Source organism: Homo sapiens, chromosome 16, assembly GCF_000001405.40.
Source record: "Homo sapiens chromosome 16, GRCh38.p14 Primary Assembly".
NCBI classification, from domain to species: Eukaryota; Metazoa; Chordata; class Mammalia; order Primates; family Hominidae; genus Homo; species Homo sapiens.
In genome coordinates this window covers 20,202,099-20,274,187 of record NC_000016.10, presented here as the reverse complement: position 1 = coordinate 20,274,187, position 72,089 = coordinate 20,202,099, and the positions used below count along the sequence as shown (strand labels likewise).

The 72,089-nt window shown below is 42.9% G+C and overlaps 1 long non-coding RNA gene and 1 pseudogene across 1 annotated transcript; both read left to right on the top strand.

Annotated features, from left to right (window-relative positions):
* SNRPEP3 (SNRPE pseudogene 3) lies at positions 34,884-35,371 on the top strand (annotated as a pseudogene).
* On the top strand, positions 41,671-53,382 carry LOC102723396 (uncharacterized). Its single transcript, XR_429682.3, has 3 exons — positions 41,671-41,751; positions 49,235-49,288; positions 53,273-53,382. It is a non-coding gene; the product is annotated as an uncharacterized LOC102723396 (long non-coding RNA).
* Positions 53,383-72,089: the final 18,707 nt, after the last annotated feature.

Below are 72,089 nucleotides of genomic sequence, written 5' to 3'. Positions count from 1 at the left end.
GAGCAATAGGCCTGTAAGATAAACCTAGGCTCTCACCATGCCCATTGCCCAGGCTGATAAACAAAGGTGAGACAAAACATAGCTTTATAGCTTATAATCACTGGAGAATAATAGGGCATGCCCTTGGCTATGACATCAGATACAGCAGAAAAGATGCTGGCTATCGTCAGGTTAGAAAGTCTCCAGAGAGTCACAGTTTCCTCTCTTCTAGCCCCAGTCCCCTTCAAAAGAATCAATGCTTTCCTTTTTCTGGAGCTGAAATTCACATTTAAATCCCCATTACATCATAAAATATGTCTTGTGCATCTGCACAGATTTACCAAATGTATTACTGTCATTTTCATTTATTTTTTTCCATAAAGATCTATCTTAATCCAAAATTGCTTCATCTCCATTAAGGCACCTCTTGTAAAGGTTATCCCTGCAAGAACAGTCCATAAGTGCCTACAATTTCATTCCCACTGTTAGGTGGAGAACTCTAGAAATGAACAACAGCTACAATTTAGTGAGCACCTACTATGTTCCATGTGTCTTACACAATGATAAACTATATGATTTAGAATACAAGTTTGGTTGCTAAAACAGAAACCCCCAAGTAATAATGGTTAAATAATACTGAATTTTATTTTGCTCTCATTTAGTAGTCTAGAAGTAAGTTGTCCAGGGCTGGAATGAAGGTTCCATGATTTCAGAAATCTCAGGCTTTTCCTATATTGTTGTTCTGCTGTCTTAGGCATTGCATTCATTCACCCTGTCCAAGACGGTGCATTTCTACCTTCCAGCCAGCTGGGAAAAGAAATGCTTCTTTCCTTTAAGTATGTGCAAGTACAGACTGCATAATTATACATTTCCCATGAGCCAGAACTTAGTCATATGACTTTTCCCAGCTGCAAAGAAGGCTGGGAAATATAGTCTTTGATCCAGGTGGCATGGATCCAGTTAGAAATCAGGGTTTCTATTACAAAGAAGAAGAGGATAATGAATATTGGGGCACCACCAGCAATATGGGTCATGCAAGTTGATCCTGAGACCAGACCCTAAGATTTTTCAACCTATGATAAGAACAGATTGAAAATAAAATGCTCTGAGGGCAGCCCAGCCTTACCTGGACTGGGATGTCATTGCCTCATTTGTGGCTTTACTTAACATGAAATGACACAAAATATTGGATGTGACTTGTTCTATCTGTGTGGGAGGGAGCAACAATACCTCTGTGGGTGGGTATGGGGTTTCCCTTGAAGAGGAGAGATGTTCTCATAGTCAAACCTTCTGGAGAGTGCTCAGTCTTGAAGCAGGAGATAAGGATTCTAAAAATTGACCTTAAATGGAGGCCATCCGAAACTGTCTCCTCCCTCTTGACTGGGAGCCAGTTTGGCCTGGACTCCATAGAATAGAGTAGAGATGCTTGAAGTGTTTCTGGTGAGAGGAGGGGGAAACTGAGGCCCAGCCATGGAGAAATTGAGAGACATGAAGCCAGACAGTTAAGGGAATCTGACGATACATCTGGGCCTATCCAATCATTGTAAATGGTTTTGTTTGGCTTCCTTTTAAACTGGTCCCAAATTACCAGTAAAAACTTGCTAAAAGCTACATCTTGCTCTCTGTTCTCATGTGGGGCATTAAGGCAAAGTGCCTGCCCTGCACTTAGAATGAAGTAGACATGCCACTTTCGTCTTCCTTTAGTTCCTCAAATATGTTCCATTCCCTGTGCCTCGGGGTCTTTGCACACACCGTTTCTCTGCCTGGAATGCCTTCCCCACCACCTTTGTCTGCTTACTCCTGCTTACTCTGAGCTGTCATCTAGAATGTCACTTCCTCAAGAAAACCCTCCCAGATTTCCATAACCCTCACCTCCCAAAGTCATTCAATTTTTCCTGAAACTCTTTCATAACTCCTTAATTATTATATTTATGCTTTGCCATTACATATATATTTGTGAGACTGTCTAATCAGTATCCTTCTCCCCTATTAGATTATAAGTACCACAAGGGCAAGAGCCATATCCAATTTTTCTCACTCTTGAATGTCCAGCACCTTGGACAGTACCTGGCACATTAGTAGGTGCTCAGTCAATATTTGTAGAATAAATGAATGCAAATAGCGGCCCCTGCTGAGGCCATAGCAGCATGGGGGTCATCAACAGAGGACAGCTTCAGCCATTAGAGTGGAGGGGCCTTGGCAAGGAGACAGCACTGCAGAGACATAATGAGTCAGGAATGGAAAACCTGCCAGTTTAAAAGGGTCACCTAAGAGCCTCCCAGAAACATTGAGGAGAGATATTCGGGGATAAAGAACTCAACCTGATGGGCTGTCCTGTTTTCATCTAGATTATACACATGAAAATGATCTCATCTAATTTTCTATCCACCCAGTGGGGCAGGTGTTTTTATTCCCAATTAACAGATGTGAAAACTGAGGTTCAAAAATATCTGAAAATCACTCAAGGTCACACAGCAAGTCAATGGAGTCTAGATTCAAAGCCAGCTCTATAGATCTCTAAAAACTACTCTTATTCTATATACCCAGTTTGCCTCCCAGAGAAACAAAAAGAAATGGTGAAAACCCCACAAAGGTCAAATTCACTGAAATGACTTGGACAACACATGTTTCCAGCTGGTGACTGCTCCATGAGCACTTTTCTTCTGCATGAATGCCTCTTTGGCTGAGTTCTCCCAGCCCATTATCTGAAAGCCTCTACTATTTAAACTTGACACTGACTACTTTTCATAAAGTTTGTTTTCAGCTATGTCCTTTGACTTCTGCAATCAGACTCAGTTTTCTACATCTGTGAAGACTGCTGTTGGGGCTCCTCTTACCTGCCTCTCTCTCAGCCTCAGTGGGATCTTTTCCCTCTCTTCTTACTCATGTAACAACCATGCTCTCCTGATCCTGTTCTGTGAACACACAGCAGTTTATTTATGTTCCTCAAGGGTGGCATCCAAATGGAACATGCTGAGAAAGACCCAGTCTTTCCAAAAAACAGTTTCGGTTTACATCTCCCAAGTTTCTAAAATGTATACCTATTTCATTTAGTATTTCTATGGAGAGGAGAGGTTAGCTCAAGAACATCATTAGACAGATGTGCAGAGATGTCAGATCAAGAACTGCCAAGGCTGGGCACGGCAGCTCACTCCTGTAATCCCGACACTTTGGGAGGCCGAAACGGGTGAGTCACTTCAGCCAAGGAGTTGGAGACCAGCCTGGGCAGTAAGATGAGACCCCGTTTCTACAAAATATACCAAAAAAAAATTAGCTGGGCATGGTGGCATGCGCTTGTGGTCCCAGCTACTCTAGAGACTGAGGTGGGAGGATTGCTTGAGCCCAGGAGGTAGGTGGAAGTTGCAGTGAGCCGTGATCACGCCATTACACTTCAGCCTGGGCAACAGAGTGAGACCCTGTCTCAAAACAAAACAAAACAAAAAAGAATTTTCTATTGGAAGAAATGTTTGTAATAGTGAAAAAAAAAAATGAAAACAACCAAATACCCAATAACGGGAAACTGGTAAAATAAATGGAGATATATCTATGTGATGATATACAATGCCATCCCTAAAGATAACAATGTAGGCTTTTACTGATGATAAAAAATGTTCACAGTCAGAAAAAGTAGGTTCAGAAGCAAATTGTATAATATGATTTCATTTCTGTTGAAATGCAGATTTATTTGTTCATTTGACAAAATATATTAAACGGTTGTTATTTATCAGGGGCCATGTTAAGAGCTGGGAATATAGCAATGAACAAAGTATCGGGGGATTACCAATCCATTGACCATTTTCTGTTAGTGATCACTTAGGTCAGTGGCTCAAACTCTCTGAGCTTTGGTTTCCTCATCTATTAAAGAAAAACGGCTGGGTGCAGTGACTCATGCCTGTAATCCCAGTACTTTGGCAGGCCGAGGTGGGTGGATCGCCTAAGGTCAGGATTTTGAGACCAGCCTGGCCAACACGGTGAAATCCTGTCTCTACTGAAAAAAAAAAAAAATACAAAAATTAGCTGGGTGTGGTGGCACACCCTGTAGTCCTAGCTACTTGGGAGGCTGAGGCGGGATAATCACTTGAACCTGGGAAGCGGAGGTTGCAGTGAGCTAAGATCGCCTCATGGCACTCCAGCTTGGGTGACAGAGCGACACTCCATCTCAAAAAAAAAAAAAAAAAAGAAAAAGAAAAAAGAAAAAAAAGTACATCATGGTGACTACAGTTAATATATTGTATACTAGAAAATTGCTCAGAGTGTGGATTTCAAGTATTCGCACCACAAAAATTGATCAGTACGTGATATAATGCATATATTAAATAGCTTGATTTAGCCATTTCACAATGTATACATATATCAAAACATTATGTTGTATACCATGAATATATAAAATTTTTCCTTGTCAACTAAAAAACAGTTTTTTCAAAAAAAGATAATAGCAGTAAACAGAGATGTAGGCAGGTCAACCATATGCGTGAAGTTGCATAAATATAAGGGCTTAACAAATGTAAGATATTATATTTGTCACACCAAAATCTACCATTTCTACTACTCCCAAACTATCAGGGAGTATTATGATCTTACTGGAGGATGCAGCATTGAAGTTCTAGTCTCAATACAGCCATTAAATATCTGTACAACCCAGTGTAAGTCACCACATGCAGTCGCTTCAGTCAGTTGGTTAGTAAGTCATTCAATAAATGATGATGAGCACCTACTATGTGACTTATCATAGCCTATAAAGCTCTATACCTTCTAGTCCCTCCCTAACTCCCTACCCTCTGCTCCTACTGTCTCCCTCCCAACACTGGTCTTCTTGAAGCCCCTCAAACATGCCAAGTTTGTTCCCATCTCAGGGCCTTTGCTCTTGTTTTTTCGGCCTGTAGTTCTCTTCCTTCTGGATGCCATGACTGGATCTGTCTTTGAGATCTCAGCCTGAATATGTCCTCTCATAAAGGCCCTGAGCATCCGAGGGCATCCTAAGTCTCCTCTTCACTGCTCACTTTATTGTCTTCTTAACATCTACTACTATCTGATAGGATGAAATTTATTTTCTTGCTTATTATATCTTCCCTGTTATAATGCAAGCTCCATGACAGCAGGGACCTAGACTGTCTAGTTTATTGCTGTATCTCAGTGCTTAAAACTGTGCTTGTCACATAGTGTGTGTTTAAGAAATTTTTGTCAGAAGAATGGATGGACGGATGGACAGACAGACAAACGGATGTACCTGGCACTGTGCTAAAGCAGAGGATGCATCAGTAAGCAAGGCACATACAGTCTTTTATGAGCATCACCTTGTGGTACCCAGCTTCTCGGTCCTCTAAAAGGGAATTATTCTTGCCCGGTCTTACCTGAGAATTCTCACAAAACCAGCATTCATTTAAATATGCGCAACCTCCATCAGATCCTTTCTCTAGGACTCTCCTCTGCCAAAGTGCTGAGTAATTATCCTTTAGAATCTACAATGGCTCCAAATTTTGATTAAACACTTTCCTGGCTTTTAAAATTCCAGGCCAGACTATTAGACTGTGCTCTGCTATGGCATTACCCAGTGCAGTGATTGACCGAGACGGACCTTGTCCCCTCTTACTTTGCAGCTATTTCCTTGAGTATTTTGATCCGGGCGAGAAGTATGACATTATTGATTTGCTCTGCTCCACTCACCAACTGCCTCATCTGCAAGAGCAGGAATCTTTATGGCTTCAATAATTTCCCGGAGTGCAGAGAACTCTTTTGTATTTTTGCTTGGCACTTTGCAATTCTGTAAATTTTTTATGGACTCTGAGGTTAAATTTCATCTCCCTTGCTCCCAGGCTCACTGGATATCTGCCTGTGCTCTAAGAAAGAACCTGACCCTTTTGTACTCAGTCATGTCACACCCTACCTTTATATTTAGGGAGGGAGGAAGAGGGCAAGGGATACAAAAATAGAATTCTAGGCTCTAGGCTTTTCTACCTTTTTTTTTTTTTTTTTTTTACTGAAAAAATATATTTTTAAAAAAAACTCAGAAAGGTTTAGTGACTTGCCTAAAATAACACAGCCAAGAAGAGAGAAACACTCCTCTGCTTCTGGAGTGGTCATTGGTGTTGTTCACCATCACTTTGGTTCTCTTATTCCTGGGCACAAACTAGGATCACCCTTCTCTGCCTCCATAAAGCCAAGTGATGTTGCGCAGCCAGCGAATTATGGGTGGAAGGGAGCTGTGCCTCTCCCACATGGAAGTCTCTAATACCTGGTGCACAACTCATGTTCTTCCCACCTCCAGATGGTGAAGGCTCCATTTACCTGCATCTCTAAATGAGAACAGTGACCCAAAAGTGACATGGAATGTGAGCAAGAAATAAGTCCATCATTTTAGGTACTGAGTCGGGTTGTTTGTTACCACACATAGCCTAGCTCATCCTAATCCATACAAACTCCAATTCCAGAGCCTCCCAGTTAAGATGATTTGAAACCTTTCCATTACTTTGGTTAGCTGATCTGGAATGTTTGGTTAAGGAGGTAATCTGAAAAATGAGGTTGCTTTAACATCACAGATTTCCCATCTATAGTTTTGCTTAGATCAAGAGTTGACAGCTTGAGCTCAGGAGTTCGAGGCTACGGTGAGCTATGATTGTACCACTGCATTCCAGCTTGGGAGACAGAGTGAGACCCTCTCTCTTAAAAATAATTTTTAAAAAGAGTTGACAAAGCTATGAAACAAGGATAAGTCAAATTCATTAGGAAAGTATTCAAATCCCTTTCAAACTTGACCCTAAGCTTGCTTTTCAGATGCAATTCTCCAAATTTCATACCCTCTCCCACCAATACTCTATGCTTCAATTTTCTTAACCTATTTCCCAGCACAGTCCCAGAAACCTGGATGAGCCAGATGTTTGGGTAGTGTTTAATCTACAAACATACCTGGGGTGGGCTGGCACAAATAGAGAACTATTTATCTCTGTGCCTGCGTGCCACAGGAGAAGCAGAGACCCCATGGATGTGCTAGTATGCCTGCATGATAGACGGTCACCAAGAGTGGCTTGCTGAGGTGAGCAAATGCCACTTAATGAGTGGGAATTACCCTCTTAGAGGGCCCCAGAACATAATTATGCCAGTGAGATGTCCTCTTTTTCTGATTGCATTTCAAACGTAACAAATCCTACATACCCTCCTTAGCCCAAAGCTTGAATCCCGATGGTGGGAGCATAATAAGGTACAGGCTATCCAATAAGTTCTGTCATTTATCCAAAAACATCAGCACCATCCATCTGTCAAAGTAATCTCAAATCAACTGAGCCTTCTGATAACCACCTCCTCCATCAGTTACCTCCTTGCCATGCTTGTGTCTGCACAGAAACTGGACTTTCTGTGTTGGTTTCTTCAATCACATTTGACATAATCCATATTTTCCACTGTAAATATTTATAGCAAACTTGGAGAGAAAACATTCTCTTTTCAAGAGGCATTCTAATTTCATTTTACAGTGAAGGTCAGAGCCGTGGATGTTCTGCAGAAACATCTCTCTACTGATTTTCAGCCTATGATAGCCAGAATTGAAGACAGGAAACTGACAATTCTTTTACCCAGCTTCATCCTCCGTGCCTCCCGCTGCTAATCATCTGAATGTCCCCTATTAAGGGGAAAAACAGCTGAGAAATTACTTTCTAACAGATTTATAGTATTTTTCTGCTTATAAAAAATACATGTCCTCTGCAATAAGTTCAGAATATATATAAAAGTATACAGAAGAAGATAATCACCATTCATCTACCACCCAGAAGTAATGATCATTAACAACTTGGTGTCTAATCTTTTAGATCTTTCTTCTAAAAAAGGATTATATTATTTCTTACTAAAACGGGATCATATTATGCATCCTCTTTTGCAACCTTTTTTTCTAACTTTAATTATATGGTGGAGGGCTTTCTTATGTATGAGTATGTGAATGCATGTGTATAACTCACATGACGACTTTTAAGAGCTGCATAAAATTTTGTTGTATGTAAGTACAACAGATAATCAGTTCCCTATCACTGGACATTTAGGTTATTTCTACTTGTTCATTATTATTTTAAATAATAATTTAAAGACGTGGTGACTAGCACTCTACACACAGGTGCTCTTCTTTTTGTATTTCTTTCATTTTCTTTTTTTTTCTTTTTTTTGAGATGGAGTCTTGCTCTGTTGCCCAGGGTGCAGTGCAATGGAGCAGTCTCAGCTCACTGCAAACTTCACCTCCCAGGTTCAAGTGATTCTCCTGCCTCAGCCTCCTGAGTAGCTGGGATTACAGGTGCCCACCATCATGCCCAGCTAATTTTTGTATTTTTAGTAGAGACAGGGTTTCACCATGTTGGCCAGGCAGGTCTTGAACTCCTGACCTCAAGTGATCCACGCACTTCAGCCTCCCAAAGTGCTGGGATTACAGGTGTCAGCCACCGCACCCAGCTTCTTTTATTTAAATTTCTTAATGGCAAATTGCTGGGTCAAAGGATATGAGCCTTTTAAAGGCTTCTGACTCATATTACCAAAAACAAATCACCAGTTTGATTTCACAAGCAGTGTGTGACAGTGTCTATTTCCTTAAAACTTCAACAGTTCTGAATATTAGTAATCTTTAAATTTTTGACAATCTGATAGCAAAATAAGGTTATTATATTGCTATCTCAATTCAATATATCTCACTAATATTAGACTACATATTTTTTTGCTTTCTCTCTCTTTTATTAATCTGGTTAGATGTTTTTAACTTTTAAGTTCAGGGGTGCAGGTGCATGTTTGTTTCATAGGTAAACTTGTGTCATAGGGGTTTGCAAACTAATGCTGGAACAGAAAACCAAATATTGCCTGTTCTCACTTATAAGTGGGAACTAAATGCTGAGAACACATGGACACATAAAGAGAAACAACACACATTGGGGCCTATTGGAGGGTGGAGAGGGGGAGGAGGGGGAGGATCAGGAAAGAAAACTAATGGGTACGAGGCTTAAAACTTAAAACCTAGGTGACTAAATAATCTGCCCATTTATATTTCTCTTTTGTGAATTCGCATATTTAGATATCATGCTCATATTTTTCCACTGGAGTACTCCAATATGCTGGGGGTTTTTATTTTTATTTTTATTTTTTATTTTTTTTTTAGGGAGATGGAGTTTCACACTTGTTGCCCAGGCTGGACTGCAATGGCACGATCTCGGCTCACCACAACCTCCACCTCCCGGGTCCAAGTGATTCTCCTGCCTCAGCCTCCTGAGTAGCTGGGATTACAGGCATGCACCACCACACCTGTCTAATTTTGTATTTTTAGTTAGAGACAGGGTTTCTCCATGTTGGTCAGGCTGGTCTTGAACTCACACCCTCAGGTGATCCGCACGCCTCAGCATCCAAAAGTGTTGGGATTACAGGCGATTACAGGCGTGAGCCACTGCACCCGGCCTTATGTTGTTATTTTAAATAAAGAAATATATGCTGCAAATATTCTTCTCAATCGCCTTTTGTCCCTTAACTTTGTTTTCCATTGTGTGAAGATTTTTAATTTTTGTATAATAAAATCTATCAGTGTTTTCCCTTGGTGATTTCTGACTTTGATTTCAAACTTCCCAAGGCCTTCCCTTCATTCCAAGAGAATGAAACTCACTTATATATTTTTATAGTAATTTTGTATTTATTTATTTACTTTTTATGTAAGTATTGAAACAATATGAAGTAGGGCTCTCACTTAATTTTTTCTGGGTTGTTAGTTCATTTATCCAATATCTTTTAATGTACAATTCACTCTTCTCATTGATTTGAAATGTCACTTACAAAAATTACTTTTATATTTGTGTTAGGTAAACACATCTTTGTAAGGTATGCTCTTTTTCAGAAAAATCCTTGAATATTTTCTGATGTCAATTCTTCCAGATAAATTATAGTATCTCATTCAGTAATTTAAAAAATTGCTAATATTTTAATTAATATTGCATAATATTAATTTAATTTGGGATAAATTGGCACGTACCCAATAAGGATCTCTTATATACTTTAATAAAGGTTTAGAATTTCATACAGTAGCACAGCATATGTAGATTTCTTATTGTTTATTTCTAGATAGCTTACATTTTTATTGTGATCAGAATTTTATTCTTGTTTTATTTTAATATTTATTTTTATTGATCTGTAGGAAAGCTATTGGGGTTTTTTGTGTGTGTTTGTTTATTTTGTACTTGCAATAATTTTTCAAGATGATTATTTGGCAGCTAAAGCCATCTCACTGTACATCGTAGTTATTTGGTTATATTACAAATAGGCATAAATTATGCAAGCTTATCTGGAAATCCCATGGGTTCCTTATGAATGGCTGCATGGCTTGGAAAGTTCACCAAGGATAGTTGTATTAATTATGTGTTTTATTTTCTGTATTCTATGATGTTTTGACATCTTGTGGTCTTGCTGACATGAGAGAGACTCCCCCTCCCAGGGCTAGCTAATTCCTAGAGATAAACTATTCCCCTGCAGTCATGCCTTTCCTATGCAAACCAACCAACCCAGAGCCGATACTCCTCAGACGCCTTCTTTTCCAGGCTCTTACACCCCGGGCCAATTTTTCTCTGTCCTAACACCCCTAGAGCCAGGTACCAGACAACCTGGGACAGCCTCTACACCCTAGAGTCTGCTAGAAATCCACTTACCCTGCCTCACACATTCCTTTCTGCAGAAACCACAATAAAGCCTCCTGCCCCTCTTTTCCTCCCGCTCCTGCCCCTCTTTTCCTCCCGCTCCTGCCCCTCTTTTCCTCCCGCTCCTGCCCCTCTTTTCCTCCCGCTCCTGCCCCTCTTTTCCTCCCGCTCCTGCCCCTCTTTTCCTCCCGCTCCTGCTCCTCTTTTCCTCCCGCTCCTGCTGTCTCCTGACAACCGCGGAGCTTCCTCACATAGAATGAAGCACCCCCTCCTCTTGGGAACTGTGGGTAACAAACCATCTTTTCAATGACAGTCACTACTGTTCTGTTGGCCTCACCATACCTGAATAATAATAAAAAAGCTTACATTTTAAAATGACAGTTTAAATATATATATAAAATAAAATAAAAAATATGTATACATAGCCTTACTGTGTCACCCAGGCTGGACTGTAGAAGGGCGATCTCCACTCACTGCAACCTCTGCCTCCCAGGTTCAAGCAATTCTCCTGCCTCAGCCTCCTGAGTAGCCGTGACTACAGGCATGCCCATGACTCCTGGCTAATTTTTGTATTTTTAGTAGAGACTGAGTTTCACCATGTTGGCCAGGCTGGTCTCAAACTCCTGACCTCAGGTTATCTGCCCTCCTCGGCCTTCCTAAGTGCTAGGATTACAGGCATGAGCTACTGTGCCAGGCTGGATATTTTTTATTTTTTTAGAACCATGTCTTACTCTGTGGTTCAGGCTGGAGTACAGTGGTGTGACCACAGCTCATTGCAGCCTCAAATTCCTGGGCTCAAGTGATCCTCTGGCCTCAGCCTCCTGAATAGCTGGGACTACAGGCATGGGGCACCACACCTGGCTAATTTAAAAAAAAAAAAGGTTCTTGAGACGGATCTTGTCATATTACCCAGGCTGGTCTCAAACTTCAGGCCTCAAGCCATCCTCTCACCTCAGCCGCCTGAGTCGCTGAGATCACTGCATGCACGCCTGGCTCTTAAAACCATAGTTTTAATAGAACATCAGGAACAGACAGCCTGATATAGGAGCAAGGGGCTGAGCTTTGGAGTCAGACAGTCCTGAGGATAAATTAAACTGCTTGGCTTGCTAGCTGTGTGACTTTAGAAAAATATCTTAACTTCTCTGATGCTCTCTTTCCTTCTGCGAGGCGGAGGTTCGGAGAAACGGAATGACTTGCCGAAGTGCACCCAGCTGGTAGGTGGCTGAACTAGGATTTAAACCCACCTGAGTCTGAACCCAAGGCCTGTGTCCTTGACACCGTACCACATTGCCTTTCACCTCACTGTGATGTGTAAGGGTCCTGCAGGTCCCCCGCCACCATTCTGAGTCCCTGTTACCATCACCCAGGTCTAAGTCTAGAAGCTAAGATGTAGACAAAAAGGTGCAAAGGCACAAAGGCTTCCTAGCTAAAGCCTACCATTCCTATTCATCTAGAGTCCTAGTAAGCTGTCTTCTTATTAATTGAGGTGGGGCTACTCTGAAGCCAGGATGTGCTTTGCATACCCAGTGCCTCACAGGACACACCAGCAGTCATCTTCAACAAGCAAGAGAGCACAGCAAGTAGCTGCTTGGATGAAAATGCCTACTCTGTGATTCACAAGCAGCTCCAAGAACCCACAGCCTCCCCTCAGCTCTTGTGATATGCACACAGAAGGGAGCGCCTATGTAGGCTCTTCTCCCTTTTTTCTTTTTGAGATGGAGTCTCGCTCTGTCACCAGGCTGGAGTGCAGTGGAGCGATCTCGGCTCACTGTAACCTCCGCCTCCCGGGTTCAAGCAATTCTCCTGCCTCAGCCTCCCAAGTAGCTGGGACTACAAATTAGCACCACCACACCCAGCTGATTTTTGTACTTTTTGTAGAGATGGGGTTTCACCATGTTGGCCAGAATGGTCTCCATCTCTTCACCTCGTGATCCGCCCGCCTCGGCCTCCCAAAGTGCTGGGATTACAGGGAGTCAGCCACTGTGCCTGGCTGGCTCTTCTCCTTTATACACACCTATCACTTATTGAGAGTTTACTTTCCACCATACTTTAAATATACATAATAAAATTTATTTTAAAAAATACCTGGCCGGGAGCAGTGGCTCACACCTGTAATCCCAGCACTTTGAGAGGCCAAGGCAGGCAGGAGTTCAAGACCAGCCTGGCCAACATAGTGAAACTCTGTCTCTACTAAAAATATAAAAATTAGCTGGGCATGGTGGTGGAGGCCTGTAATCCCAGCTACTCGGGAGGCTGAGGCAGGAGAATCACTTGAACCTGGGAGGCGGAGGTTGCAGTGAGCCGAGATCGCGCCACTGCACTCCAGCCTGGGCGACAGAGCGAGACTCCATCTCAAAAAAAGTAGTGTAAGTTGGTTTTAAGGATGTATCCAACAATGTTCAACACAATCAATTCTGTAAATAAAATGTTCCCATTCATACATTCCCTATAAAATAACTGAGAGAAGACACACATTCGCATTGACCAGTGGAGGGGGGATCCATAATTGTGCAGAAACATGTTGGCATACAATCTATAACTGAGTGTTCTATGTTCTTATTTAGGCCAGTGGATGTTCACTGGGGCTGAGCTGGGCCCTTTTACTCGAACATCTGTATTCCCCAGCTAGCTCAGTGCCACTTCAGTCTGTCCGCTCATACGCATTGTTTGTAGGAGTCAATGAGGCCATGAGAGTCGTTATGGTTCCAGACATTCCCAAATGCCAGTCTCTTGGAGCTCCACATCCCAGGTGTGGATTTGCTGCCCCTACTGGTGTGGAGCACATGATCTTCCCTGGGAGGCTGAGGGACAGCACTTCGGAGTGAGCAGGAACAGAAAATCCCTCTTCTGAAATATTATGCATTAATGGGAGAAAAGCATCTGGCCTGGAGACCGAGGACCCCAAAGCCTTTGGTTTGCGTGTGACCTCAGGAAGCCCGAGGCTGCCCAGGATGCATCTTTACTCATCACAGATATTGCCACAAAATCACATCAGAAAGGACACTGCTCTCTGCTAAGGACACCAGGTCACAGAGGCTGCAGAGCATATGGTGAAATGGATTAAGAGGGCAAAAGGGATTTCCTGTGCCAAGGCACCAGGCTCATTTACATACATTAGCACCTATGACTGAAGTCATTTCCTCTTAGTCAAAGGCTGAGGAGACCCAGAGACCAGAGCAGGGACCAACCAGGGCAAGATGTCAGAAGGGGTGAGTTACGTCTTGCGACTTTGCTGGTTTGGCGTTCTGATGAGTAAAAATCTATTTGCTCTGACAGTGCCAGAGAGCAAGGAAGTGCACAACAGCAGTGCATATCATGTAGATGTGGCTTGGGCTTGACCATGGGGATTTCCTGGCAAAGCCTCAAAAGCACTCCTTTCTTCGTTACCAGGTCACTGTGCACAACAAACGTCTCTGAGCTTTATCCCAGACCCTTATCCAACCCCGGCTCTCCCGGCCTTCTTCTCATCATTCTTTGTGCTTTCCCTGCATTGCCTCATTAAATCCTTAAAACCACCCATCAGTGGCAACCCAGAGGAAGCAACATAGCACGGTGGTTAAGGGCGCAGACTCTGAATGGGGTCCCTCTGCCACCTACTTTCCACATGATCTGTAAAACAGGGAGGCGGGGCTTGAGTGGTGGCTCCCAAAGGCAGCAGGATCTCATCCCTAGAAACTTTGAATATTGCCTCTGTGAAACAAAATACAACCCCCAGGACCCCAAACTCACTATGCCAAAGGGAAAGTTAAGTCTGGGAATTGAGTCACACAAAAACTGCCTTCCTTTTGTTCCCAAACAGCTGTGATTTCACAACTCTGTATCATAGCCTGACTTCCTCTCCTCTCTCTTTTCACATGTTTACCTCATCTTATGTAAGATGTAGATTTACTGAGTATGAGACAATGCATAATTGACTTTTTCCTCCACTCTCTTGCACATGTAAAATGTAGATTCACTAAGGCTAATCAGAGCATCTCCAGAATGTAACTCTCTGCCTCACTGCCTCCCTCCCTTTTTACCCCCTGGCTTGCTCTTTCCCTTTGAAAGGCTGAAGTTCCCAAAGCCCCCTTTGGAAAAAACACAGGTCACAGATGCTCTTGTGATTTGTATTATTTTCCCGGGTACATCCTCAACCCTGGCAAACAAACAAACAAACAAAAAAACACCTTGATAAAGACCTGCCTCAATCACTTCATGGTTTATATCTCCTATAGTAAAGTTTCTGCAGATGTGGTTAAATTAAGGATCTTGAGATGAGGAGATTATCCTGGATTATCTTAATAAGCCCTAAAGGCCATCATCAGTGTCCTTCCAAGAGAGAGGCAGAGAAATATTTGACACAGACACAGAGAGAAGAGGAGGAAGCATTGTGATCATTGAAGCAGAGACTAGGGTGATGCAGCCACAAGCCAAGGGATGCCAGCAGCCACCAGAAGACGGAAGAGGCATAGAAGGGATTCAGGCCTGGAGCCTCTGGAGGGAGCACAGTGCTGGAGTTCAGACCTCTGGTCCCTGTAGTTTTAAGCGACCAACTTTGTGGGTAATTTGTTTTATCTCTCACAGGAAACTAATATGTGGAAGTTATAATATTTCATATCTCCTAGGACTGTTTGAAGAATTAAATGATTCAATATGTTTAAAGCTTTTGCAACAGTGCCTGGCATATGGTAAGTGCTAGAAAAAGTCTCTACCAAATAGGTACTGGCACCATTGTTTTGTTTTGGTTTTTGAGACAGGGTCTCACTTTGTCACCCTGGCTGGAATGCAGTGGCAAAATCTTGGCTCACTGCAGCCTCAATCTCCAGGGCTCAGGTGATTCTCCCACCTCAGCTTCCCAAGTAGCTGGGACCACAGGGGCACAATGCCACGCCTAGCTAACTTTTATTTTACTTTTTATAGAGATGGGGTTTCCCCCTGTTGCCCAGGCTGGTCTCAAACTCCTGGACTCGAACAATTGGCCTCCTAAAGTGCTGGGATTACAGACATCAGCCACCACGCTCAGAAAGCACCATTGCTTTTAAATAGAGGAAGAAACAGAGTCACAGGGAAGCCCGTGCAACACAAAAGCTAAACCCCAACCCCAGCCCTAATGCCAACATGACACAACACTGTTTCTCTTGTCTGAGCTCAAGACAAGAGAGACTCCTAATTCCAGCAGAAGCAGCCTGATGGGCTGGCCTCTGCCATATCCTCACAAGCCCTTCTAAGAAGGGAGGTTCCAAAAGCCAAGGGTCAGACTCAAACCACATGGTCACACTCACAGCCTAGGCTAAAAATCAGGCACGTGGAGCACAGCTCCAATCTCCTGCTCCTGGGTCAATGGTCCACCTACACCTGTCAGTCAGATCTAAGGTAGGGACGTTTCCGTCTTCTTAGATGACTCACGTCTGACCATTCACTCTGGTTACATCTGAGGCCTGCCTCAGTCCCAGCCATAATAATAATAAAAATAGCAATGACTGTCATTTATAAATTTTACTTACAGTGTGCCAGATTTTGAAGTAAGCACCTTAGATATCTTACTATCTTCAATATTGTACCTATTTTACAGATGAGGGCTATGAGGTTCAGGTGGGTTAAGTGGCATGGCCAAGCTCAAAAGAAATCCAAACACAGGTCCATCTGACTCACACCTTTAGGTCCAGCAATCTTCTTCATCATGATAACAGCATCCTATGTGGCAGGCACCTTGCTGGAGTCTTCCATGTACCGTCTCCCAGAGTCCTGTTTGACTGCATATATTACAGGTGAGGAAACTGATGTGCTAATGGAGTGAGCTGCCCAAAGTCAGCCAGAGAGAGGGCCAGCAGCTGAGCCAGGACTTGAACTCCAATCTCTGGTTCTAGAGACCAAGCTCAGGCTCTGCCTGGAATCTTCCTCCTCCAATGTGGTTTAGACTCGTGTGCAGACATCTGCCAGTCACAGAGAACACTAAATTCACTTCCTACCTGCCTTCTTCCATCAAACTCCGAGGAGGCTGGCTAGTAGGAAGCCATACACCTGGGTGTACCTACAATATTTCTAACCTACAATGATGTTAACTAACTCCTCAAAATATTATTTCCCTTAACAACCTATTGGCTACATTGGGGTCACATGCCCCTTGTGAACCATTTTTTGATTGGGGAGTGAGAACAGGCACAGACCAATCAGATTTGCTCCTTGTACTGGGGGTGGGTCCAGCTTCTTGGAGACTCTTGGCTGGGTCAGGGAGCGGAAGCTGCTGAAAGCAGGGGTGGGCAAGGGAGGAGCGAGTGGATGCTGGGGTGGGGGTATGTCACACAGGGGATATGTCATCTGCTGGAAAACCAGGAGAGGATTTGTAGTAAGGAGTAGGGATGGTTCCTTCTGGGGTAGGGCAGTGCTGGCTGGCAAAGCTTCCTCCCTGTCTGTTGTAATCAGACTCAGTTAGTGGTGACTGTCTCCATAGGAAATGGTCACTGCAGTACCCTCTGAGGCCCCTAAGCCCAACTCCTATAGGAAGCCCCTCCAAACCACCAGGAGACTGCCTTTCCTGAACTTGAGGCTTAAGGCATCTCTTCTATGCAGTCCTGAATTTCTGCTCAGTGACTGTCCAACTGAAAACTTGGGCCGCGTAAGGGCGTATGACTGGGTCTTTTCTCGTCGTCTTTTTACCAGGAGGAGGCTTGTAGAAGTACTTAGCAGAGGCAAGCTGATAAGAGTGGGGAGTCACCTGTGGGGGTTGGCAGGTTGGCATTTTGCATACGTTTTCTCACTTCTTTCTCACAACAACTCCGTGAAGTAGGTTTTACCATTATCCCCATCTTACAGCTCCAGGCCCTTTCAATGATGCTGGAAATGATGCTGATTATGCTCGTCATCATGCCAACTGGCACTGTCGCAGACACTGTTATAAGCACTGACTCTTCAAGCATTAAATCATTTAATTCTCACAATCATATCATGGGATATTACAATTATGATGAGTATTATGAGGTATTATGATTCCCATTTTACAGATAAGAAAACTGAGCACCAGGGGAGTTAAATAAGGTCACATAGCTGGTAATGGGAGAAGGCAGGAGTCAAACTCAGGGATCCCTGATTTACTTCAAGGATCAACTAATTATTGCATATCAGCGGCTGACTGTTTTTGTAAATGAAGTTTATTGAAACACTGCCATGACCATTTGTTGACTTAACATCTATGGCTACTTTCATGCTGCATCAGCAGAGTTGAGTAGTTGGAATAGAGACCCTATGGCCCACAAAACCTAAAATATTTACTATCTGGACAATTACAGATAGAGTTTGCCAACCTCTGGTCTAGTTCCAGAGCTGAGGCTCTGAGAAAGCCAAATGTCCTCTCTTTCAGGATGGCTTCTCAAAGCCCAGGTGGAGAGATGGGAAACACTAAGTTCTCGGCCTCAGATGCATCTGTGCTGAAGTCCCTGCTCTGATATATCACCTCTCTGCAGCACCTTGAGTTCTTCATCTATAAACTTAGGGGTAACCATATCTTTCCCAGCGAGTTGTGTGTAGAGAGGATTAGATGAGATGTCATAAATAAAGTGCAAAGCAAACAGTAGGGACACAACAGTGCCCAGAAATCACCAATGTCACAGGCACCTCGCCTACATCCCAAAAGAAGAGAAATGTCAGCTCCATCCTCCACCGTCCAAGGAGAAATAACACCTGTTATTCCATTGAAGTGCAAAACAGTTCCCATCTATTTCACATTTGCAGGCCATCATCAGTGTGCTGTTTCAGCTTGCCAGATGCAAAGAGAATATGCCAATCTCTAGCACAGCCAGCTGCCTCCCTGGTGGGCAAGGAGGAGGAAGAAGGAAAAGGAAGCCTGGGAGAATAGGAATGGAATCCAGTACTTCCCTGGATAACTGGGGGCCTGCTTGCCTCTTTGGCATTCCTTAGTGTCCAAGTGGCCCCACCTCTGAGTTGGACAATGGGTCTTTTAGAACAGAGAGGTGGAGTTCTCAGAATTCCATGAGCTGATCGCTTCCACAGAATCCTTTAATAATGGAAGCCCTGCATAGGACAAGAAGACCTGGAATCTGCCTGCAAGAGTCATCCCCCATTCCTCTTGGGAACCACCAGGGTGAGACACAATTGTGGGTGCTTTATCAGACTGGCTTCCCTGAATAGCTTCCCAGGGGGGCACATTCAGGAGCCCAGCCACCACCAATAGGAATAGCTAATGTTTATTTAGCACTTACCATCTAACACTCACAATAACCCAATGAGAAAGGTACTATGATGTCCATTTTACAAGTGAGGACACTGAGGCACAGAAAGATAGAAGATGTAAGTCATTGGCAAGAGAGGAGGTGTGCTCTGGAGGAACACAAGCCCTGAGGTCAGACTGATACGGATATAAATCCATGTGACCTTGAAAAAAATTTCATTTCACTTAGCCTCAATTTCCCCATCTATAAAATGGGCACAATTTATGTCTATTTCATTCACCTATTCTGAGTATTTAGTGAAATAACACCTGTGAAGTCTAATATAATCATTTCAATTGGATTTAGAGTAATACTAGCAATTATTATTGCTTTTTGTTTAGATACCAGTTTTTTGTTTGTTTTTGTTGGTTTGTTTGCTTGTTTGCATTACTGGTACCTCTTTCCCTTCCTGGCAATAAATAGTTCTTTATTTTTTTTCCTTGAAGAACCATGGTTCTACCACTTTTAGATGGTTTGGGGGTGGAGGGAGGTATAAAGAGGAGAGGTTCACTTTTAGCTGACATCCACTTTCCCCAGATATGGCCAAGGACAATACTACATCTCCACGACATCCTCAAGTTTCAGATCTGGGCACGTAACCCATATTGGACCAATAAGTTTCAGACTTGAGGCTTTTGATTGAAATGCTGGGCAAGAAATGCTTTTCTTCTGATTGAGGTTGCTAAACTGAGAGATTATAAATTTGGATCTGCAGAGGCCCACCAGAATAAAGCAACACAGAAGAAAATCATATCCCAGAGAGGAAGGGAAGGATTAGATTTACATCTAAATGACATTATTTAGATCCCTGAATCTAGGCAGGCCTGAAGGGAAAACTTGGACCTTTCATTTACAGGGGCCAATAAATTCTCCCTTTCTGCTTCACCCTGTTTGAAAAGCGATTGTTTTATTTCCCAAAGAGTCCTGACTGATATATCTCCTCAAGTAAGCATCTCCAAAAGACAAATGAGGCCACAGTATTCAAGACTTCTCTTTGCAACTTTCCATCGAATGCCAATTCTCTTTTCTTTCTTCCTTTTCATTGCTTTATCACCTTTGACCGCCTCTTCTGTTTTGAGTCACTTTCTCTTGCTCTCTTCCAATTCATCTTTTTCCTACATCTTTGGGGGTGTGTAGACCTCACCTCTGCCTTTGCTTGCTCCACATGTTCTGTAGGTGATGAGGGAGCTGACGTCAAGTCCATGGCACTTGGACCAAGGCAGGCATCAGCAAGCCTCTGTGCAGGGAATGATGCTTAGATAGCTATGCAGAAACAGAGCCAGGCACATGAAACTCATGTCAGAAAGGGTTTGTAACAAGGACTTTAGCTGCCTTCTGCAAAGCTCAGCATTTCTGAACAGCAAGCATATTCTCTTGGCCTCACTAACTAGCCTACTCCTTTAATTGTGGGAGGGGAGTATATTTATATTTGCTCATTAAGTGCTGCTATAATATCTTGTATAGTATGAATGTTTATGTCCCCCCAAAATTCGTATGTTGAAATCCTAACCCCCAAGGAGATGGTATTAGTATGTAGGGCCTCTGGGAAGAGATTAAGTCCTAAGGGCAGAGCCATAGTCTCTTCTGTTTTCCCCACAAACTCTCTTGACCCTTCTCCCCCAGTCCAATCTTTATTGACATCTGGAATCACATTTTTTAAAATTATGACTGAATAAGATTAGTGCCCTTCTAAAAGTCCCCTTAGAGTACTCCCTTGCCTCTTCTGTCATGTGAGGTTACAATGAGAGGATCTTCATCTATGAACCAGAAAGTAGGCCCTTAACAGACACCAAATCAGCTGGTGCCCTGATCTTGGAATTCCCAGCCTCCAGAGAACTGTGAGAAATAAATTTCATTTGTTTATAAGCCACCAATTCTAGGGTATTATTATCATAGCCCCCAAGGACTAGGACATTATCTTCAAATCACAACAGTGGAAGTCAAATGTTCATTGGTTGCTTAGAGGATATTAAGCTTTATAGGCCAGGCTCGGTGGCTCACACCTGTAATCAGCACTTTGGGAGGCTGAGGTGGGTGGATCTCCTAAGGTCAGGAGTTCAAGACCAGCCTGGCCAATGTGGTGAAACCCCATCTCTACTAAAAATACAAAAATTAGCCAGGTATGGTGGTGGGCGCCTGTAATCCCAGCTACTTGGGAGGCTGAGGCAGGAGAATCACTTGAACCCAGGAGTTGGAGGTTGCAGTGAGCTGAGATTATGCCACTGTACTCCAGCCTGGGCAACAGAAGTGAAACTCTGTCTCAAAAAGAGAGAGAGAGAGAGAGAATACTAAGCTTTATAAATACGCAAACAATATGAAGGGTAAACTACTATAACAAAGCTGCCGACTCTTTCGGGAAGCCTTTCATGACCACCTGCCACCCACCAAGGATAGGATAAGTGTTGTACCTTGGTGCTTCCACATTACTTTTATCTTCCTCTTTCTTAGCACAGTCTTGTGGTTGCCAGTTGCCCATCAGTCCACAAACTCTTTACAAACAGGTCATTTCTTATTCACCTTTGTATCTCTAGTGCTATAATGGCTGAACAGTGGCTCCCCAAAAGATATGTTCATGTCCTAATTCCCAGAATCTGTGGACATTACCTCATATGTAATGAGGTAATTTTTCATATGTGCAAAATATGTGATGAAGTTAAGGATCTTTAGAGGAGAAGTTAATCCTGGATTATCTGGGTGGGCTCTAAATACAATCACATGTATCCTTATAAGGTAGACACACAGAGGAGAGAGACACAGAAGAGGACATCATGTGATGTAGTCACAAGTCAAGGAATGCCAGCAAATACTATAACCAGAAAGAAACAAAGAATGGTCTCACCCCTGGAGCCTCCAGAGGGAATGAAGCCCTGCTGACACCTTCATTTCAGACTTCTAGCCTCCACCACTGTGAGAAAATAAATTTCCATTGTTTTAAGTCACCCAGTTTGTGGCAATTTGTTACAGAAATCACAGGAAACTAAAGCAAGTGCTTTGCACAAGGTTAGGCATGTAGTAGTCAAGAGGGCCATGTTGATTTCACCAAACTCAACTCAGATCAATTGGTAATGCCTGGAGGATGGGGTTGAAAGTACTGAGTCTGGATCCTCAGGACTTAGAGAACGATTGATTAGCGATGCCTGCTGTAGGTAAGGAAACAAAACACATCAGCAGGAAGACTATGTATTTGTACTTCCCATAAGGATGCTCAAAAACAGTTGCTAAATTAATAATAAACAAATGATCCACAAGGGGATCCCCATGAGGCTGGAGCACTGAGATTGCCTAAGTCTCCAGAAGTCTCTGAACACAGCTCAGCTCCGAGCATTCTGAGACCTTGAGAAAATCCAAGGCTTCCGAAGGGGAAGAAGAAAGAGACCAAATATTTATCAAATCTGTATCTTTCTTAGCTCTTTTCTCTATTTCATCTCTCCTCCAGACAAGCTGAGCAGGCAAAACGAATGCCCTGGGTGCAAGAATCCAGGTCTTTGGCCAAGAAAAGCCCCGGGGGTGCCCAGTTGCTTTTCTTGGTGTATGTTTGGGAACGTGTCAGTTATGACTACTTCAGCTGTGGCTAACATAATTCAGAACTTAAACTGTCTTCAACAACTGGGAAACGTGTCATCTCATCTAGTTTGTCCCAGTGAAAGCGGGCTGCTATGAAGGACCCAAGTTCTTTTTTATTCTCCCCTCAGTCATCCTTATGGCTGGTGTCATCCTCAGTTTTGTATTACTTTACTTTCAGATGACAGACGTGTGGGGATAAGAAAAATCACTTCCTCTCACTCTCCTTCAGGAGCCCTAAGCTTTTACCACAAGTCCCTTGCAGATTTCCCATAACATCCTATTGGCTACATTGGGGGGGGGGTCACATGCTCCTTGGGAACCGTTTTTTGATTGGGGAGTGAGAACAGACCCAGACCAATCAAATTTGCTCCTTGTACGGGGGGTGGGTCTAGCTTCCTGGAGACTCTTGGCTGGGTCAGGGAGCGGAAGCTGTTGAAACCAGGGGTGGGCAAGGGAGGAGCGAGTGGATGCTGGGGTGGGGGTTGGGGCAGACAACGACAAACATAGAAGGATTAAAGGCACAGCTTTGGATCTGACACCTCTGAAAAAAATCCTGAGCCCTTCAGGCTAAGGTACCCCACTTCCACCGTAATCTAAGGCATGACCATCTCTTGACAGACCCACTGCCACAGCATCTCCCGTTTTCCCCACATCCTCTCTTGACCACCCCCCACCCCGATTTATTTTTTTCCCTACATTTGGAGTCGCATTTTTAAAATGTACAGATGATCATGCCCAGTATCCTCCCATGGCTTCCCACTGCTCTTATGATAAAGCCCAAACCTAACATTGACTTAAGTGGCCCCGCATCATCTGGACTCTGCCAACTCCTCCAACATCACCTTGGGCCACTTTCTTCCCTCCCTCACCAGCCTTATATTTATGCCTAGATTTTGTTCCTTCAACTGCCTTGAAGTTGAAGAAGTTCTTTCTCTTCTTGAGGCCTTTTGCAATAGGCTGTTTCCTCTCCTAGCCCACTGTCTTTGCTTAACAAATGCCTTCTCACTGAACGAAACTTTATGTCCAGAGTTAGTCAGCTTCTTTGGATATTTGTTCTCAGAGCACTCACTCCTTCATCACATTTATCACAATTGTAATTACAAAGCTTTTTGTAATTAATTAATATGCATATATTCTGCTGGGCTCGGTGGCTCATGCCTACAATCCCAGCACTTTGAGAGGCTGAGGTGGGCGGATCACCTGAGGTCAGGAGTTTGAGACCCACCTGGCCAACATGGTGAAACCCTGGCTGTATTAAAAGTACAAAAATTAGCCGGGCGTGGCCTGTGCGCCTGTAGTCTCAGCTACCTGGGAGGCTGGGCAGGACATTCGCTTGAACCCAAGAGGCGGAGGTTGCAGTGAGCTGAGATTGTGCCACTGCACTCCAGCCTGGGCGACAGAACACGACTTCGTCTCAAAAGAAAACAAAAACAAAAAACCCTCTCTGTCTCTCTCTGTCTCTCTGTCTCTCTCTCTGTCTCTTGCTTGAACCTGGGAAGCAGAGGTTGCAGTGAGCCAAGATCACGCCACTGCACTCCAGCCTGGGTGACAGAGTGAGACTTCATCTCAAAAAAACAACAACAAAAAAGAAAAGAAATATAAACTTTATATTGGGCAGCCATGTAGACAGCTAAAACTCGGGTGTATATTAAAGCAAAGAAGAAAGAATAGTAGGAAAAAATTATCACCACCTTGAACAAAGTTAGGCAATTTATTGCTTCACATAGTCCCTAAAACATGGTTAACAATCAGACCTCATAAGGGGCAGAGACACTCTGGCCTCAAGAACAAGGAGAACTAGGACAGACTCTCCCTCCATCTTCATCTTAGCTTCTTTTTATCTGTCACTTCTTTCTCAGTGTGACAGCTCCTGAGTTATACATCTTACAATGCCACACTTGGAGAGAGAGACTGGCCCTCTTCATCATTTCCCGAGAAGGTACAATGACCACTTTGAATTAAGCAACCGTGGTTGGGAGACAATAGGAACATTTTACTAAAACTAAACAGATTAACATAGATGCCTCCTATATGACAGACAGACAGAATGAATAAATAAATTTGAACATCAGTACCTATCATCATTCATTTCTGGCTAATATTTCATGTGCCAACTCCTTGCAGGCCAAAGCCCATGTCTGACAACTCTATATGACTCTATTCCTATCTTCCCAGACAATAGGATCACTCAGTGAACATTTGTTGAGATGGAGTCAAAGAATCAATATTTGACTTTAATGTCAGTACCATAAAGATGATTGCTAAATACATAGTGAGGCTGAGTGGGAAGACTTAGCCAATGTGCAATGGAAGGTAACAGTGAACTTGGAAAAGCCCCAAGGCTGCAGTTTGCTGACTTGGCTCTTTGTGTCCAGCTGATAGGAGATCCTCAGGGTGCAATAAGGGCAGCACGTGCTAATTGAGGCCAGAAATTATCTTCATTACCAGAGAGTTTCTGTTATCCTTTACATCTAAATGAGACCCAGTGGGGTAAATTTGGAACATGATTATCAGGGATTTTGCAAGGTGGTTCATTAACATAATTCCCCTAATTAGAAACCAAAGAAGCTCTTGTTGAAAATTTTCCTCTAAATATTACAAGGCTATAATTCCTGCATCATTAGGTGCCTACTTCTGAATTCTCATTTCAAACCTTCCCCTGTGATCTGTGAAGGGCTCAGCTCTGGAGACCTTTCCTTCATCTAACAATTATTGAGCTCTTATGTGTTGAGTACTGGGTTAGGTGTCGAAGATACAGAGATATAAGATAGTCTTTGACCTCAAAAAGCTCACAGTCTAATAGGAAGGACAGACAAGTAGACAGGCAATTACAATGCAAAGGAGGTACGGTGTGTGTGTGTGTGTGTGTGTGTGTGTGTGTGTGTGTATGAGAGAGAGAGGAGAGAGGAGAGACAGAATATGAGCAAGATGCAAGATGCTTTAGGAAAAGCTAACAACTTCTCATCTTGGTAGAGAAAGTCGAGATGGGGGAGGAAGATCAGGGAAAGCTTTCTGAATGAGACAATCCATTAGCTATTTTGAGAATCAGCAGGTTAAGATAGGAAGAAAGGTGTTTTTGGCTGGGAGACAATAATGTACGAAGGCCCAGAGGCTTGAGAGACAATGACAAGTCTAGGGACCTGCAGGTCGTTTAGAACTTAAGAGAACAAATTGAGCAGTGGGACAGGCAATATCTGTATTGGTGCAGAAGTTGATGGGGAGGTCAAATCACAACACACCTTGGAAGCCATGATAAGAAGACGTTTTTAAGAGCCAGGAAAAGAGAGAGAGTAATAGGTGAAGAATGACATTGACCAAAACCACTTTACATTTGATGCCTAGGGTATTATCCTCCCAGCAAAAGCCCTTTCTTTTAATCCTAAAAACTTTTCCACCATCACTCCAATCTCCACCGTCTTAATATGGCCATAATCAGAGAAACCAAGTTATAATTTGACTTTGCCTGTTGGCCACAGTTGATGGTATGGAGGACAATAACCTGATTCAAGCTGGACCAGCCGGGCTTCAGGAATGTCCTGAAATTGGGTGCAAAATGTTGTAAGCATGTTGGGGAGTGAGAGCACCCTTAATTTTCTCAGCTTATCAGAGGGCACATTAGTCAGGGCTCTCCAGAGAAACAGAACCAATGGATATATAATAAATATGTATCTTATAGACAGATACATAAGCAAGAATTTATTATGGGATTGGTTCACACAATTATGGAGTCCAAGAAGTTCCACGATCTGCCATCTGCAAACTGGAGAACCAGGCAAGCTGATGGTATAATTCAGTCTAATTTCAAAGGCCTGAGAACCTAGGAGCCCACTGGTGTAAGTCTTGGAGTCTGAAAACCTGTGGACCAAAAGCTCTGATGTCCAAAAGCAAAAGAAGATGGATCCCCCAGCTCCAAAAGAGAGAGTGAATTTGCCTTTCTTCTACCTGTTTGTTTTATTGGGCCCTCCACAGATGGGATAAGGCCTATCCACATTAATAAGGGTGATCTCCTTCACTCTATCCACTGATTCAAATGTAACCTCACAGACACACCCAGAAATAATGTTCTACTAGTTATCTGGATATTCCTTAAAGTGGTCAAGTTGACACATTAAACTACACCCTCATTTTCTGGGTCCACACTGGAAGGTGGGGGTTGGAGTGACTTTTCTAGCAACACAGAGCAGGACTCCCAGCCTCACATTTTTTTTACTTGCTCGAGCGAAATAGGAGAATGGTTTTGCCAAGCACAAATCACCTCCATGCCCTCTGCTCCAAATATTCTGCTAGTCTTTTCATTATTTCAGACCCACCCCCACCTCACTTATTTTTGTTTGACATGATACAGCATCTATCTCGTGAGAAATGGTGAAATGGACTGTAATAAATATAGTGCTTCAGTGAAGAAAGTTGACAGGAATATAAATACGGGGCATGATATATAAAGCCCACACATCCCAGTGGCCTCATTTATTAAAATCTTGCCATGCTAAATTTACATAGTCCTCCTCTCTATATGTGTGCTCATAAAGTACCGCTTATGCTGTTACTCACATCTATACCCTCCCTGGTTTCACTATTAGCTGACCTGTCTGTATGTACACCTCAAGGACTGGTTAATGCCCTCAGGGACTTGGCATTTAGGTGTGTTCAGGGTAGGATTTAGATTTGGATTACTGTGAAGATATGACACTCTGGTCAAGATTAAGATGGAATTTCTCAAGGAATTGTGTTCTCTGTGTCATTTCTATCATTAGCCACTCACTGAATTCATGCTGAGCCAGACCTCCAATGAGCAAAATTTGTTGATCTAATTCATATTTCTTGAACATGTACTATGTTTTAAGTATGAACAAGAAAGAGATGAATTATCTACAGCTTTTAAAGTACTCACAATAGAATGAGGGGCATACATGTATAAATATACAGTTTAGACACATTGTGATAAATGGTGTGATTGGAAAGGCAAATCACCATAATAGCTGAGGGTCCATGTGGGCCAGGCACTACATGTTTTTATACCTCTGTTTTGTATTTACGTAGAAATCTCCACTTTACAATTGGGGAAAATGTAGCTTACAAGATAAAGGAGATTTCCTGAGTCCAACAGTGAGGAAGCAGTGGTATTGGATTTGAATCCAGCACTGTTTGATCCTAAAGACTGCACTTTATTCTCTAGTTTCTGGTTCCTTTTTACCCTGACCTTTAAGATGGCTTTGGACTCCCCAGGCAGGCTCAGTACTGGATGGTAACTAATATACGTTGAGGTCCCCCTGCTTACCTGCTTGAACCTGTTACGTCTTGTCTCTATTCTCCCAACTCCCTAGATAGACACTTGAAGGACTTTCTTGCATTGTCCCTGGCCCCTGCTGGTGTAGATCTATTGGTTATTGCCTGCCCATCATCCATTTCCTTTTTACCTTGTAATAGAACCCTTGTATCATTTTTGCTCTCCATCCACATGCTCAGATGGAGCCAGGCCTATTCACATGACCCAGGCATAGGCAAGCCCATGATACTGACTGGTTCAGTGAAAGGCATGGGATCCATTCCAACTTAATCGAAACAAATTTGGGGCTGTGGCTGGAATTGGGAAAGAAGTGCTGTCTGTTTGCTGGGGTTGCTAAGGAGACAGAGTGTAAGCCTGAAGCTTCCCATGGTCTTTCCTGCATCTCTTTGGGGAGAATTCACTATAGAATGCAATCAACACAGGGAAAGTAGAGCCAAGAGATGGAGAGAAACAGGTACCCAATTCCCTTTCAGTTCATTTTCAGCCTTGGATATCACCACTCTTGACACTTGTTCCACCATGGACTATCAAGGTACATGAGTCAGTAAATGTCTTTTTTTCTTTTTTTTTTTTTTTTTTTTGCTTAAGCTAACTTCATTTAGGTTTCTATTGTTTCAATCAAAAGAGTCATAATTAACATATCCACCAGTCTTGTCTCTGAACTCCTATACTTGGGTAAAGTCTGCCATGTCACTTAGCTCCTAAAATCCCCACCAAATAGCCAGCTCTCCTTCTGGCCAGCAGAGCAAAGGAGAATTCAGTCAATCTCAGACTCAGAATCCTGTCAATTCAATCCGTCATCTTCTTCAGTAAAACTGGGAAGAAAAAGTTAAGAGAAGTCTCTTTTATGGCTCAAGGAAAAGACCACCTCACAACGTTGGGTATTTTTAAAGCTATTCTTCAATATGAGTTTCTAAAAGAAAGGTGTGTGTTGGAAAGCTAGGTATCTGGACTTGAAATAAACAAAATTTCCTCTCATTATATAGTGTCATCAGCATCCTGCAGGGGTCCTTGCAGTCTTCCAGGATAGAAATCAAGGGAGGTCACCAGACAGAGCAGCAAAGAGAAAGAGAAAGCTTTATTTTAGCTTGTGCACAAGGGGAGTCAGTACCGCAAAAGGGAAAGGGTGAGTTTTTCCCCGAGGGTAGTATATGGGTGAGTTTTATAGGGCCTTTCTGTAGGGAAGGTTTTGTCAGGGCATGCGTAGGAGGCTTTCTCTAGCACCTGCACAGTGGCTTTACATGCTTCTTCATACATCACATGTGACATTAGCATTTTACATCTCCACCCCTTCATGTGAGTTTTATCATTAAAATGAGGGTGGGGTAATTACAAGTTGAAGTTTAAGTCTAACCGCACATGCGGGCCCCAGGGAAGTCCATAGGCCCCGAAAGCAGGATCTTGTGGTTCATAGCTTGTTGGGTCTTTTTTTTTTTGAGATGGAGTCTCGCTCTGTCACCCAGGCTGGAGTGCAGTGGCACAATCTCATCTCACTGCAAGCTCCGTCTCCCGGGTTCCTGCCATTCTCTGCCTCAGACTCCCAAGTAGCTGGGACTACAGGTGCTCGCCACCACGCCCGGCTAATTTTTTTTTTTTTTTTTTTTTTTGTATTTTCAGTAGAGACGAGGTTTCACCATGTTAGCCAGGATGGTCTTGATCTCCTTTCTTGGGTCTTTTGTTGCTGATGAAAGTTAGGTAAGCTACAGCTTGAGTAAGGGGCTTTTGTTCTTTTTTGCTAAACCACATCAAAACAGGAAACCGGCAATCCTACCTGTCTCGATAGTATTAAGTTAAAAAAAAGTGAAATAGAACTTTAAAATATTGTGTTAATTACAAAAAAAGGAAGGAAATGAATGATACTGATCACACACCACCAAGTAAGTATATCAAAATCACATACATGGAGAAAACAGCACTGCATATTTTAGAAGTAAACATGCATGAGGGATATATGTCAAAAGCATTTGAGTGGATGCCTATGGGGAAGGGGTTTAGGAATAGGGACTGGGAGTGAATGGGGTAGAGATAAATAAAATGAGAAGGCATTGCGTAGACCAGTGGCAATGGTGTGCTGTGATGAGAAGCATGAGAGATTCAGCTCTCTGCATCCAAGGTTATAAACAAGAATGAAAGGAAGGAAAGAGGGGAGAAGGAAAAAAGCCTAGAATAAAACATTCCAGTATGTTAACAGTAGTTGTACTTTGATCAGGGATCATTTGGTTATCAAGAAGAGAAACTCACTGAAGGAAGCTTAAATTAAAAGAGGATTGGTTCTATGGACACAATTGTAGAGAGCACAAGCTGATCTCAAAGACCTATAATCTTTTGGGTGTTCTCTCACCTCACTCTTTTTCAGAACCACATGTTCTGTTAAATCTGCCTCTCATCCTAACTGCTTCCTCTTCCTCTCATTGCAGACCAGCTTCCTTGCTTACACATCCACTTACACAATATCCATCACGGAAACTCCACTGGCAACTCCACATTGGGACCCCTCTCAATGGGTCGCACTCCTTTGCAGTTCAGCAACCCTACCCTCCCCCACCTAACTGACTCAGTCTCTGTGACCCTAATTTAAATTGGAGAGAGACAGATGTAACTGGCCCACCATGAGTCAGCTATTTACCCTTGGTTTGAACAGCTCTGGTAAAAGTGAAAGGCAGTGAGGTGGATGAAAGGAGATGAAAATGGGTCTAGAAGCTAAGAAGATTGTGGAAGGTAAAGATTAGTATATCTTGTACGCACTGTCCCTCAGCACTGGGATTATGGATGATTACTTTCTTTATACGTTTTAGCATTATCCAATTTTCCTAAAATGACATGAGTTAGGGATAGAATGATTAGTGTTTAAAGGGACAGGCTCTGGATCCAGACAAAACTAAGTTCAAATTCTTGCTCTTCTACTTCCTAGTTGTGTGACTTGAGCAAATCCCATCACCTTTCCAAGCCTTATCTGAACTACAAGGTGTTAACTTTCTTATAAGCTATCGTAAGCACTCGGTGAGATATGTAAGCAGAGCACTGAGCACAGTGTCCCTCCCATGCACAGCAATCACTCATGAAATGTGATGACACATTATTATTTTACATAATTCTTATAATTAAACATTCTTTAAAAATTAAAAAAAAATCCTCACAGTCACATGTCAGTTATCATTATTGAGTTGGCACGACAGGACACTTGCTACTGCTGTTTTCCTACTCCATTCCTCCCTGGAACATAGAATTTATCTGTGCTGGAAATGGCTATTGGAAATTACCACTGTCTACCCACTGCCCTTCTAACACACATAATCAACAAGCTAAGACAGCTCCCTCTTCCTCACAGCCCTCATCTACTAGCTCTAATTGATCATTACTAGCCATGCTCAGAGGGTCCCGGGGCTCATATGTTAATTGACTGCACACTCATTTAATGGGGAACTCCCCAATTCCCCAAGCATGAGCAGACTCTGTGCTACCTCCTCCATCCTGGTGCATTCTGGGAGCCTGTAGAGGAGAGAGGGTCAGCAGGTGGTGCATCTGATCAATTAATTAGGAGCATGTTGAGAGGTTTGACTCCAAGCCTAGATAATTGCATAATTAAATCTCCACCCATCCTCCATCCCAATTCCCAGTCCAAATGGCTCTCCCCAGCCTGCCATCCCTGTTAGCTGGGGAAGACATGAGCCCTGTTCAGGTCTTTCCTGGGCAGAGACAGCCCCTACCTCTTCCTGTTCCTCGTTCTGGCTGAAACTGGCTGGGGAAATGTTCTTTGAGAGCACCTAAGAATGAAAGTGGACCAATTTCCTCAAAAGGTTGTGTGGGTGTTAAAGGAAATAATACAAAGTGAAATGAAGCTTTTCAAGGGGAAATACCTCAAATCCTTTGACCTGCCTTCAATTAGCAAGGCTTGTTGATGTGGTCCTCCGCAGATGCTCTCCCAGACAAGGCTAGTTCTTTCTGCCATATTCATTCTCCTCTTTCTTTACCGTAAGAGCCTTCTTTTTGTTCATGGCACTCACGTATGCAGCTGAAATAAAATGTCCTTCCCAGACTCCCTTGAGCAATGAGTGGCCACAAGGCACTTCTACAAAGTCAGATGTTGGTAATAGACTTCAGGGAGGGAGACCTTGCACAAATAATAGTACAGAAGAGGAGTTTGCCTCCTGCCCTCCACCTTTCTCCTTTTTCCTGTCTTGAAGACACATGCAATGCCTGGAGGTAAAGCAGCCTTTTTGCAACCATAAAAAAAAAAAAAAAAGCCAACCTCTAAAGATGAATGAGCTGAAAATGGAAGGAGGCTGCATTTATAATGTCATCATGAACAGCCATAACAGCTCATGCTGCCACTCTATATTTGACATGATGTAAGAAAATAAATAAATAAATAAGCAAATAAAGATTGGGTGAAACTGCTGTGATCAGCTTTTACCTGCAGAGGAACACACTCCTAACTGCCTAACACAGGTGCTAACATCAGTCACACACACACACACACACACACACACACACACACACACACATATATATGTGTATATATATATATATTTTTTTGGCTTGGAGTCTCGCTCTGTTGCCCAGGCTGGATGACACATAGATATGTCGATATGTAATCATAGTAATAATAACAACCACATATAATGAACATGTGCTATAGCATAGGGTTATTGGGAGGATTATGTGAGATGAATTATTTAGAACCCCAGTACAATGGCAGGCACAATGAAAACATTAACAAATCTTGGCTTTTATCAGAATTTGAGGTTGAGAGAGTTCATTCATAAGACTAATCAAAAAGAAATGAAAGAAAGGTCGAAAGGAGAAGCTAACACCAAGATTTGGGGAACTGCAAACAGAGGGATAGCATCCATGCTGGACTCAGAAAACTTCTCCTTTGGCAAAGATCCTGGACCTGCCTCTTACATGCTGTGTGACCTCAGGCAAGTTACTTAACCTCTGGGGACCTCAGTTTCCTTTTCTGCAAAACTGAGGTAATTGTGAGGATTAAGGAAGATATGCCCAATGTAAGGGCTTAGTGCCTGTGGTTAGCACTTGTGGTTAATTCTGCCCGGAGACAGGCAGGAATCTTAAGAAGAGCCTCTCTCAGAGCACTGAGACAGGTTGCATAAAGACAACACTCCAGTCTCTCAGCAAAGGAGTTTTGCAGCAGTCCCCATGAGAAGCAAGTGGAGGTACTCAGCGTATTCCTCACTTTGATAAAAATCTCTCAAAGAGGCAGTAAATTACCAAGTCCTTGTTTTAGCTAAATCAAACATACTGCAGATTCCATTGGCATTTAATACTGATATTATGGCCCCAGGAATAACAAGTGAAAGTAATTAAGTTTAATGATTCCAACGAACCCACTATGCTTGATTGCAGTGTATATGTCTAATTATCTTTCTTTTTTGTTGTTGTCATGTGTGTGGTATAAACAAGACCTACTTGTAAAAATAAAAAAGGCACTAATTTTAAGATGTATCAGGGAAAGTTGCATTTGCAGCACCTTTTTGAAGGGTTTGCTTGCTTTCTCAAAAAACTGGTAGGGAGAAAGTCGCTTGGCTTGTCAAAGTGGCAAAGGAGAGATGATGTAATGCTTGTGTCTCTAAATGGTGGGACAAAGCCAGTCTTCCCAATTGCAGAGGAGGAAAGGAAGGAGGCCCAAGCCTGTAGGTCCTCACCAAGGTAAAGGATCAAAAGAGGTTGGGTAAAGGTTAAAGGCAAAGCTTGGGCTGAAAATCCTGAGGCCTATTTCCCTCAGGGAAAGGGTATGTTCTGCTCACCTGGACAGACATCCCTGGGAAAGATTGTTTCACTGGCCTCAATTTCCCCCACACCTCCTTGCATCCATGTTCTTTGCCATGTGACTTTCAGTCCTTTTCACTAAAAGGACAGAATGGATTTCCCCACCTTTTGACTTCAGATTTGAACATGTGACTTCCAATCAGATTTGAACATGTGACTTCCTTTAGCTAGTGGAATTAGGTGGAAGCAGCATGGTACCAGCTACAAGCCTTGAATGTTTCCACTTACTATCTTGTGTTTCTGTACCACGCTGCTTTCACCTAATTCCATTAGCCAAAAAAGTCACACGTCCAAACCCAAAGTCAAGGGCTGGGTTTAAGAGGCCTTGAATGTTTCCATTTACCATCTTGTGTTTCTGCCATTGCTGTGTGCCCAAGCTTGAGCTAGCCTGCTGATCCCAGGCAGAGAATGACCCACACCTGGAGTGGTGCCCCTGCAACTAGCCTAGCCTGATCAGCCAATCCCCAGCCAAGCCACAGACGTGTGAGCTAAATGTATCCTTATTGTTGACTTATTTTTTAAATATCACTAGGATTTTTTTTATGAAGCATAAGGGCTCTGGTATAACCATGAAAACCTTGAAGTGTTTTCAGAATTTTGTGACAATAAGAAATTTTCTGGGGAAACGGTTTTCCAGTTTTCAGGGAATTCTTAAAGCTGCGTCTGACCTAAGGGAAATTAGAAAGTCCCTGTAACTGTTAACCACGCCTACCTGTACTCAGCCACAAGCTGAAGACTCCAAAGTCATCCTTAGCTCTTCTGTACTTCCTGCTGTCTCTTCCCAACTCCCATTTGGTTGTATCATGCTAGAAACTTGAAATCAGCCATGGGGGAAGTACTTATACCACCTAAATTGGAAAACACTACAAACCAAGGCTTCCCAATTTCCCATCCCCTCCCAGAGAGTCAGCTTACCAGCATTCATGCTTCCCACAATCAGCTGGGGTCAAGTCCTCTTACTCCTTTGATATCAGCAGCACCTCTTGCAAGTGGTCCCTATTCCACAACCTCACAAGGACATCCTCACCATCCTTGCACAGGGAGCAGCCTAGAGCTGCAGGGTGCATGTCAGAGTCAAATGATTTATGGCTGATTCCAAGCTCAGTTACTTAGCAGTTACATGATCCTAGCAAGTTCGTTAAACTCTGTAAGCATCCTTCTCCCCATCTGTGAAATGGAAATAAAAAATAGTATCTAACTCTTAGGGTCATTAGGAGGATTCAGTGAAATGACTCAGGCAAAGCATGTAGCACTGAGCCTGACACCTCCTAAGCACACGATAGGTGACAGCTCTCATGACTTGGTTGTGTCACATCATCTTTTGCCTCAATTATTTGCAACACCTTCCAACAGACCTTCCTCTTGTTGGTCTTGCCCCTTTCACTCTATCCTCTCCACAGCAGACAGAGAAAATGGGGAAAAATAATTCCAGAAGTTGCTCTCAGAGGCAGCGTGTAGCTGTGCTCTTTGTAAAATTCCACCATGGCGTACCATGGCCAGGACCAGAGAGTGCAGAGGGTTATGGTACTGCCCATCAACCTCATCTTCAGATACTTACAAAATAGATCATGGATTCAGGTGTGGCTCTATGAGCAAGTGAATATGTAGATAGAAGGCTGTATCATTGGTTTTGATAAGTATATGAATCTTGTATTAGATGACGCAGAAGAGATTCATTCTAAAACAAAGTCAAGAAAACAACTGGGTCGGATCATACTAAAAGGAGATAATATTCCTCTGCTACAAAGTGTCTCCAACTAGAAATGATCAACGAAGTGAGAAACTGTTGAGAAGGATACAGTTTGTTTTGAGATGTCCTTTGTCCAATATAAACATTTATTCATATTGTTTTGATTACCCTTATGTTATTACAAGAAGGGAATAAATGCTATGGGATTATTTGTATTAAAAAAATGAAAGTTGGGGGGGAAAAAAGCACAAATACACTTGTGTTACTCCCTTGCTCAGAACTCTCCAGTGATTCTCCTTTGCCTTCAGGAGACAGTCTCAATTTATAAATGGGGAAACTGGAGTTTGAAGAGGTTAAAACATTTGCCCAAAGCCACACAGGTAGTAAATGACATAGGATTTCAACCCAGACTTTCCATGTCCACATTCTACCTTTTTCACCACTAAGATATACCAAGGATAAAAGAATAGGTGATTACAAGGTATGGATGGGTGAACAGATGAAATTACAAAAGGGACAGAAACACAGGATAGAAGCATGAGTGGAAGTCTAGAAGGATGGCAGACTCTAGAAGGAAAGGATGGGTGGATGGATGAATGGAAGGGTGGAAGGATAGAAGAATAGAAAGACAGAAGAATAAATGGACTGAAGGATGAAAATATGGAGGGATTCTCCTGAGTTGCATTCACTCCCTCTGTCTTACCTAGGTTTACCTAGCAAGGGTTCTGTCCCTGGACACCTACCTGAGACATTTGCTGAGAACACAGCAAATCCTATGGACACTTCCATTTCCTAGCTGTTAGTTTCCTTTTCCTCCATCTGTTCAAACCCAGTTCATCTCTGAACAGGTCTCTCTTGGTAACCAGCTTCCAGGGAACTGACCACTTCTGTCTTCTTCCAGAAGCTCAGGTTTTTCGATGACCAGGGACCAAATTTTGAATCTTAAGAACGAACATTCACTAGGCACTTACTGTATGCTAATTGTATAATTCTGTCATTTAATCTTCACAACACACTTACACGGTAGGTACTGTAATCCTCTCCATTCTGAAGATGAAGAAATAGAGTCACAGAGATCTCACATAATTTACTCAAAGTTGCAAAACTACAGAGTGGTACATCCCAGGATTGCTGAGGCAATCAGAACCCGAGGTGTGCACACATAATGACTACACTATACTTTTTCTCTCTTTAGCTACCTCAACTGGTAGCTCCATTCCCCGTATTTGGATGGAAAATCTATTATCAGTCCATGAGGACTAGAGTCACATTATCTGTTAAGCCCTTACCTATGGCATTTCTCATGCACCTACCAATTTATACTGAACAATAGTCATGATGAACAGCCACTAAGTGCAAGTTACAAAAGTTTCACCATTATGAAACCATAACCCTATATGCCACAAAGGCACCTCCCACATTGATTAAAGGGCCACTGGCATTTTGAGAAAAACAGTCCTATCAGTGACATAGCCTAGTTGGAACAAAAGATCCACAGAATTGTGATGAATGAGACTGTGGGCAAGCACCCATCTAATTTGGTTGAAAATATACCACAGTGGTTTCAGAATCTGGCCAACCTGGATTCTGGCTCCAGCTCTGTCATTTGGTTAAGATATGTGATGTCAGCCAGTACTTGACATCTCTGAGCCTCAATTTTCTTATATGCAAAATGGGGGGAATAATAGCAGCTTGTATGAATAGATGTAAGAATGAATGAGATAACCCGTACAAAGGGCTTAGTACAATCAGAAATACACAATTGATCATTATCATGGTGTGGTTGTTATATCCAGACCGCTGGAGCAACTATGTTTCTCTCCATCTCTCTCTCTCTCTGTCCCCCTCTGTGTGTATGTGTGTGTGTTCAAACAAAGCAAAAAATCAAATTCAGCACACTTCGACCAAAGGTCCAATCCTCTTTCCTCTGTTTGTTTGTTTTTCCTTTTCCAGAAGCTTCCCAAAGTCCTCCTGCCAGAGAATCAGTTGGGTGAACTCCTCCTCTGGCTTGATTAACTTCCCCTTGTTAACTGACCGGGTTCAATGCAATTTAATTTCATTGAGAGGAAGTGGTTCAGAAATCAGGGTCATTTAATTTCTGAAAGGCGAGTGAAATGTTGCCTTTCCCAAGTGATCTTTCTGCCATTTGTTCCCGTTAAAATGAAAAGTACAGTGGTTAATACAATGGCTTCAAGGTTATGTTAGATCACCTTTGCAAGTAAGAGAAGAATTCTTTCTACAAGATTTTAATTAGGTCAAGTACAACTAATTCATCCTTTGGCACTTATTCCATTTCCTTTTCTTCTGTAATTACTGCCAGTGTAACGCTCCTCACACACACAAATGGAGCTGAAGAAAGCCCTGCGATTATCCTTTATTTCTCCTTCATGCAAGAAAGGAGGGGGTTATCTACTGCATTCAGCCTTTGTAAATCTGGGGACTATAGTCCTAATAGCCTTACTCACATGAGTGCCAACCTCCCTGTAGGAGTGAGGGGGTTCCTAATTTGATCCCAACACCACAACACACACATCTCCCCTTTACCTTATCTACAGAAGGTGACTAGGCATCAAGACAAAGGAAGTCAACTCAGGTACATGTTGTCAATCAATAAACCTGTATTGAGCGCCTACCAAGGGCTCAGTAGGGTGTTAGGTGCATGGGAGTGGGGTTGCAAAAGACTTAAAGGAGCTTAGTCAGGTTTGGCGAGACAGATAATTAGCAGGTAAAATAAATCAGCAGTACTCAGCTTGGTTCTAGAAGAGCGAAGGCACTGTGTGTGGTGGAGGACATGAAGGAGGTGGGGGAGGCAACTGAACGCTTCAAGGAGGAGGTAAGCCTTGAGTTGACCTTGGAAGCACCAGTAGGATGCAGATCTCTCGCTCTTTTAAAAATACGTATTTATTGAGTGCCTAATATGTGCTGGGCATTGTCTAAGTATTTTATATGCCATATTTCATTTACTCCTTTCTTCGATCCTGACAGGCAGGTGCTGTCTTTGCCCCCACGTTACAGATGAGAAAACTAAGACTCTGAGATGTAAAGCAGTGAAATGTTCAAGAACATATGACACTGGCAAAGCTTGGATTCAAACCCAGGTTTTTTTTCCTTTTCTTTCTTTTTTTTTTTTTTTTTTTTTGGAGATGGAGTCTCGCTCACTCTGTCACCAAGTCTGGAGTGCAGTGGCACAATCTTGGCTCACTGCAACCTCCACCTCCCAGTTTCAAGTGATTCTCCTGCCTCAGTCTCCTGAGTAGCTGGGATTATAGGCACACACCACCACGCCCAGCTAACTTTTGTATTTTTAGTACAGACAAGGTTTCACCATGTTGGCCGGGCTAGTCTCGAACTCCTGACGTCAGGTAATCCGCCTGCCTTGGCCTCCCAAAGTGCTGAGATTACAGGCATGAACCACAGCACCCAGCCCCAAATCCAGGTTTTCATCATAGCACTTGTCACTGGCTGTAATTCTCTTGCTTTAATTGTGTATTTATGAGTCTTCTCCCTCTAATATGTGAACTCCAAGAGAGGAAGACTTTATCTGGCTTGATTACTGCAGACTACTCAACATCTGGATCCCTGACTGGCATAGGGTAGGTGATCAGCAAGTACTTGTGGAATAACAGACTGGATCGCATACTCCAAGAGCCAAGAGGAGAAGGATGCTATGCTATAAACTCCAACGAGTCAGTTTCCGTGGCTGTCTTGCACCCTGCAGTATCACTAGCACCCAGGACAATGTCCACAGTACATGACAGCTACTCAATCACTGTTGAATGAAGAAAGGAGAGAAAGAAAGATCACTGGAACAGAAGGACACTCACCAGTTTAGTAGAATGCAAATTCAGGTCAGCTAAACTATTATTCTTTGTCATTGATGGAGAAAGAAATTGTTACAGACTGAGCCAGAGATACTCACTGTCCTGAATCCATTCCCAAGAAGATCCAAATGCCTGGCAAGCCCGTGTTCCCGGTGATCCCCTCTGTGCTTGTCACTTCGGCCTCACTTAAAAGAGAAAGTGCCCTCAGGATCCTACAGATCTCACTGCCAGCTTGGATTCTCTTTTCATTAATTTGTGTTTTCCTAAGGAATATTTATTCATGTAGTCTGTGTTTGGGCAATTATTGAAATTATGTATAATTACGGGTGATAGTAAATAATAATAATCACCTAGCTGCAACATGCACTGTTTCTATTATGGATAGGAATTTTGTGCAATTTACTAAGAAACGTTCTAATGTAGGAGTGCTGATTAGAAAGGAGGGAGGGTGTTGTTATGAATGCTTGGTTATCAGTATTCTTATGTGACTGCTATGCAAGAAAGTCCTATATCCTGTTTATCCAGCCTTGGAACTGTACTCTTTGAATATTATTACCATTACTACTATTAATAATAGCTACTCAATCCACCACTTACAATGTGCCAGATCCACTTTAAATCCAAATTAAAATTCAGTGCAAGCTTGAGTGCCTTCAGAGACCAAGCAAACTTGGAAAATGACTTAAGCAGACTGGGCTGGGGATCAATAGGGAGAAGTGGGGTCTGTGGTGAATGGCAGGTTGCATTCCTCATCTACAGGAGACAGCTGCCCCTCAGCTAAAGCCAAATATTGCTGTGAGAAGATGAGGGGATGGTGCTGCCATTTCTGATCTTTTTTCAGAAGTCAGAAATATGGATTTTAATGTGAAATTCCCAGAGTTTTAACTGCTGTCTGCCGACAGTCTGTGTGCTGCCTGTGTGCAAGCCTCCATCTCGCATCCTCTATCAAAAGCCTCTAGGGAAAACTGGTCCGTGAGCAGGGGCTGTGTTTACTTTGTTGATTGTGGGCCGGGGCGGGGGGAAGGAAAAATTGCATGGAGCCATTGTAGAAGCTGTAAGAGCCCATTTCTCATTTTTATTTAAAATTTCATGGAGGTAATTTCAGAGAACAATGAAATATCATCGGAAGTCTGGCTGGAGAGGAGAGACACGTGAAGGAGAATGATAGAATGACTGGCGGCACTAATAAGGAGGGCTAGGATAGACCAGCCAGAGTCATGAAGAAAATCATCCTCTTCCCCCAGTCCCCAGCTTGATGGGAAGGGGGCTACATGCCCCTGGAGATCTGCAAAGAGGGTGCCAGGCTGCCCAAGCCAGAAGCCCCAGATGTCTCCATGCTAGAGTGCAGTGGGGTGATTCTAGCTCACTGCAGCCTCAAATTTCTGGGCTCAAGTGAACCTCCCACCTTGGCATCCCTGGTAGCTAAGACAACACACGTGTACCACCCCTCTAGGCTGACATTTTTATTTTTATTTTTGTAGAGACAGGGGTCTCGCTATGTTGCCCAGGCTGGTCTCAAACGCCTGGGCACAAGCAATCCTTCTGCCTCAGCCTCCCAAAATTCTGGGATTACAGGCATGAGCCACCACACCTGGCCAAACCTGACTTCTATGTGACAGGGTGAAGAAGGCTTATGTTCTTCTCATATCAATTTAATTATCATAACTCAGGGAAGTCTTATGGCCAAGTTCCAACATCTTGATATTCCCTCCCCATAATACCCTAAACTTCCCCCGTGTAACATTCATCACACATATCTCTTATCTCTTTACGTCAGAACCACTTTCCTTCATGAATATGAGTGCAGGAATTTCATCTGTCTTGTTCACCACTGTCTCCTAGCACCCACAGTGCTTGGCACATAGTAGGGGCTCGATAAATATTGACTTGTGAAGGAACAAGTGAATGAAGAGTCCTTTGACCTTAGGCATGGGTTATTTAATCACAGAATGCCTCGCCTGTGAAACAGGGGTAACAGTAGTACCTCTAAGAATTGCTATCTTCTTTGTGCTACGACCCACAGAAAATTTGTACTCTGTATTTCATCTGTTCTCCACAATATGCATAAGAAGTTGGGAGTATTTTTTATCCCAACATTATATAGTTGGGCTTAGAGTAGTTAAATGACTTGCCCAAGGTCACACAGCCTGGACGTGACACAACGGAGAGATTCCAACCCAGGTCTGTCTGAGTCTTTATCTCCTTCCCCACAGGAGTTTAGAGAGGGAGAAAAGCCATTCTATCAGACCGGTGGAAATCAAAGTAAGCTTCATAAAGGAGATGCATTTATCCTGGGTTTTAAGGATGGATGAGAATATGGGAGGCAGAGGAAGCAGAGAAAGCATTCTAGGTGGAAGGAATAACTCAGGCAAAAGCTCAGAAATAGCAGGAAACGGCAGATTGATTCAAGGAATGGCTTGTGAATCATTTAAGATAAAGGGGTGGGGAGGTCCTGAGAAAGGCTGAATTCATATCATAAAAATGAGTTCACTCATCCTCTCAACAGTTATGAACTGAGTGCCTGCCAGGTGAGGAAGACATCGACCAAAGCATCCTCATGTCCTGTCCTCAGGAAGCATACTGTCCAGTGCTCTGCCACACTGACTCTTTGCTGCAAGGACCACATGAAGAAGTAGGAAAGAAATTACTTTGAAAAGCTCAACTGTGCTATTTCAATACTCTCCTCTGTTCTGCTCTATCTGTTAGACTCTTCATAGTAATTAAGTAAAAGCTCCAGTTCAAATTGACATGGCTTTTACAGAAGGAGAATTCATTGACTCAGGTAAGAGAAAAATTGGAGAGCTGTCTGGCCTTGTTGGTTCCAGAATTTTTCCAAGTCATCAAGATAGGACAAACAACAACTCTCCAGCCCTCCTGTGTGTGTAGTTTCACTCTCCCACAGACTGTTGTCTTTCAACAGCCCCAGATCTCACACCTTCTCAGCTCCACATCACACTGAGATAAAAGCTTCTCTTCCCCAACAGTTGAACTTGAGTTCAGTTTTCATTGGCCAGAAAGTGTCCGTGCACTCATCTTAGAACCAATCCCTACACCCACAAGAATAGGATAAGGATAGGATAAGCTAAATGACTTAAACTAATCAGGACCCTCCCTTCTCTGGCCTGGCCAAGCAAAAATATGTAAGCAAAGAGTTAAAGAAAAGTGGTTCTTCAAATGCAATTCCAGAAATAATTTTGCTAGGAAAACAGTAAGTTCTGAAAAAAAAAATTACAGCAGTCCACTCTTACCAACGTGAGCTTTGTGATCTTAAGACAACTCACATTATTAAAAATCACATTATAATTACATACAATAGTTTCAGGGGAGGCAGAGGTTGCAGTGAGCCAAGATTGTGCCACTGCACTCCAGCCTGGGTGACAGAGTGAGACCCTGTCTCAAAAAAATAAACAAACAAATAAAATTATTTCAGGGAACTGAAGAATATCAGATTTGCAAAGCCAAAATTGTGAGTGGTTTTGGCAAAAATTTCAATCACAAGGTTTTCTTTTTTTAAAGTATATGTGTTTATTTTGTCATTGCAAGCTATAAAATTAACAAAAATGAACCTAGACCTCACTGAGCAAATCCTTAACAGCACTTAGGATTAGATCCAAATAAACGAGCGTTGAGAGTGGTGGCTGTCAACCCTGGCTGCACATTAAATCTCCAGGAGAGCTCTTTAACATGCTGATGCTCAGGCCTCAACCAGAGTGATTCTGATTTAATTTGTTTGGAGTGTGATCTGGATGTGGGTATTAAAAAAATAAAAAAAAGAAAGAAAGAAAGAAAAGAAAAAACAGTGGTTCTTAACTTTGGCTGCAATTAGAATCACCTGGAGACTTTTTTAAAAATTCCAAAGTCCAGGCTACAGTGCAAACCAGTTGCATCAGAATTCATGGAGGTAAGACCCAGGCATCAGTATATGTCGAAGCTTCCTTGAGCAGCACAATTAGCGGCAACCAAAGGGAAGCAAAACAACATGGCCGGGTGCGGTGGCTCTCGCCTGTAATCCCAGCACTTTGGGAGGCCGAGGCGGATGGATCACAAGGTCAGGAGATCGAGACCATCCTGGCTAACAAGGTGAAACCCCGTCTCTACTAAAAATACAAAAAGAAATCAGCCAGGCGTGGTGGCGGGCGCCTGTAGTCCCAGCTACTCGGGAGGCTGAGGCAGGAGAATGGCGTGAACCCGGGAGGCGGAGCTTGCAGTGAGCAGAGATCGCGCCACTGCACTCCAGCCTGGGCGACAGAGCGAGACTCCATGTCAAAAAAAAAAAAAAAAAACTTGTCCCTAGCAGCCAGACAACAGCTCCCTAAGGCAGCTGGGTGTTCCTCTGCAATGTGTGAGGTAACTTTTCTTCTCATAGCCACATTTTTGTTCCCAGTTTTATTTCCATTGTATGCAATCGATGTTTGAGTTAAGTAAGCCATGTCCATTAACTGAATTGATGGCATCAAAACCATGTTCCATTATAAAAACTTGTGCCATAAAAGAAGTGGCCTGAGCCAGAGTTGATTTTCATGGGTGACACATGAGATACCACGAGCCACCAGCATTGTCAATGAACCTAGGTAAGGATTTATATCAAGAGCTAGTATTTAATAAGGGCTTAGCTTGTGCCAAACATGGTTCTAAGCAGTTGACATACATGTGACTTATTTAATCTTCAGAACAACCATATGTGTTGCCATTATCCACATGTTACTGATTAGGAAACCTAGGCACAGAGGAGTTTAGTGACTGGCCCAAGATCCCATGGTGACTAAATGGGGTGAGTAAATATTTAAACAGCTTAGCTCCAAAGCCTGCACACTTAACCTCTACATTGTAGGAGGCTGGCCAGAAGTGAAAAGAAATGTTCAATGCATCTCACTTTACTGACCTCCTAGAGTGGGTACATACACAGCTTGAAGGAACTTTCCTCTGTGTTATTAGAGACAGTGGCTGGTGGCCTCTGGGCTGGTAACCTTTCAGACTAGGTCCACAGGGTTCCTGCTTTCATCCACTGGTTCAAATGATTTGGTGAAGGTTAAAAGATGTTCCGAGGGAGGAGGAGTGAGACAGAGGGGATGGATATTCACCACTCTCATGCACCAAAGTCTATGTTCAAGAATATTCTCTCTTCACCTCTCTGTCTGGTCAACTGCAACTTAATCTTCAAGACATAGCTCAAGATAACCAGCTCCTCTGAGAAACTTCTCACCTTCTTTCCCAAATGAAGTGTAGAGAAAACAATTCTTAAATTAAAAGTTGAGATTCTTAGGGAAGTGGGATGTATTTGTTTAGCAAAGCCACCTTGAGGAGCAATTTTGGTTGTGGAAGGATGATCCTGAATGTTTGGAAGGCTCAGGAGACATAGATGGAAAACTGAATATCTCTGCATAACAATGCAGGAAGAATTTGGAAGCTGCTTGGTAAGTGAGGTAGTGAGGATGTGTGGAGATTCTTGGAGGTGAGGGATAATATCATAACTATAGGTGAGGAAATTTGAGGAGTAATGTTAGTCAATGCCTTTCATCCCCATATCCTGGCAGGTCTGGCAGAAGAATCTTAGAATAAAAATACCTACTAGTTCATCTGAAGCCATTGTATGTGCTACAATTTAACCTCTTTTATTACCTCTACCCACAAAAATAAATATATTCAATAGACCTTGACTTGGCTGACTGGCATTTGGAGAGACAAGATAAAGTAGCTTTGTTGCTTCTTTTTTTTTTTTTCTTTTTGGAGACAGAGTCTCACTCTGTCACCCAGGCTGGAGTGCAGTGGCACAATCTCAGTTCACTGCAACCTCCGCGTCCCAGGTTCAAGCGATTCTCATGCCTCAGCCTCCCAAGGAGCTGGGACTACAGGTGTGCACCACCATGTCCAGTAAATTTTTGTATTTTTAGTAGAGAACAGGTTTCGCCATGTTGGCCAGGCTGTCTAAAGCTCCTGGCCTCAAGTGATCCGCCCACCTCGGCCTCCCAAGGTGCTGGGATTATAAGCATGAGCCACCATGCCAGGCTGTTGGATGTTTTGAATGATGGAGAGAAGAGAGAAGAGCACATCACAGAAAACAAGAGACAAATACACTTAACAGTAATGGAAATGAGAGCTGTAGATATGAACATAAGCCACCATAGGATTTAAGAAAATCGTGAGGAAGTCTTAGTTCAATAGCATGAGATACAGTTGGGGATATAAGCAGATGTTATTTCATTCTTCAAAGGCAAGGCAACTCCAGCCATTCTTTGAGTGACACAATGTTTCTTTTAATGATGGTTTCTCAAAGGCACTAACCTCTCCTGTGCACGTTTGCAGCATTTTATAGAAAGCCTTAACAAGAAATTTTTTTAATAGTCTTAATTTTGGCCATTCTGAACCATTTTAAATTCCCCAAATGCTTCACATTTTTATTCTCTTACAGACTTTTGTACATGTTTTTCCTTTTGCCTGAAACACGCTTGCCCATCATCTTTGTCCATTTTAATTTCTGCTAGTCTGTCAGATCTTAGCCTTAGCAGTTACTTCTTCTGACATATTAGTGAGGATGCTTTAGATTGCTAGTAAAAATAAAATCCAACTCAAAATGGCATAAAAATAGGTATTTTCTATTGTAATAGAAACTTTTTATAATTTCAATTTTTTATTTTAGATTCAGGGGATACACGTGCAGGTTGGTTACATGGGTACATTACACAGTGCAGAGGTTTGGGGTATGAGTGGTCCCATCACTCAGATACTGAGCATAGTACCCAATAGGTAGTGTTTCAGCCCTTGTCCCCTCCCGCCCTTCCCCCAGTGTCTATTGTTGCCATCTTTATGTCCAGGAGCATCCAATGCTTACCTTCTACTTATAAGTGAGAACATGCCATATTTTGTTTTCTGCCTCTGCATTAATTTGCTTAGGACGATGGCCTCCAGCTGCATCCATGTTGCTGCAAAGGACATGATTTCATTCCTTTTTATGGCTGCATAATATTCCATGGTATAAAGGTACCACATTTTCTTTATCCAGTCCAACATTAATGGGCACATAGGTTGATTCCATGTCTTTGCTATTGTGAATAGTGCTGTGATGAATATACACATGCATGTATCTCTTTGGTAGAACAATTTATTTTCCTTTGGATACACGCCCACTAATGGGATTGCTGAGTAGAATGGTAATTCTGTTGTAAGTTCTTTGAGAAATCTTCTAATTGCTGAAGTGGCTGAACTCATTTGCATTCCCACCAACAGTATATAAGTGTTCTCTTTTCTGCGTAGCCTTGCCAACATCTGTTTTATATATATATAATTAGATATTTCTTATGTGCCACTTCTGATCTTCTCAGTGTGTTAGCTTCTTCATGCCGCTGGATCAGCAGCCAAGGAAAGGAGTTAGTTACAGCACTGATGAGGTTAGTCGATTCTGAGTACATAAAAGACTACGGATGCCACTGCAAAGCTGGGGCAGGAAGAATTCACTGGGGAATCTTTTGGTGTTTCCATGCCCTGTGAGCACAGAAATCTATTAGTTTCAGGAACTGTGGCCCCAACAAGGGCAAGGTAACAAGGGCTCAGTCTTCTCAGGCATGAAATTCCAGGTTCCCTGCATTCAGCCAGACATGCTCAAGTGCTGGTCGGTATGACAGAAACCTAGCATAGTAGCAGAGGTTGAAGAGGATGGATACGAATTATGAGCTCCTAACCTAGTTCAGTTTGTTTCACTAGGCTTCTTGCCTTGAGTCATCTCAGAGAGTTTTGCCAATGACCATCTTGATAGGGACTCTGTAATTGGATCAGACTTGTACTCTTCTTCTCAAGGAAGAAATAAGGGCATCTTGTTTTCCAAAGTAGAGGTAAAGAGAGGATCTGGTGATGCAATGGGTAGACTGTATCAGACACTGTATCATCCAACTCATTCTAGCCACCACTGAGATTCCATCAGAATTAGGCATAATCTGACTGTACCTCAATTTATCGCTCCACCCGCATCACATGTTTCTCATCTCCCTCCCAGGGTTTCCCTGGTAACACCAAGCTGTTGGACAGTATGGGAACTGAGTTGCTACCCATCCATGGAAAACCCAGAAATTTAGGCAATTAACAAACCATAGGCAAATCTTTGCTTAATGGGAGATGGAAGTTAATGGATAAATCATCCTCCTTTCTCCTATAATGCACTGACCCAAGATTCAGTTTATATCCATTCTTGGAGGACAGTCACACTAAGGAACAGTAAACTTAATAATGTTTTCTCATACTGGCTCTTTCCGCCTTCCCTGCTTCATTCTCTCTGTCTGTCATATATGTTCCCTAATATTGCACCCTTTAACAAGGGGATTATTTGTTCTTTGCCTCAGGATCTGCTTTTTTTTTTTTTGTAAACCAAAGATAATAGTAATGCATAACAAAAGGTACAGAGGTAGGAAATTCCAGAGTTCAGATGGATATGCGCTGTTTTTATCTTTCCAGTTTTCCTTCACATTTATCCTTTCAAAGTTGAACAAGGCAATAGTAACTCCAAGCGTCAGAACTTCAAACAAAATTGTTCAAATTCTGAAAAAGAAGAAGTGGGCATCCTTCCTAAGATAGAGGATAAGTCACTCAGAAACTCTCCAGACTTCTGAGAGACATCTGATATCTCATTGACCAGAACTGCACCCCATTCCCAAGCTGTCAAGAGGAATTAAATTTCTTAGTCCAATCATAATTCATCCCTTGGGACTGGAAATGATTCATCCTACCCTGAATCACATTCTTAAACAACAACAACAAAAAAGTTCTGTTATAAAGAAAGAAGTGAGGAATTAATAGGAACTGCTGGCACAGTTGGAGTCATTTTCAATACGCCTTCACCTTTTCCTGTTTTCCACTATGGAGACTAAACAAGCGAGATATTCACTTTCCAGCTTCCCTTGCAGCTAGGGGTTGCCACGTGATCGATTTCTAGACCTTTGCATGTAAGGGGAAGTTCTCTGGGGGCTTTTCCTTCTTGTTAAAAGGATAGTGACATAAGAGCATGCTGTCTCTCTTCCTAAGTATGAAAGACCAACAAGCTGATAAGGTGGAGTAAGAAGATGAAACAAACCTGACTCCTTAATTACATCCTTGAGCCACTGAAGTAGCCCTGGGATTGTTTTATGCTATATTTTTTAGTTACATTAGATAACTCTTTTTCTTATTTAGTCATTATTATTTAAGTATTACATTACGTGCAGCTAAAAGCCCTTGTAACTGATGGAGCAGCCAACAGTGTCAGCCATTTCCAGGAAGTACAGATGGTATTAGCTATCCCTTTCCTCTGACACCCAAGGCTTACTGTTATTATGGACATTATGGCTCTACATTTTCATTGCTTGGTTAAACAGAGAGTCCTCTGACGTATATATGTGCAGGCCAAGGCTGAGCACAGCCATGAAGATTGTGATGCAGGATTCCTGCACAGGGCAGTGGGCTGGACTACATGGTCCCCAAAGCCTCTTACAGCTTTGAAATATATAGCCCCAATTCTTTTAATATAAATGTCCCCTTTCCATGTATAAACATAAAAGAAGTTTTCTGACTCTTGACCTAGACGAGTTTGAATTTCCTGGAGTGGTTCAACATGGCAGCATGGGAGCCAGGACTTGAACATGAGTCCAGTTGAGCAGCATTTTCCTACCACGCAGGGTAGCTGTGAGAATTTTTGTCTTTTTAAATGTATGATGTCATGGCAAATCACCAATTTGTGATTCAAAATAGGGAAAAGCAATGCAAGCATGCAACTTGCGCAAATGTTCCTATTCTGTTTGTAACATGGGGAATTTCCAAGCTAAATTTTCACTTTGCAGATGACTTGGGGGTTATTTGCTATTCTGAGCAGGTCTGTCCTCATTCTCCTTCCACTGTATGAAGAATGCATATGGGAAAAAAAGTGACCGTGTGTAAATGTTTCTTTCATATTGAAATAATATTAATAAAGCATTTCCTGTGGTTATGGCTAATAAGTCACTTGTTTCCATTTTCTGTATGCAGTAAAGACACGTGGAAAAATTCTGATCAATACCCTGTTAAAAGAAGCTTAGAACCCAAAACGTTCTCACAGAGTATGGTATTTGTAGAGTTCATTACAGTCTGTACTAACGAAGGAATTTTCACTGGGGAAAAACAGAAAATGGAAAATTTAAAAGTTGACCAAACAGAAACCTTTAATAAGAAGCCAATGACACTTTAAATGTGTTATACCCCTTTTGTTTAGGAAATGTTCCCAATATTTTTGTCTCTCTTCTTTTAATGACTTCTTGGTGGCCAAGCAGAGAGGCTAGAAGAGAATGAAACTAGATATCCTCTAATTGTGTGCCAGGTACTCGGTAAGTCATGTCATAGTTATTATCTAAGTAATTTTTATTTTAAAAATGTTTTAAAAATTATATAAGTAATACATGCCCCCCGCAAAATTTTCAAACAATTCAGAGGCACAAAAATTAAAAAGTGAAAGCTCCCCTTCATCCCTAAGCCCAGTTCCGCTTGTTCCTTGGCAACAATCTCTATATTCTTTAATATATATCCATACTGATATATATTTTCTGAACATTGTCAGAAATACACATATTCTTAAATTAATATGCTAGCAAACTATGTTTTCACCTATTCTAGGATGCAACTTTTTAAAAATTTAAAATCTCGAAATAACGCTGCATTTTACAGTTAAAGGCATTATAAACCGTCCACTTTCTTCTTCTTATAGACATATAAAATAATGGTGCATCCTGCAATAAGTGGCATTTTAGAGTAACAAAATACAGTAGATATGGAGCTTACATTATTATATAGACGTATGATTGTGTGGATTGCTACAGACAGCTTTCAGCACACTTGGGTCTGCCTCATTCATTTTAACAGCTACATGATCTGTCATTGTATAACTGTAGCCTCGTTTATTTAGTCATATCCATTAGAGATGGACTTTTGGATTCTTTCTAGATTTTTCCCAGTAGAAATAATGCTGCAATGACCATTCTTGTCCCTGTATCTTTGGTCCCATGTGTAAACATTTGTGAAAGAGATTCCTATCTCATTAATTCTCATAGCTAACCTGTAGGGTAGAAATCAGTCAGTCACTCAGAGCTCAACTAGGTACATATTCAATTCATGGCTCCACGGCTGCCATGTTGAACAACTTAAGAGAGTTCAAACTGTCGTCTAGATCAGGAGTAGCGAACTTTTTTTCTGGAAAGAGCTAGATGGTCAATATTTCCATCTTTGTGGGCTATACTATCTCTGTTGCAACTACTCAACTCTGCTGCATAAAAGCAACCATAGACAAAAAAGTAATGAATGAAGTTGTTCCAATAAAACCTTATTACAGAAACAGGCTGGGGCTGAGTGCAGTGGCTCAGGCCTGTAATCCCAGCACTTTGGGAGGCCGAGGCGGAGGGATCACGAGGTCAGGAGATCAAGACCATCCTGGCTAACACGGTGAGACCTCGTCTCTACTAAAAATACAAAAAATTAGTTGGGCATGGTGGCACACGCCTGTAGTCCCAGCTACTCAGGAGACTGAGGCAGGAGAATCATTTGAATTCGGGAGGCGGAGGTTGTAGTGAGCAGAGATCATGGCACTGCACTCCAGCCTGGGTGACAGAGCAAGACTCCGTCTCAAAAAAAAAAAAAAAAAAAAAAAAAAAGGAAAGAAGCAGGTTGGATTTGTCCCATGGGCTGTAGTTTGCTGAGCCCTGTCTTAGGTTAAGAATCCTCCTGGGAGTTGAGAAGTGCACAACATGTATGGCCCTTTATAGTAGCCCTGTCTGGCTCTTTACCTTCACGGACACAACTTAGGATAAATTTCATAGTCCTTCCCAGCTTGAGTTTTCAACCATTAACTGTGAACTATAATATGCAATCATAAAATATTTCAAAAGTATGCGTTACTGAATTAAAGTGAACACATGAGTATATGTCCATGAATCCATTTCTCCTTCTGAGATTTATTAAGAAAATAAAGCTATGTTTGTGTTTATGAGAATTAATGAAATGCTACACATAGAGCATTTGCAAGGACTTAAAAAATGCTATTGCTCTTTAAAAAATTTTGTTTTCTCCTACTGATGAGGAAGTTCATAGCAATTAATCCACAAAGCCAGGAAGCCAACAAGGTCATTGTGACTCCATAACCTGTACCTCTCCGACAGCACCTGCTGCCTCAAAAGAAGGAGCTATTACCTAGAGAATCTGAACCCAGAGAAATTAAAAGAGTTTGATAAAGTCCCACCTTGTCAGCAGTGGACAGAATGGTAGGCTCTAGATCTTAGACTATCTAGCAAATTCACTGCCCACAAGAAAAGGCAGATTGTGTAAAATCCAGGCCTTTGGGCTTGCAGACATTCCCAATCAGTGGGTTTTCCTGTTATTTATGCCAATGCAATTAGAACACAGTTCCACCACCTAGATGGAAACGCAGCCACAGAGATGTTGATAAAGCTGTCACAGCAAGACGGAGATAGTAAGTCTCGTTAACATTAAGAAAAGAACAAACCCATAAATAAGAGATTATCAAGTGAAATAAGATAGTCTCTCTTCCAACTTCTAACAAATCTCATGTGCAAAGCCATGTAATTTCCCCAGGCATCCTCCTTGCCATCCAGATGTATAGAATATGAATTGTGCAGGGGAGGGAAATTGATATGCAGAAGAAAGTGTTGGCAAAATAATTAGAGCCGTGAGGCTTTCTCAGTCTTGTGTTTCATTGGAGAGGTCACCAATTGTGGAATTATGGCTTCCAGAGCACACTGATTATGTAACGGAGCAGTCCCTGAAAAGAGCCTGGAAAGGACAGACAGGTGGTGGGACTGTACCCATGAGGGTGAATGGCAGAGCCACTAAACAGCTAAGGGCCACTTCCCAGGGGGGTAAGAGCAGGTGCCACCCTCTTTGTAGCACTACCTGCCGAGTACAGTCATCTGCACCACTCTGCCCATGGAGGCAACCAGCTGTCTGCCTCCCCTCTCACTTTGTGGCTCAGTGATCCCTACCATTCCTTCTGGCAGTGGCCACACTCAAGGCCACCTGCAAGTTGAAGCTGATTGGAAAATAAAAGTTTATATCAAGTTGCTAAAACCTGACTAAGAGCCACTTGCAGAGAGTGACCCGCTGGGTCTGTATTCCCAGGGGGCCCTCAGCTCACCTGCTGGCTTACAGCAGGGAATCTAGAGATACTTATCAATTGGAATTGACTGGAGCCACCAACAAAACATCCATAATGGAATAGGAAAGAGAGAAAGGAAAGAGGAAAGAGGCAGGAGCAGGAGAAGGGAGGGGAGAAAAGTCAGAGGAAGGAGAAGGGCAAAGAAAGGCACAAAGATGCTTAAAATGTGCATGAACTTCAGCAAATAAGGATAGAGGAGGAGAAGAGAGAGGGAAGTCAGTGAGAAAGAAAAGCAAAGAGGTGGTGAACATGGGTGGGCCATGAACAGAGCAGACCTGCCAGAGAGATGGGAAAATACAGAGGGAAATGACAGAGAGAGGGGTGGGCTGACAGTAGGTATTGAGATAGGCAAAGAACAAGGCCACACATGACAGATACCCAGAAAGACAGATGGACACAGCAGTGATCAGACCCATCCATATGGACACAGGGACACGGAAACAGGAGATAATATAGCTGAAGCCCAAGGATAGACTCGGGGGACTAGAGAATTTCCCAGTCTCCCAAGGAAATCCACACGTTTCCAACTAATTCCTTGGTAGAGAAATGGAACAGGAAAAAAAAAAATGTCTTTCTGGAAGAAATGCCTCCTGAGATTCTGGGAACCTGTTGCTCGGAAGGTGGGAAATGTCCTGTGTCTCCTGGCTCCCTGCCAATTCTGCAATGAAGTGGAAGACTGGGGTTTGCGTCTGAATCCCAGCAAGCTTCGGGGGCTGGGGGAGGTTGTTCCTTTCTGGGCTCCAGGGTCCTTGTGTGGGAAGTTGTGAACCAGCAATGAACTCTACCTACCCTCACGGAATAATTGAAAAGATCAGCTTTTCAAAATAACCCCATGAAAGGTACATCACCCTCTGAGAACATCTAATGATGAAGGTGAGAAGTTAGTTTGATTTCCGTGAAGTCATATATTCATTGTCATTCTTCCCTTCCTCCCTCCTGCCTGCCCTTTCTCTCCCTCCTCTCTCCTCCTCCTCCACCCATTCTTCTCCCTCCTCCTCCACCCTTACTTTTCTTCTATTTCCAATCCACCCCTACCCCCACCACACATTCTCGTCTGATTTCTATCCCAAAGAGACCTGACTTCAGCCTTCAGGTCATGAAATATTCAATCCACTTGGACACTTTTTAATTAATCTTGGGTTTGATTTAGGTCATTGTGCTTTGACGCCTGCCTCCATAACCCTGTCCTGGATCCAATTAACCAGCTGTGAGCACTGCCCTGAAGACACAGACAAGAGCACCTACTCTCAGGGACCAGGGACCTGGTTTGCTGAGGCATCTGCAAACATTCTCTTTGCCATCCCCCTGTATTGCCAAGAAAAGGTAGCATGCGGGATAAGATCTGTCCTACAACAGAGTAGAAAGTGAATTTTAAAGGATGAGAAAAGAAAAATGCAAACCGAAAGCAACCGACAGCTCAGGCTGCAAATATCCAGATGATTAACAGGCTGGCCGGATCACAAATACAGATGTTTCATCAGAAGTCCATGATTGTCCTCACCTAACTGTTCTCATCATCCCCACCTCCCATATGGACTTAATTGTCAGAGGACTCATTTGCACTTGTTGACATTTTGCTCTGTTTTAAAAAATAGCTTTTTCATTGCTATTATTGTATTGTGCTAGTGGTTTTGTCTCATAGGTTGAGTCGTAAATAAAATTAAATGAATTAGTGCATGTAAGGTTTTCAACACAGTGCCAGGCACCTGTTAAGTGCTCGACAAACATTGGGTGTTTTGATAAATTATAATCATTTTCATCATATCTACGTTGGTGACAGACTTGGTTTTCCATTCTGTCTGTAGTGGGTCACACAACATCCAGCTCTCAGGTGGTTCTTAATAAGGTTTGCCAAATAGCTGCAGAATGTTTTTGACATTGAGTGTAGGGTTCCCAAATAATCTGTCGTGTCCCACAGTAATCTCCCATCTTTCCTAAACTACTATTCAGTCATTCAACAAACATTTACCAGGCACCTACTGAATGCCAGGTATCATGCTAGATGCTGGGGATTCTCAGCTAGGCATGATAGAAATGGTTCTTGCCCTTTAAAAAATTACAATAAGCCAAGCCACAGGACTTATTATCCATGCCTGTAACAACAGCAAATCCTTACATAGCACTTACTACAGCCAGGTGTGATTCTCAGCTCTTTACATACTTCCCAACTAGCCTATGAGGGATAGAACTCTGTAACTCTCATTTTTTATTTTATATGTGTTTTATTCTATTCTCATACTGCTATGAAGAAATACTCAAGACTGGGTAATTTATTAAAAAAAAAAAAGATGTTTAGTTGACTTGCAGTTCCACATGGCTTCAAAGGCCCCAGGAAACTTACAATCACGGCGGAAGGCAAAGGAGAAGAAAGCCACCTTCTTCACAGAGTGGCAGGAAGGAGAAGTGCCGACCAAAAAGGAAAAAGCCCTTATAAAATCTTCAGATCTCATGAGAACTCACTCACTGTTATGATAACAACATGGGGATAACCGCCCTCATAATTCAATTACTTCCCACTGGGTCCCTCCTACCACACGTTGTTGAGGGCCAATTGCTGGTCCGATGACATGAGGGGCCTACTGGAGGTTGAGGCTGAAGGATTCAGATCAAGCCTGGACCTTATGGCCCTGGACTCTCAAGGGGAAGGAGTCAGTTACCAGCGCCAAGAGGTAGAGAAGGCAGTGGTTAATCATTTGGGACTATGGGAACATGGCAACTACAATTCAAGATGAGATTTGGGTGAGGACACAGCCAAACCATATCAATATATATAGAGACTGAGGCCCAGATAGGCAGATTAATCTGCCCAAGGTCACACCGTAATAAACAGAAATGCCAGGATTTAAACCCAGGCAGTTTGGCTTTAGGGTTCACAAAACTAACCAGCAAGCTATGCTCTTGCATTTGGTACACACTGCCTCTTTCTGTTAGCAAACTTTTGTTGGTTTCTGCAAGTAGATTTAAATTTCTTAAACTCCATAGAGGCAGACAACTATTAACGGATGTTGGGGGCTAAGAAAAGGGGGAGTCGGAATGACTGCTTATTTATATGGAGTTTCTGTCTGAAGTGATCCAAAAGTTCTAGAACTAGATGGTAATGATGATTTCAAAACATTGTGAGTGCACTTAATGCCATTGAGTTGTACACTTTAAAATGGTTAAAATGGTTTTTGTTTGTTTGTTTGTTTCTGTTTTTTGAGATGGCGTCTCGCTCTGTCGCCAGGCTGGAGTGCTGTGGTGCGATCTCAAGTGATTCTCCTGCCTCAGTCTCCCAAGTAGCTGGGACTACAGGCACGCCACCACGTACAGCTAATTTTTGTATTTTTAATAGAGACGGGGTTTCACCATGTTGGCCAGGATGGTCTCGATCTCTTGACCTCGTGATCCACCCTCTTCGGCCTCCCAAAGTGCTAGGATTATAGGCATGAGCCACTGTGCCCAGCCAAAATGGTGTTTTTTAATCCTGAAGTGCAGGGTTGTCTTATAACTGCATATCCCCATCACTTCTGGATCTTTAAAGTTTCCAGCTAACATTTCTTGTTCGGTTGACTGATTGCCAGTGGTGTTAGAAATGGAGCTTGCTTTATTTTTATCATTATCACTCTCATGATTATGAAAAACAGAGCCCTTTTAGGTACCCAGAAGATCCTCATCCATGTAAGAGCAACTGGAGCCACAGACAGGGCTGATTCTGAGGCTGAGGGGACAGGTGTTTGGTTCCAGTGAGGTGTTTGGTGTTAGGAGCTGGGCTAGAGCAGGAAAGGTGCTTTCCAAGAAGCAAGGATGCAAAAGGGCAAGTTTACATCAAGACAGAGTTGAGAGGGCAAAGTTTGGAGACAGAAGCTTGAGGTTTGAGCTCTCAAGCTTGAGGTTTGAGGGGTAAATCAGGCATGCAAACAGAAATCAACGTCAGGTCAGGGACTGAAAGAATCTCAAGCCTTTTGGAAAGGAGAATGTAATAATAATATCATAAAAATAACAACAATAGCCTGCATGTGGTGGCTCACACCTGTAATCCCAGCATTTTGGGAGGCCAAGGGGGGGGCGGATCACTTGAAGTCAGGAGTTCGAGACCAGCTTGGCCAACATGGCGAAACGTCATCTCTACTAAAAATACAAAAATTAGCTGAATGTGGTGATGCATGCCTGTAATCCCAGCTACTCGAGAGGTTGAGGCAGGAGAATCGCTTGAACCCAGGAGATGGAGTTTGCATTAAAACAAGATATTGCCACTGCACTCCAGCCTCGATGACAGAGTGAAACTCCGTCTCAAAAAAATAAATAAAAAATAAAACAACATAACAATAATTCTAAATCAAACTCTTAAATAGTGCTTTCCACATACCAGATACTGTTTCAAGGATTTTCATATAGTAACTCATTTATTCTTTATTATTATTATCATTGCCTCTATTTTACAGATAAAGAAACTAAGGCCCAGGGAAGTTAAGTGACTTGCCCAGGGTCGCACAGCTAGCAAGTGAAAGAACCTGGATTCCATGGTGGGTGATCAAGAACCAGACTGACCTCTTAACCATACAAGGTAGGAAGTTCATCTGGATTTATGATTCTGGTCCTGCTGAGGTCCAATTGCTGGCCAGATGACATGAGGGGCCCACTGGAGGTTGAGGCTTAAGGATACAGATCAAGCCTGGACCTTACAGCCCTAGACTTACAAGAGGAAGAGTCAGTGACCAATGCCAAGAGGCAGAGAAGGCAGTGGTTAGTAACACGGACTGAACTGGAAGCCAGGGCTTGGATTCTAGTTTTGCCACCCAGCAGTCATGAAACCTTGGGCAAATTATTTCATCCCCTTCTGCCTCAATTTCCTCCTGTATAAAATGGGGATATACTACTACCTATCTCGTAGAGTTGCTGCGATGATTATATGAGTCTATTTTCATAAAGCATTGAGTAGAGAACCTGGCATAAAGTGAATGCTAAATAAAATGAATCCATTAGAAATAAGAGCTGCAACTTTTTTTGTCTTAGCGGGAAGTTGGGGAAGCAGTGACCCAATTGGGGATTTCCGTGCTTGTTTTGCCTTTAACAAAGGAAACCAAATCCTTGGCTGAAAACAAAACAAAACTGGTGGCCGGTGTCACACTGAAACTGACACATACGCCTTGAGCCACTCGCCTACGGGAGCCCACCACCAGTTCCTGCCTCGCTTCTCTCCCCTTCTCATCCACATGTCGGGCAGGAGGGAGGGGCTGCAGGTCCGCATGCCTTGAGCTGCCTACGCGGTGATATTTAATTAATCTATTCATTTGATCCTTAGATTTGCTTAGTGGCTCCCTTTCCTTGACACTCCCTGGGGTTTGAATACAGTAACATTCAGCCCTAATTAAAATTGTTGAAACAGCAGCCGTCTCCATTAATAAAACATCAGAATGAGACTGGATTTTTTTTTTAACAGCCTTTTCTTAAAAACTCCGAGAAAGTGGACAGAGTGAGCCCAGGTAGGAAAGGAGAAAGTTAACAAACTCCTTCTTTTTGTTGGCAAGTGTTTGAGGGTGGCATTTCTAATTCTCTCTACTGGTCTGGGGCTGGAGGCCAGTTCTTTATAGCGAAAAGAACCCTACAGTCTACATGCGGAGACCTCCCGTCGCAAACTTGCTGTGTGAGGCTCCCTCTTTTGGGTCTCAGTTTTAACATGGGGGTGCCAGACCAGCTTTAATGTTCTGTGGTCTGAAAACATCAAGTCGTCCAGTCCTTGAATTGGGCCAAATTGGGGAATTCTTGAGCCTGTGTCACTGTCCTAAGAAAATGACCACAGGCAGTTTCTTCCACTCAAGTTCCTTGGCTTTGGGTCATGTAAGCTGCCCTCTGACCACAAGAGTCTGGACCAGAGATCAGGGTCTAGGTCCCAGGCAGCCATCCAAGTTCAACTAAGGGGGCCAATGAGGAGTCTTGGCTCAAGAATTCTCCATGGTGGACTGGAGAATTCTCCAGCCAACCCAATCAGATCCTGTCTCCTGGGGGAGTTTTACATGTGCTTCTCCCCAAGCGTAGGGGAGGAGAAGCAGGAATAGTCCAGCCATGGCTGCCTGTGGGCATGAAAGCCACGCAAACCTGGGTTTCAAATCCTGCTGGTACCTCCTTGCCATGTACCAACTACATGACTTTGGACATGCTGTGTACCCTCTCTGTGTCTCAATTTGCTTATACATAAATAAGTTAGTAAGTCCTTTCTTCACAGAGTCATTTTGAGGATTAATGCCTGATGCATACGCCCCTGTTTTGGGTAGCTGTGATTACTATTAAAAGCAGTGGATGAAGAAACAGGAGACAGAAACAGTACACAGAAGCAGAAGAGAAACAGAAAAGAAAATAAAAGATAAATAAAAAGAATTGTTGTCTCTGGGTGAAGCACCCTTCCCAGCTCTCAGTCCATGTGCTTTCATGAGGCCGCCCCACCTCCTTTTCCAGCCATAGTGCATGTGACATAGATCCAAGCCAATCAGAGCCAGTCACCCCTTTTTCTAGCCACAGGCCCAAGTGAATCAGAGCGTCACATTCTCCCAGCCATTGTGATAGGTCCAGAGGTGGACACATGACCAAAGTCAGCCTACCCATACTGCCTGGGTTTCACCCTCCAATACCCAGGATTGCTTACTCTCCAGTATCTATGAGAAATCAAGTCCCATCCACCCTTTTGTGATTTTTGAGAACTCTTGGAAATTTGCCACTGGATCTTGGGAAGGAGTCACATCACAAAGCAAGTAGCTTTCCACCATATTGCTATCTCCATGCTATCACTTACTGTCTTTCCCGCCTGTTCTCCCCTCCTCCCCAGAACTACCCTGGAAATCCACCCAGGTGTTTCCAAGAATAATCTTCAGCTTCAACACCAACCAAAAGATTTCCCAACAAAGGGAGCTTTCTCTTTGGAAGAGCAATTCTGATTGAACTGAATGTCCTCTGTATAAGGGCATAAGTCAAGTGCAAGGTAAGCCCTGCATCAGCAAAGATCATTATCATTACAGGCGTTCCTGAGCAAGAGGGCGGTAAGATCGATATGCACATTGCCAGTCCCCCTCATTTTCCTGAGACTTTGTTTCCACCCTGGAGTCAACATCCCAAGCAGAGGAAGCAAAAGACTTTCCATCCTTGTTCCTGGAATTGAAGAGATTGCGATGCCCAGCTGCCTTATTAAACTTAGGGTTTTACATCTCACTGCCACTAGAATCACCAAGGTTAAACATTCTGGGTAAGAACTGGGATTAATAACATAGCAATGGCCTCACACTGGCCGTGGATTCCCCCTGCTAGTTAATAGAATGATTCATTTGAATTGCTTCCCCCTTCATTGTGGCATGGGGCCTGCCTCTCCCCCTGCCAGCCTTTCCCTTTCTAGGAAAAGACAAGCAAAGCTTATTGAATTCTAATACATCATCATGGCAGCAGGCATCAATAGAGGGAGACAGATGTGAGAACAGAACACCAAGCCCCATATCCATCCCCTTGCAGTTTCCCCACCCCTTCCTCTTCTTCTCGGCAAGTCTACTCAGCACCCCTAGGGAAGCTGAGAGTTCATTATGAACAGCTGCCAAGAGTCAATAAATACATGGCTGAGATTTCAGTCACCTACTGTGGCTGTCCTCACCACCGACTAAGTAATTGCATGGCCCCAGACTGGGTAGGGGAGGCTTGTGGGGTAGGAACGAGTGGCAGGGAGTTCAAAAGAGCTCTGCAGCCAGAATGATCTTTTTATAAAGCAAATTTGATCATATCAAACACCTTCACCTCACTTAAAACTCTTCAATGGCTCCCCATTGCTTCTAGGATAAAGACCAAAACATTTAATATGGCTTGCAAGATTCTGCAGGGCCTGGCCCCAGCCCACCCATCTGATCTCATATCCGAACATGACCCTCACACACACAAACATGTTTTCAACTACTCTAGCCACACTGATAATCTTCTAGTTGCTAGTGGACCTCCAGAACTCAGATCAAATAGCACCTTCTCAATCCAGAACAAATCCTACTATAATCTAATCTTGTAGCACAATTGTTCTTCTTGGCATTTGTCCTAGCCTGCAGGTTTATATTTGTATAAATTTTGTGTGTGTGTGTGTGTGTGTGTAATTACTGGAATGATGCTCTCTCCACTGACTGTCAGATAACTCTACATTTTGCTTTCCAAGTGTCTCCAGTTTCTAGCACAATGCCTGGCACAAAACAGGAAATCAGTGTATTTTTGCCAAATGAATGTATGAATCAATGAGTTATAAAGTGGGGCATATCCCAGAGCTGGAAGCACTTTAGTGGTATTAAAGCATAGAAGATGTGCAGTAGGATGGGAAAAGAGGCAAGAGAGGTAGACAGAAGAGATCACAGAACAATCATTATTCATTCAGCACCTGCTGTATGCCAGGCACTGTTCTAGGCATTAGGAATACAGCAGTGAATAAAGCAGACAACATGCTTTGCTTTTATGGAGCTTACATCTGAGGCTATTCCCCTCTGATGTTGCAATATGCCTACAGAGGAATATTCCTCTTGGAATATCTACAGTTGTCATGTTATTCTAAATTGCAGCAAAAATAAATTGCAAACATAACTAGGTGTAAGGGGTCTCTCATGGGCAGCATTCAAGCTGGGCCTTCACCCATGGGAAGGCCAAAATAAACACTTCAACAGACCCCCAAAATAAATTCACTCCACATCCTATTGATAAAATTGGATAGTTTCCACCAGATTCAGTGACAGGATAGAAAGAAGGATTAAGTTGCATACCATACAATGAAACATCCTCGATTTGCTCCATTAAACACCTCTGCCCCTTTTCTCCAGTTCCTCATTCCTACCAGCCCTTTTATCTATCTTCCGTCTCTCTTACACTGCCTCTGAAAATTCTTCCTCTCTTAAACAATTCAGTATTCATCTTTAGCTTGTAAATTTGCCTAACAGTGACCATCAAACATTTCTCAAACATGCCCCTTGAGGGCCTTAGCTTCTGCTGCCATATAAACATGGATCAAATTTGGAGGACTTTTTATGACGGGTTTGAATTTACCAGTGCGCCATGGCCCACTGTGTGGGAGTTTCTGTTACATGGTGCCATGTCTTTCATGCTAAGGATTTTGGTCTTTTCCCTAAAGGCCATGTGAAACACAAGAGGTTTTCAGCACAGGAATGACCCCTGGGCAGATTCTCCCCCACTGCACCTGAGATTTTGCCTCTGCTTCCAGGAAGAATCTAAATGAAGCTGTGGGTGTCCTTCTAGCATTAATTAAAGCTTTGCTCTGGGCCCAGCTGCAGAGAAGACCATGGGGTGCAACACACAGGGGGAGCAGCTATAGCTTCCAGGAATCTGCAGGCAGCTCTAAACATGTGAGACCTCTCCCCATCCCCTCTGCTCTAGAAGCAGAGCCAAGGTCCCCTTAGGGAGAAGGCATCTCTAAAGCTAAAACTCAAATATCTGCTTCCCACAGGAAAGAGAAATGGTTGTGCCCTGGGGGAAAGTCTATAAAGTGCAATTTCCCTTAAGATTCCTTTTCTGTGATCTCCTCTCAGTCCTGATGATGCCTAAGGTGAGCTCAGTGTGTAGAGGACTCTCTTCGCATTAGAGGCATGGACTTGTGGAGTATGAAAACCCTGCCTCCCATCTCTCTGATCCAACTTCTCAAGGCCAGGACCAGAGCATCCATTGAGTTGTCTAGTAATAATCATAATTATAAAAATAATTGCAGCTACCATTTACTGAGAACTTACCAAGGCAATCACTTAATGGACACTATTTCAATTACGCCTCACAGTAATCTGGTGAAATGGAGATTATTATCACCATTTGACAGATGAGGAAGCCAAGGCTTAGATCTGCTTTCAAGTCTGAGACTACTTACCATTTATAAGCCATGGGAGGTTGAGTAAGTTACTTTACTTAACCATCCTGCTTTATTAGCTTTTATTGAATGAAAATGTGTGCAGTCTTCCTCTGAAATGCGTACCCAATTTTTATCCCCACGTCTCCTAATCAACCTCAGAAGGACTCTTAGGTTACTCTTGGAATGTGAAGCAGCTGTGGTCTGAGCCTTTAGGAATCTTGGGAGTGCGAGAAGCATTGTCCCGCTCTGGAAGTGATGAAGGCTTGAAATTTAGGCAACTACACTAGGTCCTGCAGAGACCTCTCTGTTCATGCCTGGCTGCAGGGAATTCAAATCTTCATTAGATAAAAACTTTCACGAACCCTCAAGTGAGCATCCTAAAAGGCTAACTGACCCCATCTCTCATCCTGTTAAAAGCCACCACTAACTTTCTTTAGACTCTAGAACTCAGTAGTAGCCAGAAATAAAAATGAAATACAGCAAACTTTAGCAGGAGGAAGAGATAAGGGCAGAGAGAATTTATGATAGCTTATGGGAGTTAGTAAGGATTCCTGGTAGCATGGAGAAAAAAAGAAATAGAACTCCATGAGCCTCATCCCAAAAGGGCAGAATTTAGTGAGCCACTTCGGGAAACTGCAGAGAGAGTGAGGTACAATTTACTTCAGGAACCACTGGAACCAGGAGCTCAAATGCTGTCGGGTGCCTCTAGCTCCCATTTCTCCGCATTTCTCCTTCCCACTGAGTGTTGCCCTCATCTTCCCCATTCCCATTGGCCTTCACTCAGTGGGAGAATGGCTGTAGTAGCTCCAGCTATACCACTTTTATGGAGTGAGTGACCAAGAGAGGAGCAGTGAGCTCTCTTACTTTAGATTTTAGATTAAGTTCAGGAATGGTAGAAAGAGATAAACAGATGGTGTTTAACAAAACAAAACAAAAAAAACACCTATAGAAATCAGGATGGATATAGATCCCTGTGATGTAACAGAGTCCAAATATATAGTGGCTTAAATAAGTTAGCTATTTCTCACCCATGTAATTGTTCAGATGTAAGCAGGCGAGGGCTGGCGAGGGGAGTCCCTTTTGTCCAGGACCCAGGATCCTTCCATCTTCTTGCTCAGCTATGCCTAGAGATTGTTCTTACCTGAGTGTCCTAAGAAATACTAACACATCTGCCATGTAGCCCACGGGAAGAGGGAAAGGTGAATGAAGGAAGCAATACTTCACTTTAAGAGCACAACTCAGGAGTCATACACATCAATGCCACTCATGAATTCATCCTCATGGCCACACATAACTGCAAGGGAAGCTGGAAAATGTAGTCTTTCATCTGGGCATCCATGTACCCCACTGAAGACTGGGGGTTCAACTACTATGATAGGAAGAGGAGTGTATATCTGGGATTAGTGGAATATCTATCATGGCCACCTAAGGACAAGAAAGCTGCGGAAACAAATAACAACAACAAAACAGAATACTGTCTAGAACTCAGGACATATTCCATCTCTCCATCACTCCTTTCTGTTTCTCTTGGATGTCTACTTCATTATTCTTTTTCTTCCCAGTGTTCTGTGCCCCTTCATGCCCAGGGCAGGTCAACTATGTCCATCTCACCATTTCTAGGCTTATACTTACAGTCTGAAGTAAAACAAGACCAGTTAGCCCGACAACACAAATGGAACTTGGCATGAGCATTCCCTGCCAAGTTAAGTGGATTTATGATTTAACTCTCATCAAGAAAGGGGCAAATGAGAACATAATAGGGCCAGGGTATTAACTTACAAGAAATAAATGCAAAGTCATCTTACTAAAAGGAATATTAAATTCTCATGCAGATCAGAAGGATGAGTGCATGGCAGGGATGTGTTTTGGAAATTAATTAATTCTTGGGGTGATGGGATGAGATCAGTTTCATTTTGAACACTCTGGGGCAGCTTGGCCTGAGTTGGAACTGCCCTCAGCAGGCATCGGTAACCAAGGGGCAAGAGAAGAGCTCTTGACTGTCAGATCCTGAGGTTGGCAAATCTGCCAGATACCCGAAAGGACTGGTGGGTATGGAGACTTTACGATTTTGTTGGAGTGGGATATGGATGCCTAAATGGGTGGGAAGGTGGGAGAGCAAGAGTACTCTGAAGGGAGGAGTAGAATGGAGAGGGCTTGGGAAAGGTAAGAGAAAACGGAGAACATTAGGCAAGGAGAAAGCATCCACATGGGACATGACCAAACTAAGGTCCAGCTGTCCGCAACACTGTGTAGTTCAGTACTTAACACCAAAACCTTGAATTTTTTTTTTTTTTTTTTTGGAGCGATGGAGTCTTGCCATGTCACCCAGGCTGGCCTCCAACTCCTGGACTCAAGCGATTCTCCCACCTCGGCCTCCCAAAATGCTGGGATTATAGGTGTGAGCCACCACACCTGGCTTAACCCTGAACATAGAATTGCTCAAACATTTCTCAGAGTCCAGTGTGCACGTATTAGTTTGAGAGCAGCAGGCAAGTTGTACCCAGACTAGGGAGGAAAGCAGCCCCCACCTCCCACCACCAGATGCCTGAACATTATCATTGTGAATGTGAGGTGGCAGGAGGGGCTGTCCTTTGGGGGCTGCTGAGCAGAGACACAAGCAAGATGGCCACATGGTTAAGATGTTAGCCAGAGACCCACTGTATTAGTTTGCTAGGCTGTCATACAAACTACTGAAACTAGGAAGCTTAAGCAACAGAAATTTATTTTCTCACAAAAAAGAGGTCTAAGGTCAAGGTGTCTGCTGGGTTGGTTTCTTCTAAGACCTTCCTCTTCGGCTTGTAAGTGACCACCTTCTCGCTGTGTCTTCACAAGGTGTTCCCTTTGCATGCACCTGTGTCGTAGTCTCTTCTTAGCAGGACATCAGTCATATTGAGTAAGGACCCATTCTAATGATCCAGCTTAATTTAATTACTGCCTTAAAGACAGACCCCATCTCCAAAGATGTCCTGAGGTTAGGACTAGGGAATAAGATTTCAACATCTGAGTTTTGCAGAGATACAATTCGGCCTATAACACTCACAATAAGAAGCCTAAAATGGAGTTTACCAAGTGATTTCACATGTCAAGTCTTAGCCACAAGAAGAGAATGTCTTGACTCTTCCTCAGTTTCAATTACAAGTCATGGGGAGAAGACTTGAGGTTGGTCCAATTTGGGGCATATGTTTATCCCTGGTCCTACCAGCCATGCCCAAGGGATGTGGACTCACCTGCAACAAAGACGGCTGCCCAGGCTCTGCCCAGGGATGGTAGTGACTGGTTACCAGTCTGGGTAGACATTCCATCTCACCTAACAGAATAAATTCAAACCCTTCAGTAGGACATACAGAATCTCTCACACCCTGTCCCCTCAATACCCACCCCTCAGCCATATCCCCTGCCACCCTGCACAAATTCTACCCTGCATTCATGCTATGCAAACCTCACTTCACTGTTTCTCATCTTCAGCCTTTGTGCAAGCTTTCTTTCTCCAACTAGAAAGCCTCTCCTGTCCACCCACTCGTCTGCCTGAAAAGCCCCCACTTATATTTACATTTCAAAGCTCACCTGGAGCATTTCCTTTGGAAAATTCTTCCTGAGCTCCTGCAGAGACAGTCTCCCTCCTCTTGCCCTGTATGGACCACTCAGAACACTCTGTCACAAGTTTTGTTAGATGGTCTTTTTCTTGAAGTTGGCTGTGGGTTCCAGGAAAGCTTCCAGAACAAACTTATCTACTACAAAGCCTACCACAGTGCTTGCATGATACAAAACAAATATTGTGTGACTATTACAAAAGAATGAGGGAATATTATTATCAACTGGGCACAAATTATTATCAACCAGGCACTTGGATTTATAAGTAAAACACAAGTCCCTGCCTTTTAAGAACTTCTGTGGGACTGGAGAAGACATAAATATGAATAATGACTATAAAAATAAGAAATAAACTAAGAACTAAGGAAGCACAGAGGGAGTTGCCATTTAAACTGGGAAAATTGTGGAAGATTTCTGGGATGAGGTGACTTTGAGTGTAGTCACAAAAGATGTGTAGGAGTTTGTCAAGGGGTGATAGTGGGGTGGAGGAATTGGAAAGAGGTGGCCATATTGAAGAAAGAACATGAACAAGGCATGGAAAAAGGATCATGCTAGGCTTGTGGATAGAACATGGAGTGGTTATGGTGACACCAAGGCCAAGGACTCCAGGTGGGGGCAGCATCATCTATTCCATACCTGGAACCTAATTGCTTTGCGGTTGTTACTGACGGAGCTACCAACTTCTCCAGTCGTCCAACAACCATCCAGAGTCTCTCTGTCCCTCCATGGACTTTCTTAGGAAAGAAAGAAAGACACTTGGTTGTGAGCAGTCTTAGAGCTAAAGAAGTCAAGCCTTCTGCATTTGGGGCTTACACTGTCCTCCTACTGCTTCCCCTAAATGACAGAGAGGAAGGGTGGCCCATCTGAGCCTGAGATGAGAAACTCGCCTCCCACTCTGCACTTTTTGTAAACCTCTCTAATTTTGTGTGGCAAGTCACTTCACCTCTCTGAGCCCCAGTTACTTATTTGAGAAGAGGCATTCCTGACCCTACAGGGTTCTTATGAGGACTAAAGCTAACTCGGGTCAAATGTACAATGCATGAGTGACATCTAACAGTAGCTCAGTTAATAGTGGCCATTACAATTACTTTTTAAAAATAAAAACATGCAAGTCTTACCTCCCCTGTTGTAGAACTATAAATTCTTGGAGAATTTTCATGCCCCTTACTGTCCAGCATATACTGATGCTCAATAAATACATGCTGTATTCACGACTGCCTAGAATCCTGGAATTTTCAGACGGGCAGATATTTAAGAAATCAGCTAATCCAACCTCTCATTTTACACTTAGTAGAAATAGGCTCAGAGATCAAATGAGTACTTCAGAGCCTGTGTTTTCATTTTGACTCTACCGTGTGTAATTTTAGCTGTAACATAGCCTTTCTTGCCAAGTTCCCTTACCTATAAAATGTGGCAATCTTAGTAACGATTTTATTGGATTGTCATAGGGATTAAATGAGCAAATACATATGAAGCATTAAGACCAGTGTCTGGCACATAAAAACCATTAATAACCTGTTATCATCATGATGGAGACTGAACCAAGACCACACAACCACTTAGTAGCAGGACTGAAGCTAGCACCCCACTGTTTCTGATGAGATCAGACGTTCCTCATTTTAGCTTCTAGGGTACAGAATTTACATGGTGTTGCCACATCTTGACAAGGTATAGGCTAAGCTTAATCCCTGGAGAGGACTTCCCAGCCAATCTGTTCATTGGCCAAACCCAGGTTTTGGCTAGCTTAGGGTCTCACCAACTCTGAGCCCCTTCCCTCCTTGCAAACGTGCTGAACTACTTCTTCTTCTATTATGTATATCAATGGCTCTCAACCAGGGCAGATACTTCCCCTAAGAGAAATTTGGGGATATCTGAAGACGTTTTTAGTTGTCACAATTGAGATGAAGGGGATGCTACTAGCATCTGGTGGGTAGAGGCCAAGGATGTTGCTAAATGTCTTACAATACACAGGACAGCTCCGTACAACAAAGAATTATCCAGTCCAGGATGTCACTGTGCTAAAAGACCCTGATGTAGATGTATGTGCATTAAGATGCAAATGTGATCTGTTTCACATATGTTCTATAGCTACATAATCAGCATATTGTAGAGAAAACAGTAGCTTTGGCATTAAAGAGACCAATGTTCAAATTCTGGCTCTGCCACTTACTAGCTGTGTGACCTTGGACATGGTACTTCTCTAGTGCCAACTAGTAGGTGCCTAAGAAATAATAGGCAGATAGTTGGTGAGTATGAATTATAATTCACCCCATTTCTGTAAGGTGGGTAAATGTGGATACTTGAAAATGTTGGTCGGGAATGAGCTGGAAGTTGGCTGACAAAAGACAGATGAATGGATATTGATGGGTGGTTTAGGGCCAAATAAGGCACCAAGACAAGAGACGGGAACCTGGCCAAGATGAATGGGAAGTAATGGAGGCAGAGGTCATGGAGAAAATAACCCACACAGATATAGAAAATTATCATTCATTTATTTAAAAATTTTATAGGCCTGGCTTTATGTGAGCCATTATATGGACATCATTCATTAATTCATTCAGTAAAAATTAGTAAGCATCTACTATGTACTGAAGCACCGTGATAGACACTACACTCACCTCATTGACTTGTTCAGGTCTTTATTCTGGTTATTCATTGAACACCTACTCTGAACCAGATACTGTGGTGCCATTTGACATGCATCACCCCCTCCCCTACTCATTCATTCATCCACTCAGTCACTAATTCGTTATTTAATTAATTCATTAAGCATTTGTTTGTAAGAACCTCTGCTGTGCCAGACATTAGGTTAACTACTGACAAAAGAGTAAAAGCTCTAGAAAGGGAAGAGATCAGTAACTGATGGATGTTCATCTAGAATGGGAAACAGGGGAAGCAAATATTCTAGGTTTTATGAGATCAAGGTACAATTTGCTATTGGTCAAGGCTTTGTGGAGAGATCCTTCCTGTAGGAAATAGCTAAAGTAACAAAACAAAAACAAAAACAAAAAACTAAAAAAAAAATCTTTATGGAGAGAAGATTCTGTAGGAAAGAACTAAACTTCTCCAAGAGCCGTAGGTTATGAGTGATGTAGACTGAATGATTGGTTTGAATTAGAATGCACAGATGATTGTCAAGGGTTTGGTTGCAGAGAACAGAATCCACTTCAGCCAGTCAAGGCGCAGATTTCTGTGTTTTGTATACTGCTTTTCACATTGATGGATTTTAGAATCATTGAGATAATAGAAGAAACAGCTTCTAGATTGAGCTTCTAGTAGTGAATCCCAAATCAACACAACAAGACTGAGCCCCAAAAGAATTTCTGTTCCCAACATAACAAAGAAGCTGCTAGCCAAGCTAAGAATCTGCTAACTATAAGTCCAAGTCGCCTCTGCTATGGGCTGCACCAGCAAAAAGGGTGCTTCTCTCCTTACTTAACTCAGTGCCGAATCTGAGTTTCAGGTGCATCTGGTAGTCTGAAACCCTCTTTGAGAGATGTAGTTTACATCTTTCTAGGGAGAACAGCATTTTAGAAGGAAGCTGGAATGAAGATGGATTAAGTCAATCTGTACTTTTCAGATGACATTAAGTTGTATATCTGTGACAAACTGGATTCTGTAACTAAATCCAACCCTGTAAACTATCATCAGAATATGCAGTTCTACAGGTGGTATAAACTTTTCCTTTAAAAGGCTGGCTGAGTATTCAGTATGCTAATGACCCATTCATTCTGGAGTCCAACTAAATCATACTTTCTGTTACTGGCGACCAGCATTTTGGGTTTTTTTGTTTTTGTTTTTAGACGGAGTCTCGCTCTGTTGCCAGGCTGGAGTGCAGTGGTGCAATCTAGGTTCAATGCAACCTCTGCCTCCCGGGTTCAAGTGATTCTCCTGTCTCAGCCTCCCGAGTAGCTGGGACTACAGGCATGCGCCACCACGCCCTGCTAATTTTTGTATTTTTAGTAGAGACAGGGTTTCACCATGTTGGCCAGGATGGTCTCAATCTCTTGACCTCATGATCCACCCACCTAGGCCTCCACAAGTGCTGGGATTACAGGCGTGAGCCACCGTGCCTGGCCAGAATTTGTATTTTTTTAAACCTTCTCTGGTACTCCCTCTGATCACCCCAATTTGGGATGACTGAGAAAAACTCATACCAAACGACTTGGTTCAAACTCCCAGGAATACGTGTAATTTCAACAAAAGACAATTTCTTATAATTCAGAAGGGCGGATGGTCGGTCTAACATCAGAAGAACACTTAGTTAGAAAACGTGAGCTTTCTAGTTTTATCAAACTAAACCAGGTGGTCACCATTCATTTCACCTTGACAGTCTTAGTCAAGTCTTCTTCCCATAAGAGGTTTTTGGAACTTTCCCCTGCATTTAAATAGGGAGTGCCAGTACTGTCAATAACAACTGGGTAGCTGCAAAAAACTGGGGAGTTGCAAAATTAGACCCATGGCAAATAAAAGAAATAGAGTTCCTAGCCTCAAAATGCTGACCACCTAACAGAGTCCACTGATAGGTGACCAGACAACCATAATTGCCATTTGGGAGTGATGAAAAAATGCTGGATAAAAGGAGGCACAAGGTGACAGGGGAGCATAAACATGGATCCCTACTCAGCCCGCAGCATCAGAAAGTCTTCTTGAGGGAAGCAATACCTTGGCTAAGATCTGAAGGATGAGTCAGCCAGGCATAGAGGCTGCAGAGAGGCAAGAGTGCTCCAAGCTGAGGGACCCAGGAGTGCAAAGGCCTGGAGTCCTGAGAGAACCCAGCACATCTGGAGATCTGAAACGTGTTCAGCATGGCTGGAGCACACACAGTGGAGCCACCGATTTCAGAAAGCAGAGGTTCTATGCAGAAGGGAGACTAGACCTTTCAAGGAGGCAACAACAGCAGAAACCTTGGGAGGGCAGAGAGACCTAACCCGGACAGTCCCAAGGATAGAGCTGTGACTTGCTGGTGCCCAGAATAGAGCACTCTCCGCATCCTGCTAACTGGCTAAACAGGAGGAAGTAGTAAATCTGATAGGGCTGGAATGAAATGGCCCTTCCAGATTCATTCTAGAGGAGAATGTAAAGAAGCATTGAAATGTGAAACGCTTTCAATGGACTTCCAAGGGAAGCCCAAACAGAACTCCCTTTATGGGAGGATCTCCATTTAGAGGCAAGCACAATGGGGACACAGTCAATTATCCATCAACACTGCATAGCCTCTTTCAGTCTCCATTCACATTCTTGCATCCAGTCCAAGCAAGCAACATGGAAGACGTGGGCGCAGTGATGCTCGTACACACAAACAAATAAACACACACACACGGACACACACACACACAAGCTCAGTATGAATGCCTGGTTCTGACCCATTCCTCCCACTGAGCTCCACCCTGAGCTCAGTCCTCCTGGCTTCTGACCCTAAGCTGGCTCTCCTGTTTTCAGCTCACCCAACCGTCTATGCTCAGCCCCACCTCCTCAGATTTGCCTTGACTGCCCCGCAGCCACGATTTGAATTTTCCTTCCAGCCAGGCTGCCTTGAAAGCTGCTTCAGTAAATGCTCTCGTCTGTTTGACATGCAGAGTGTTTTGTATGAAAAGATTATAGATCTTGGAGCCTTGTTTTGAAGACTGTCTTTACTCATTCCCAGCAGCATGACCTTGGGCAAGTGATATAACCTCCCTGAGTCTCAGTTGGCTCATCTGTGAAATGGGAACACCACCACCCACCTCAGCATTGCAATGAAGATCAAATGAGAGATCCCTGATTTACTGTAGTATCTGGCACAGAGAAATGCTACATAAGGAAAACTTCCTTTCATTCCCTTTTCCCTTACCAAACCAAGTGGTTTTCTTATGATCCCTAGTCTGAAATTAAGTACTTATTATGATGATCATGGTTTATTTTTCCCAGTTCTCTTGATTATGTTGAACAGAAACCAGATAAGTAGCACTTGTTTAGAATTTCTTGCATTTTTAGTAATTCTAAGAATAACCATTGCAGCACTAATAATGACATATATTTGATTTCTCCCCTGCTTACCCTCAGAGAGTATATTTTTATGCAGCTGGTTGTTTTGGGGATTGTTTCTTTGTTTTATACACTTTTTTGCTGCCCTATTAAGAAGTTATCCTTGCCGGGAGCAGTGGCTCACGCCTGTAATCCAGCACTTTGTGGGGCCAACGCAGGTGGATCGCTTGAGCCCAGGAGTTTGTGACCAGCCTGGCCAATATGGCAAAACCCCGTCTCTAAGAAAAATGCAAAAATTAGCCGGGCATGGTGGCAGGCACCTGTAATCCCAGCTATATAGGTGGCTGAGGCAGGAGAATCGCTTGAACCTGTGAGGTGGAGGTTGCAGTGAGCCGAGATCGCGCCACTGTACTCCAGCCTGGGCTACAGGGGAGACTGTAAAAAAAAAAAAAAAAAAGAACTTATCCTTAAATTATGACAATGCAGTGATGAATGAAGTGTAAGCCCAGAGAGTTTGAGTGGCTTACATCACTCAGCAAAGCCATGGCTGTAGCCCATTATTACAGTGGCTCTC